This window comes from Lygodium microphyllum, chromosome 19 (genome assembly GCF_053477565.2).
Source record: "Lygodium microphyllum isolate KBCC chromosome 19, Lygodium_microphyllum_v1.1.10, whole genome shotgun sequence".
NCBI lineage: Eukaryota > Viridiplantae > Streptophyta > Polypodiopsida > Schizaeales > Lygodiaceae > Lygodium > Lygodium microphyllum.
In genome coordinates, this window is record NC_141153.1 from 87,122,025 (window position 1) to 87,194,113 (window position 72,089).

A 72,089-nucleotide genomic window follows, 5' to 3' on the forward strand; every position below is an offset into this window, starting at 1 on the left:
TACAAAAAAACAAGGTCCTCTGTGAGCTGCTTAGCTGTACGCCCCTCAAAGAGCAATCTACCAATTTCAGGTGGTAACACTTAAAAGAACCTGTGAAACTCTCAACATTTTGCCACTCTCACAGCAATCTGAAGGGTATGCTTTTGTAAATACGAGACAAGTTGTTACATAGATATCACAAAATTTCTCATTCTCAATGAGTTGCAAATACTTGCTATTTGCAATGTTTCGTTGAAAGGGCACAGTGAGCACAATATGTATTTGTTTTTGCATGAATACATATTGTACAAACGCCTATGTCACAAGGTGAGAATCAATATTCCTTTGTCTGAGAGCTTAAATTTTACCCTTTCAGTGCTTTAATACATCTGTAATTGCAGATGCTTTCACCCTAAAAGCTCCCTTCATACTTGGACACATATGTACCCAAGACAAGCAATGATACATATTAGTGATCCGATTCCTCTCTTCATATTTTCTGTTACATACTTCTATCGAGAGAATGCTTGTTCTTCTCTCAAGCATTATAACCTACGCATTAGATGTAAAGAAGTATGTATCAATTGTCAAGATTGTGGGAGAGAAGGAAGGAGTCTCACTTGTAGCTTTCTTGCTTGCACAATGGGGGAATACACTCACAGGTGGAGGCTGGAAATAGTTTTCCTCTTCTTAGTTGTGTAAGCCAAAAAGAAGTCTAGTACATAGAAATAGAAGAACCCTATATATGGGTCTCAAACCAAACTCAACTAACTAAGGTGGCATACTAACTGAGCCACGAACTAGAGTAGATAAGGATAGCTGTCATCTAGCTATTATTCATGGGCGGTGTACCAACCGCATCTGCAACTAACAAGTCGGTGACATAAATGCACAACGGTCACCCTGGCATATCAGGAGTGGAGCTCGATATCTCAACACTCCCCCTCGAGCTCAATCCCAATTCCTGCACATCAAGCAGGTCTCTGAACTTGCGCAGCTTCTCTGCGCCCAATGCCTTCGTAAATATGTCAGCTACCTGATCCTCTGTGCCGACATAAACTAGATCAATAAGACCTAGTAAAACTCTCTCTTGCACATAGTGATAATGCACCTCAATGTGCTTTGTTTTAGCATGATAGACTGGGTTATTTGCCAAGTGTATACTACTCATGTTGTCACAATAAATGACAACTGGCCCATCTATAGACTGATGCATATCATAAAGTAGCTTATGCAACCAAGTTACCTCACATGTAGCCATTGCTGCACCCCTGTACTCATTCTCTGTGCTCGACAAGGCAATTGTAGGTTGTTTCTTGCTGCTCCAAGTGACTGCAGCACTCCCAAAAGAGAACACATATCCACTGGTAGATCGTCTATCAGAAATACTACCAGCCCAATCAGCATCAGTGTATCCATGCAATTGTATCTGAACCCCAGTCTCATAAAATAGTCCATACTGCAATGTGGACTTCACATACCTGAGTATGTGTCTAGCCGCATCTAAATGCGGTTTCCTTGGAGCCTGCATAAACTGACTTACCAATCCAACATCATAGCTCAAATCTGGCCTGGTAATAGTCATATAAATCAAACTTCCTACTATGCGTCTGTACATAGTAGGGCCTTCCAGAAGCTCACCTGCATCTGCGCTCAGCTTCACATTCTGCTCCAAAGGAACTGAAATAGACTTACAGCCTGTCATCCCATATTTGGACAGCATGTCCAATTCATACTGCCTCTACAAGAGCCATATCCCACTTGGTGATCTAATCACCTCAATGCCCAAGAAATAACGCAGCTCTCCCAAATCCTTCATCTCAAACTTCTGCTTCAATAGCATTTTCACATGAAGGATATATTCATCACTATCACCTGTGATAATCAAATCATCAACATAAATGACGAGCAGCATAATACCTTTCTCTGTTTTTCTCACATAAAGTGAGAAATCTGCTCTGGAAATCTGAAAGCCAATAGTGACAAGATACTATCCTATCTTGTCAGACCATGCTCTAGGTGCTTGCTTCAAGCCATACAAGGCTTTCTTCAACCTGCAAACAAACTCAGGATGAACAACATGCACATAACCTGGTGGCTGCTCCATATAGACCTCTTCTTGCAAATCACCATGCAAGAAGGCATTCTTTACATCCATATGATGTAAAGACCATCCCTTTGATGCAGCCATAGCAATGACTGCTCTTACGGTTGCCATCCTTGCAACCAGACTGAATGTTTCTTCATAATCAATGCCATATGTTTGTGCATACCCCTTGACTACTAATCTTGCCTTGTATCTATTCACGGAACCATCTGCATTGTGCTTCACCTTATAAACCCACTTACAACCAATTGCATTCTTATCTTTAGGCAAAGGTACCAATTCCCATGTAGCATTTGCTTCCAAAGCATCCATTTCTTCATCCATGGCTTTCTCCCATTTTTCTTTTCCCATGGCTTGCTCAAAAGAAGTGGGTTCTGGTTCCTGTATCACTTTGACTATATAGGCATAATGAATGGCTGTAAATCCATCATATTTCAGCCTATCCACATGATACCTAGCTCTAGTAGACCTGCGCAAAGTAGGCTCACTTCCAGGTGCTCTCAAAACATCCCTGGTCTTCCTTACTCCAGGTGTAACAATAGAAGGAATACCCAACTCATCATCAATGCTCTGTTCTGAGCCACTAGATTCACCATCCACATAAGAGTGACCTGCATTCACATCAAACATGGCCTAATCTACCTTCTCTTTTCCTTTTTGTGAAACCTGCATACCACCATCTACATTGTTTTGAGGAGATTCTATTGATCTCAATCTGCCTGTCTATGGCAAAGAATGTGAACCACTGCTAGAGGACACTCCAGGTCCACTAATATTTTGTGACTGCTGCTGTGAAATCTGTGCAGCATTACCATTTTGTATATCTACATCATCAATCACATTTACTGGTTTATACCAGCTACTCATCTCATCAAAAACAACATCTCTGCTCATTGTAAACATCTCATCAATCACATTTACTGGTTTATACCAGCTACTCATCTCATAAAAAAAAACATCTCTGCTCACTGTAAACTTATGAGTAGAAGGGTTATAGCATCTATACCCTTTCTGCTCTGCAGAGAGTAGCCAATAAAGATGCACTTCTGAGCTTTTGGATCCAACTTGGATCTCAACTCATCTGGCACATGAACATAGGCAATGCAACAAAAAATTTTCGAATGAGAAATATCTGGATACATGGGAAATACATGGGATGACTCGAGAGGAGAAAAATTTTCAAATGAGAAATATCTGGAGTCATCCCATGTATTGCTGCAGTGGGAGTCCTGTTCATTATGTAGACTGCTGTAGCAACTGTTTCAGCCCAGTAAAAATCTGGCAAGTCTTTTTCGTTGAGCATGGCACGAGATACCTCTCCAATATGCCTGTTTTTCCTTTCTGCAATTCCATTTTGTTGTGGGGTATGACTGCATGAATATTGCTGCTTTATGCCATGCTCCTGCAGTAACCTTGCAAACTCATTTGAGAGGTACTCTCCCCCTCCATCTGACCTTAGGCATTTTATTTGCAGGCCTGTTTCTTTTTCAACCATAGCTTTAAGAGTTTTGAAATGCCCAAACACTTCACTTTTCTTTTTCATAAAATACACCCAAACTTTTCTGCTATAGTCATCAATAAAAGTGACAAAATAATGACAGCCTCCAATAGATGCAGCTTTAGTAGTCCACACATCAGAGTGGATTAATTCCAATGGCTTCTTACTCTCTTGAACATGTCTAGGAAATGGTTTCCTTGCCTGTTTTCCAAATTGACAGGCTTCACATACCTTATGCATTTCTGCAACCTTGAACTTAGGCAATCCTGCAACAATATTTTGGGCCTGCATTGATTTAAGTCGTTGTACATTAACATGACCAATGCGTTTATGCCAGATATCAATATCTGCAACTACACCGGTTCCATGTGCAAACATTGCTGCACTCAATTCAGGCATGTCTGCATCCAATGTAAACATTCTGCCCTTCTTATTTCCTTTTGCTATCAAGTGACCTTTATTTTTCATATCCTCAACAAAGCATCCATGAGGATTAAATCTGACCTGCAAGCCCTGCTTAACCATTTGACCAACAGAAACCAGGTTCTTGGTGATATTCGGGACATGAAATACATCCGATAGGTATTTCTTTTTCCCATCCTACATAGACAAAGGAATTTTTCCAATCTGCACAATAGGATGTGCAGTATCATCATCAGTCTCTACAAATCCTGGTTTTTCCATTTTTCTTGCATCCTGCATCCATTCTGCATGACCTGTCATGTGGTTTGACGCACCTGAGTCAACATACCACACTTCGTTGCTTTCTTCTGCACTTGTTACAGAATTGTTCATGTGCTGCACCATAAACAAATGCTCATTTTTGTCATCACTCTATCTACGAGAAGATGCATAATTTCCTTATTGCAATTTTCCATTCATGGTGCCATTCTGCTTTTTATAGCAGTCTTTAGCCATATGACCCATTTTACCATAGTAGTAGCATTCAACATTGTTATTTGCATTTTGGCCTCTTTGCCATCCACCACGACCTCTTTGGCTCCCCCTGCCTCTAGAGTTACCACTTCTCCTCCATAGGACTGGTTTTCTTGAGTTTGCTGCATATTCTAATTTCTACCATGGCCTCCAGATCGGCCTCCTCTACCTCTGCCTCTACCTCTTCCAGCATTTGAGTAGAAGACAGTTTCTTTTGAAGTTCCTCCTGAAGAAGATGCACCACCATTTCTCTGCTCCTCAGAAATTAGAAGAGTAATCAACTCCTCAAAATCAGGAAATCTTTCATGGACAGAAATGGATGTTCGAAACTATGCATAATCCTTTCCTAGACCATTCAAGGTCACAGAAACTAAATCATCATCTTCCACTGGCGACCCAATGGAAGCAAGTGCATCTGCAATCTTCTTCACCTTCATGTGGTAGTCATTGATGCTCATACTTTCTCTTTGCACATTGTGCAACTCTTGCTTGAGCTGCATTTTCCTGTCTTGCGTATTTGTGCTATACATTTTTGACAAAGTATCCCATGCCTCCTTTGGCGTACTTGCATCCTGAATATGCACAATCATAGAGTCTGAAATACTGATAGACAGCCAGTACATAACTTTTCTGGCTCTCTCATGCCATCCTTTAAATGCCTGCATTTGCTGTTGATTGGGAACATCAGGAAGAACTGGTTCTTCTTTATTTCCTGCAACGAATTCCCAATATCCTTTTCACATAAGGAAATTCGTCATTCTAAACTTCCATGCTTGGAATTTGTTCTTGTCAAGCTTTTCAGTGACAATCTGTGAAAGAGAATCAAATGCTATTACAGAACACTGCAAAGAATTCTGTCACTGCAAAAAACACAGCTTCAGCCTCACAAGGGAAAATCTGCAAAACTGACGAAAGTGGTATTTGACCACACAGTCACTTCCTGGTGACGATTTTGCATCAATAGGAAACAAGGATGATTCTGTACCTCCCAATGTCTCTGCGCACAGGCATACAATGCAATTTCTACAGTAACTTTTCACCGACCTGTAGAACAGTGGTCGCACAGCAAAAAACAGGGCCTTTTCCTGAGTACGTGTGGAAAACTTCCGCCTCCAAAACAGGCCCCGAAATGGCCTCATACAAAAAAACCAGGGCAACCAAGGGCTAAAGCCCTTACCTGTAGTATATACTGCCCTCTTGCTACACCGCGAAGGGTATCTCAATCTAAGACAATGCACTCTTGCACTTTCCGGCTGTGCTACCTGCAAAGACTTGCTCCCAAAACAGAAAAATGAAAGCAACACTGGTCCTCTTACCAGAACACCGCAAGCTTGGTTTGCTTTCTTGAGCTCCTTACCACGAACAAGGCTCTGATACCATGTCAAGATTATGGGAGAGAAGGAAGGAGTCTCACTTGTAGCTTTCTTGCTTGCACAAGGGGGGAATACACTCACAGGTAGAGGCTGAAAGCAGTTTTCCTCTTCTTAGTTGTGTAAGCCAAAAAGAAGTCTAGTACATAGAAATAGAAGAACCCTATACATGGGTCTCAAACCAAACTCAACTAACTAAGGTGGCATACTAACTGAACCACGAACTAGAGTAGATAAGGATAGCTGTCATCTAGCTATTATTCATGGGCGGTGTACCAACCACATCTGCAACTAACAAGTCGGTGACATAAATGCACAATGGTCACCCTAGCATATCATGAGTGGAGCTCGATATCTCAACATCAATCCCTAAATAATAAGCATTTTAAGTCTGTCTAGTAATCACCAATATGCCATACAAATCAACATGGCATTAAGAGATGTTTACACTTTTGTAAATAGACACAAACATCGATATCGAAATGCATCTGGATATGTACATCGACACAAAGTATAAATTCAATTTCAAGGCATCACTTTAATCATACCATTTACATGAAATATAATGAAAAGAATAGCACAAGAATACTCAGAGAATTTTGCCAAAATAAATTTTATTATAATGAATATGAGTCTGATTTAACTCAATGCATTGTATGAAATGTGGGTATTATAGAGTAGTTGTTACAAGGATAGCAACCACATGGCATGCAAATCTTAATAGGCACATTGGATTGACACCTGAGATATTCTAAGACTCAACACATTGTGTGTTATATGGATGATATGATACAAGAGTTGTATGGATCATTGCCAATTGGCATGGAGATCCGAATGGACACATAGGACCAATAAAGTAGACGATTTTTGAACCATCGACTTCCAACAGATCCATATCATCTAGCACAAAGGAATCACTCACCACATCAAAATAGTCGATCGAGAATTATGTGCTTCACCTAAACCTTGTACAATACCTACATGTACAAAAAAATACCTGCATGAATCCCTTTTAACAAAAATACTTGCATGAATCCCTTTTAACAAAAAATATCTAGATAACTATATGAATAGAAGCAATATAAAACAGGGCCAATTTACCTATAAGCTGATCTACTGAAGATAAGATTGAATTGTTGCTAATCAAAACCCATTGCAAATGATGGACATAAGAAAACATCAATCCCATCAAATATAAAAGTCACTAATTAAATGAATAAATTTTGACACCACAAAATATGGCAGATTTACTCGTAAATTGAGCTACAAAATCTCTGCTCTACCTTATGTTAAGTGCTGCAACAATAATTGATCCTTAAGTTAGAACTAGCATCAAACCCTATTGTAAAGATAGTAGAAAAGGGATAATGCAAAGAGGAAGAAAGAGAGAGTGTGTGAGTACACGGGAGAGAGAAAGAAATGAACACCTATTCAATCTTGCCCAAATTGATCTCTACAAAAGATAATAGCAAGAGTTAGCATTTACATGAAGGTATACTAAAAAAACAGTAGAAAAGAGAAAACACAAAGAGAGAAAGAGAGAGGGAGAGAGAGATGAGCACTTATGCAATGTCACCCAAAATGATCTATGCAATAAAACAACAACAAGGGTTAGAACTAACATTATGTTGTATTGAAAAGATATCAACAAAAAACAAAACCAAACAGAGAGAGAGAGATTAACACCTTTGCCTCTTGCTCCAAATAAACTTTGCAAGAAAACAACAATTAGAACCAACATCAAATTCTATTGAAAACACAACATAAAAGAGAAACAATACATAGAGAGAGGGGGGGGGGAGAGAGAGAGAGAGAGAGAGATGAGCACCTCTGTCCCCTACCCAAAACAACCTCTGCAATAAAACAACAACAATAATAATAAATGACATCAAATCCTATTGAAAAAATAGCAAACAAGAGAAAATTCAAAGAGAGATGGGCACCTATGTTTTGCCCAAAATTTGGAGCTACATGGAGAAGAAAGTGCAGAGGTAAGCATAACGCTCAAAACCCTAATTACTCTTAGTAGGGAGCTTCAATGGAGACAAAAATTCACGAGTATAGAGAAGAGAGGGAAAGTGGTATGTTGCTCAACTTTTGGATCAAATTGATTTCGTGAGAGGGAAAAAAACCAAAATTAAAAATTCTCCAAAAAAGGGAGGAAAATACAAGGTGAGAGAAAATCAAATTTTGTGTACTATTCATTCTCCCTTTTTTTAAATCCCCCACTATCCTCTTTTTTTAATAGACAATCCAAGATTTGGAGAGAGAAGATTCACCCTCCATGGATGTCAACATCTAACTTTCCTATTGGATAATCCAAAAGGCCCACATCTTAAACTATATTATTTTTAAGGGTCCATTTGTGAGTTTATCTTTTTCCTAATGTAAAATCTCCAAAAGAAACAAAAAAAAACTCAAATTAGGATAGCCCCAAGTTAAACATGCAAAAGATTGACATAGCCAAGGATCTTATGCATCCACATTTGTTAGCTTGTGTCAAGAAGTGAACTGGAGAGAGAGAAAGAGGAGAGGGAAGATTGCAGAAGTGAGAAATGAAGAAGTGCAGAAGAGAGATAAAGAGAGTGATGAGAAGAGAGAAATACTAGAATAGGAGAGAGAAAGATAGGAAAGAGAAAGAAGCCATTGAAGTTGAGAGCAAGGTGAAGAGGAGAAGAACAATAATGTATTAATGTGTCAAAGATGAGAAAAATTACATGTCCTCTCCTTTTGTACTAATGTCAATGTGGCATGGCATTAATATTATTAACACACTTAATCCTTATTCTTCCCAGCTTCTTACAATCCATCCCATCCCAATGGTTTTTGCCCTTAAAAACAACTTAGAAAGACTAGAAAAGGATAATATAATAGAGTACTACTCTGTTTTTAGCTTTACAAATGGAAAAATGAATGAAAGATGACAGACATATGGATTGAAATGGAAGAAAAAAAGTAGGTCTTAGCTATATACATGATCAGTAATACTTTAGAAGTGTTTGGAGCCGTAAAGTCTTCAACTAATGAGCTCAAAATGAAGTAGACAGCTTGTTGTGTAAACAGACCCTGCTGCTGGACCAAATTTGCCATAACTTCTAGTAGAAGTGTCCAAATGAGGTGTGCCACATGCCAAAATGTAGCTCATGAAGAGCACTTTGACCCTATGTAAGTGGCATAATTTTAAACACTACGCTGCTTAGGAGTAAGATTAGACTGGGTGAGGAAATACTTAAGGACTTGTAATCACTTTGAACTTTGACTCGACTGCCATACAAATAATGGTGCCATTTCTTTATTGCATGCAAGATAGCCAACATCTCTTGGTCATAAACATTCGTGGCCATTTCTTTATCTATAAGCCTACGACTTTCAAAGGAAATCACTCCCTACTCCTATAACAAAATAGCCCTAATGCCTCGGCCACTGGCATCACACTGTATGGTAAATTCCTTCAAAAAATCTAGACACACTAGAATAGGAGCAGAAGTAAGGAGTTTCTTTAACTGGTTGAAGCTACTAACTGCAAGAGCATCCCAAAAGAAAGCTTCCTTCTTCAACCTTTCAATCAAAGGAGCTACAATAGTTGCATAATGCTTGATGAATCGGTGATAGAATGAAGTCATCAAAGAAGACCAAGATAAACCGAAAGAGGAAAGGCTACAAAATCTTATTCATCAGACTCTGGAAGATAGTTGGATGATTTGTAAGCCCAAATGGCATCACTAGGAAATGATAGAGCCCTCGATTAGTCCTAATGGTAGTCTTGATCTCATCACCCTCTCGCATGTGGATCTGATGATACCCTGACCTCAAATCAATATTCATAATAAAGAATCTAGCCCCCTCAAGCTCATCAAGCAAATCATCAATCGTGGGTATTGGATACATGTTCTTCGTGTTAAGATCCTTGTAGTCAATGCATATCGTGAAAGATTCATCTTTCTTTTTGACTAACAAGACTAGAGATGCATAGGGTGAAAAACTAGGTTCAATGAATCCCATCTCAAGAAGTTCCTTGATTTGCTTGGCTACTTCCTCTCACTCACACTTGGACAATCTGTAGGGTGGTTTATTGATTGGCTTTGAGTTGGGCTCCAAATCAATGGGGTGATTTATTGCTCTCTTGGGAGGCAATGAAGTAGGCACCTCAAACAAATCCCTATTTTTCTCAAGAAGAGCTTTCAAGATTGGGTGACTTGCTGAATTTATGGATTGATCTTTAATCTCTTTATTCAAATGCAAAATAAATATATGTGAATGCCTCTTATACTCCCTTTTGAGTTGTTGAATGGTGATGAGCTAAAAATCTAATCTACTAGGAATTCCCTATAAATAGATGAGTTGTCCATCAAAGATAAACTCCATATACAACTATGATAAATCCATACTGATTTTTCCTAATGTTATCAACCAATCACAACCTAGTATAATATCTATAGGCCCCATTTCCAAGGTAAGTAGGTTTACTTTTTCTTCAAAACTTTTAGTCATCTGTAGAGAGACATGTGGGAAAATTTGTGTGCTGATTTCTTGTTCACCATTGGCCACTTGAACTCTTATGGGTTGTTGTAAGTCAGTGGGAAGAAAATTCAACTTGTCCATAATGGACTTATTCACAAAATTGTGTATACTACCACTATATATCAAAATGAACATAGCTTCCCATGAATGTTACCCTTCATACGGAGTGTATTAGGGCTCTTAGAACATGTCCAAGAATCCATGGAAATGGAACAACTAGTGGTAGCAAGTGGCTCATCATAAGTCCCATCTAGGTCAAAAGGAACACTTCCACTTAGATCAAAAGGAAAAGAGTCGGCCGGATCATAAAAGTACTCTTGCCCAACTTCTTCCTCAAGATCATCATTTTTAGTGTAAGGTGCAACTGCATTAGCCTCATCAATATCATCTTCAAAATCCTCAAAGACTAACATACTATGAACCTTGGCTTTTGCATTTTTGAATACACACTTTGTGGCATGATCAGGTATATACTTTTCCCTACACTTGAAGCATAAGCCTTTTTCCTTTCTTTCTTTGTAGAGGTCCATATGAATAGACTTGGGATTCATATTGGCTGAAATAGATTCAGGCATGTTGTCCCCTTGTTTGAAGTCAACTCTAGGTCTCTTTGTGTAATGTCCCAATTACTTAGTTTATTTTAATGCGCGTATACATTCCAAAGAAAATTGATTTATGTTGCACATTTAAAAAAACTAGCTTCAATTATGAAACTGACTCTCATTATGAAGATAATTATTATTATTAATGAGGTATTATAAGCTAGTTCATGGAAGAAAGACTTGGGAGACTCTCCCAAGACTAGATTATTAAAACTATGTTTGTAGTATAGAACAAAAAAAAGAACTAGCCTAGTGGATAGTCACTTGGCAATTAAGTGCACTTGGGTGATGACACTACCGGGATGGGTGACCTCCCGAGAAGTTTTTCCTACAAGCTAGTGGGAGTTGCTTGCATATAGCCAATGGCGCCAACGAAGCCTTCATAGCCCGTTGCCAAGTATGCCAAGTCCAAGATGCCAAGGTCTATGCCTTGGTTGCCGCCTTGGTTGTAAGCCTTGGAGTGACAGCCACCCGACGACACGCCATGCGGTGCTCATCCATATATTCATAAATTTTTATATTCACACTACAAAAATGGAGCTCCCTCTCTAACATCATCAATGATATCATCAAAAGCACTAAAAGAAAGTGTTCTCTCTTTGTCATCGATGATGTCATCGAAAAACACTAAAAAGAAAGTGTCCTCTCTTTTACCCCCCCTCCCCCCTACAAAACTATAAATTGAGGGCTTGGGGATGATCGGGAAGGGGAACAAGAGCAATCTTAATGAGGACGGGACACCGATCGGGAAGGAGGAGACTCTATTCTGTAAGATGAAGAGACATCATTCCATTTAACCCAAGGAAGGGGATACGTAGAAGGTCTCTCATCCTCTTCTACTCTAATATGAGAAGAGAAGACACTAAATAACTTTATCCTATTCTATCAATCCAGTTAGAATTCATACCTCTACTCTCGTCCCTATTCTGTTTGCTAGAGAGAGAGAAGTATTGCTCTCCACGAGGCAAGAAGAACCATCCATGAGGCCTACATCATTGAATCCCGCAATAACCATCATCATCATTGAGAGTCTTACACCCTTGCTAACCGGTATTACTACTGTGTTCTTCTTCTTCTACGAATCATATTTCCATCATGGCCTCAAAGAAAAAAAATTCAAAAGTGGAAATAGCAAATTATCCTACTAATGTGGAAGCAACAGTTGGAGTTACGAGCACGGGAGACACTAAGGGAGTCACGGGCGAGCGCAGATAACAACCCTTTACCAATTTCGATACCACAGGTTTTTTTTTCTAATTTTTTTTATCCAAATGCAATATAGAAATAAGATAAGTATCCACGATCTTAGAGTATTCACTTGGTAAATTATTAGAACATCTTATAGGCTAGAGACTGTTAGGGAAACTACAAAATTCTAGAACTCAAGAGAAATCATGAGGAATTTTTCAAGATGGATTTATTAAGAACAAACCTTGAAGAAATTAGTCAAGGATTAGCTTAATCTAGAAGCCTTGATAGAAGATTTTAAGACCGGAAATATCTCTAAGTTGAAGAAATGGACTTAAGGCCAAGAAACTTGGTTACAAGAATAAACCTTAAACTGGGAAGTTAGAGACCCCAAAATCTAGATACCCTTAGTTAAATTCCAAGGGGAAGAGTTCATTATGTGAAATTCAAGTATCAATTGCTACTAGATTAATCATCACTTGAAAGTTGCATGATTGATTGAAGTCATAACTGCTTCAAGATGCCAATCTTGTTTTGTCATTTTCTAAATTAGATCCTGATTGAATTAAGTATTGGAACATATAAAATTGAGGAGCTCTATACCTCCCCAAAGGATAGGTGCTAAATTCCCATACCAAGAGGAGATGTTTTTACCACTGCGGAAGCATGTATTGACTCCAATAGCAAGAGGTCTCCCAGTAGGGATCGTATTAAGTAGGAGATGGTTAAGGTGCTAGGGGGGCTCTGGCTAGTAAATCCTTTACGCACCTAGGAACTACTTGATCCCTTGTATGGCGCAAGTTGTTCTTGGGACACCTAAAAACGCTAGCTATAGGTGGATTTGATCTTGGTGACGTGCAAATGCGCCGGATGAGGCAATACACAAAATTGTAATTTTTCTCTTGTATGGGCGAGAGAACACACATTATGGAACATAATCAATGAATTTGTTTTATTTTGATTGTATGTCCGTGGGTAAATTATACAAACAAACAACTGTGCATAAAAGGATTCTTTTTAATTAATGAAGCTGCTTTTATATGTTTCATGTAATGTGGTAGGTAATTAGATAACTAAGAACTTCCATAGAGAGAAGCAGGTGGATGGATTCCCGATGACAAATCCAGTCCTATGGCAGGGTGGTCTCAGTTAGCCGAGAGGTTTTCCCAAAAACAAACGCTAGAAAGAAACTCTAGGAAGGGCCGATTCGCTGACTTACCTAGGGTTTGGTCTCAAAACCGGAACTGTAAATTATCTTAGGGGAAAGGTATGGCGACTGCGGTAGAGCACTACGAGGGGATTTCATAAATCCTTAATCTGATATTGGAAAAAAGCGTTGTACTCCATGAACCAAGGGTAATGGTAGTCTCTCCTTCCAGATAAGAAGCCTCTCGAAGGACACCTTCAGATGTGAGCTAGTTGTTGATAGGTGAGTGTTAGGTCAATTAGGAACCTTCAAGCCGGCCCTCCGTGGGTAACTGTAGGACGCTTCCCCTGCGGGGGTAGACCTAGGGTTAACTAGCTGGGGACAAAATTTGATCATTCTAGTTAGAGTACGGATGGCAACGGCTGGAAGGTAAAGTCTGGGCAACTACTAAAACGTTATGCATCACGTAATCAAGGACAGTATGGCACACTTTGCTGTCCCGAAATTACTTTGATGTCTTGAAGCATTGAACAGTGGATAAGTTGGCACTCTTAAGCCTCCACTTGGCGTATGATTGCTACCATAAACATTACCGACTTGTCCTTGTTCGAAAACAATCCTTGGATATCCATAACCAGGCTGAAATGAAGACTCCCTTCTATATTTCCTTCCATAGTGCTCTGCAAGCTCAATAGCTTTGAAAAGAGTGGTATGGTTTTGTGCCATAACATCATCTGATAAGGATGGCTCTAAGCCATACATGTACTTATGGAGTTTAGCCTCATCACTGATGCTCTCTACATACATGGTAAGATTGAGGAATTGGTTAGTATACTCTCTTACACTTAGGCCTCTTTGCTCTAAACCATACCGTCTTCATGCCAATTTCTCTTTTTCGAGAGGGGATACAAAGACTTCAATCATAAGTGTCTTGAAAGCTTCCCAATTCTCTACATGTAGTTTTTCCTTTTTAATATACCTCCACCAAGTATGCACAAATACCTCCAAATGCAAGGAACCAAAGTGAATCTTCATATCATCAATTCTAGGGAATATGTCAAAGTAAGATTCTAATTTGAGATCCATTCCTCTAGGTCAAATGGTGAATATGATTGACCATTGAACTTGGCTAATATGATCTTATCTTTCAGCTCTCTTTCATGGAAGGGTTGCTGTCCCAAAATAGATTGGTCATGAGTACTAGGCAGTGATCCCCCAAAATGAGATGGAACTCTCCCAATAGGTGGCTGAGATCCAGTATGTAACCTTCCCATTGGTAGAGGACCTCTAGGAAGTTGGGTATTTAGCTCAAAATCTTGGGAGTTGGCACCATTCAAACCACTTCAAATAGTCATTATGTCCTTGTGAAGTCTCACCTACTTCATTATGACTATTTGGGATACCCCTTCATCCAATGATTCCATGGTCTTGACCATTTTGGTTTGGTGGCTGAAGTGGGACTAAGGGTTCACTATTTGAATAAGCTTTCTCCTTTGCTTCATTTGCATTTGCATCCATTGGGAGAATGGAGCCATTATTTGAGCGTTAGATTCTACTAACTTGTCAATGGAAGCCTTGTTTGGGTAGTTGAATCAACTAACTTCTCAATGGAAGACTTCGTTTGACTAGTAGACAACAACACCATCTACTCCACTCTTGGTAATAGCTCCATATGACGTTGGACATACCTATTTTCATGTTCACACATGCCATTATTATTAAATATAAGAGATCTAGAGCATGGCAGATGCAGAAGCTATGGAGGTTGGAAAATGAAGACATTGACATGACTGACTGTGACACAAGTGAATTAGGTTCCAAGATGGAAGCTTGGACTCATAAACACAATCTTGTGTATTGACTGAAAATGGCATAGATACTTTACTGAAGGACAAAAGTACTATGACATTGCATTAGAAAAGAGTGCAAGTACAATGCTTTATAGGAAATTGAATGGTAGCACGTCCTAAGCCCTCACTGCTCCTTACAAAAAGATTGAAGTAGGTGTGCTTGCAAATATCTCAACAATTATTAAGTGCACTGATTTCTCCATGCACTTGAGACTCTTTAGGGCTCTCTTGGGGATATTCTCAAATATAGAATTTCTGATTTGCTGTGCATAATCATCCTGGGCCTTATTTTTGCCTTTATACCCTACCATAATAGTGCAGTCCTGCAATATCCCCTGTAAAAAAAAATAGCTATAACTTGAGCTATAGGAAGCTCTGATTCCAAAACTTTTTGACTCAAATAGAAGCCAACAATTCCCTCTTTAAGATGAGATCAGCATGCTATAACAAGTTTAGGATAGAAAATTATGCAATTCAATCTTTGAGTTTGAACTATCCAAGCATGCACCCTATTTCAACTAGTAAATGCTTTATTTTCACCTCTAAGGTAAAATAGTGGTTCCAAATGGCTACCAAACCCTCTACGAATCTAAGTAGGACCTGTGGGCACCCTATAGTACCTGCACCTGTACTTCAATAATGAAGTTGGTACTTGTAAGGACCTGTAAATACCCTACAATGTCTTGTAAAGTCCCTATCTTACCTTGTTTTTCCCTTGAAGGTACTTGAGTCTTTGAAAACACTTCAATCTTCAATTCTCCACTTGATGTACCTGTGTGAGGGATAAAACGACAGGACATGCTCCCTATACGAGCTCTGAATCACAAGGAGGTAGGCAAAGTTCCCCCCGAGTTAGTTGGTTGTACCCCTTCGAGATCTTTGATAGTGAGGGAGGGTCACCTCTCTTTTGTCCCACTATCTCCCCTGGCATCCACCTTTTTCCTCGGTGGGTATATCAACATGGTAGTAGCATGCTACTCTAATCAATAAGCATGAAATGCACTTATGAAATATTCATTCAACCCTTTTCATGAAATGCAATAGGATGGAAATTTTGAAAGATTGGATGGGGTCTTACCAATGCAATTTAGTGACTCAGTGATTGCTAGTACTTACCCTTTAAAATATTTCAAGCTTGGGTAAAAGAAATTGGTCAATCAAATCAAGGTTATGCATCAAAACTTTGTAAATGATATCTATGATGGAATAAGATTGAAATCATGTTGAAATTCAATGAAATATGTTCTGATTAATAGAAAGAGCACTAATCTCTGATCTATTGATCAATTCAAAGAATTAATTGGCCAATAATCTCTCATTAACAAGTGGAAAGGCATAAGCAAATTGATTTTTGAGAGATTTCAAAGATTAAGCAAGAAAGATACATTGATTAAGCTTGAAGAAGATGATTAATGTTAGCTCCAATCCAAATAATGGGAGAATCATCCATAATCCACCATGAATCCATCATAAATCTTGAAAGATCATATAATCAATCCATATAAGCTCCAATATGATCAAATCTGTGAATAAACAATGCTCTGTGCTTACTTGAACACTTGAATATCAAATATTCAAGCCTCTTGAAGAAAAGCCCCAAAATAAACCTTCAATATAAGCTTCAGTATCCTCAATAAGTTGAAATCCTTGCAATGTCTTCAATCTTGGAGTCCATTTAGCTTCAAAATGATGGTAGAGAAGCCTTGGAGGTCAAAAAGATCTAGAGATTGAAGAAATTTGAGCTTCCTGGTCTGTGGCTATGGCTGCCTTGCTCTGTTTTAGGGTTTCCAGCAAAGGGGATGAAGATCAGGGCTCCAATCTTGCTGATATTTGTTGAAGGTATTCCCTATTGAGTGTATAAATGTTATACAACCAATCTATAGAATATGTGTGGCAAAAGAAGGAGAAGATTAGAGCAAGAAAATCAGCGCAATTTGTGGTGCAATTTTTGGGAAGTTTGCTAATCCATCTTCTATATCAATTGTTTGATAATGGTACTCAATTTGATGAGCAAGAGATGAGGAATTTTCGCCCCATGGTTTGGATGAGAGAAATGGTCAGTAGAGAAGAAGCTTGAAGGATTTCTTGGCAGCCACCATTGAAGCTTCAGCCAAAAGCTTGGAAGAGAGAGAAAGAGAAGCTCCACTTGAAAAGTAACCACAATTTAACTCTCAACTAAGCCCGGTTAACTCCCATTTGACCTAGTTACCTCAAAATTGCATGAAATTTTGATGAGACAACCTGCTATTTTAGCCTTCCACTGCCATATTTAACCTTGAAGATCTCCAAATATAGTCTCCTTCTAACTGTAGATGATCTACAAACCTCTGCTAGTCACTGTCTATGTCTTGTACCTATAGTAATTGTCTGAAAATATTTTTTAATGGAGAAAAATTGAACTGAAATAGAAGGAAAAATGGATCAAAGACCAATGCTCTGATACCACTTGTTGTCAATAAGTGAATTGGAGAGAGAGAAAGAGGAGAGAGAATACTACAAAAGTGAGAAATGAAGAAGTGCAGAATAGAGAGAAAGAGAGTAACGAGGAGAGAGAAATACTAGAATTGGAGAGAGAAAGATAGGAAAGAGAAAGAAGCCATTGAAGGTGAGAGCAAGGTAAAGAGGAGAATAACAATAATGTATTAATGTGTCAAAGAGGAGAAAAATTACATGTCCTCTCCTTTTATACCAATGTCAGTGTGACATGGCATCAATATTATTTACACACTAAATCCTTATTCTTCCCAGCTTCTTTGTAATATTTTCACGCAATTAAAAATTAGTTAATTAGTTTGAAAGTTAGTTAGTCCATTAATAAGTTAGTAAGGTTACTAACTAAAGACTAACTAAAGTAAAAGCTAACTAAAATTAATAACTAACCATTTTTATTTAATTACAAATATAAAAAAAATCGAGAGTCGTAACAAGGACTGTAGTCACCCTTCACGGAAGTTACAACGTGAACGAGAGTTATGAGCCATATTAATCATTAGAGTTAATGTGTATAGTATGGATGGTCCAAAAATATTAGATTTTGGGTGAAACTAGTATATTTTAGATATTTTTGATATTACTTATTGTAAATATCCTAAAAAGCTATGGAGATTTCTAGAACAGGATGTTATGTAAAAAAAATAAATGGCTTTTAAAGATTGTTTTGGAGATTTAATACAAAAAAGAAAGATTGGTGAAATCGCGTGCGTCGCAATCGCAGTTTATAGGCAGTAAATAGCACCTCGATCAGGGAGAAGATGGAGTGATTTGGAAGATTTCTAATCAAATATCTCGGGGTTTTATCCCGCTTTCGGAGCCAATGCAACTATCAGAATTGTGATTTGAGCATCGGATTGTTGATTTTTTCAAGATTCCCTCCATAAAGAGCTCTTCTTCTTAGCCACAACCCTTCTTCTCTTGTTTATCTATAAATATGAGGCATGGGGAGCAATTAAAAAGCACAAGGGGACCCCGAGAGACTGTGAGAAAGAGTAGAGAGAGAGAGGTAGAAGGTTACCCCTCCAAGAGATTGCGAGGAGCTTGAGAGAGAGAGAGAGAGAGAGAGAGAGAGAGAGAGAGAGAGAGAGAGAGAGAGAGAGAGGAGTTAACCCAAGATGCTGCGAGGGAGAGAGTTAGCTCGATTTCCCCTATCTCAATTTTTGACTCAACCATCTTCTCTTATGCTCTCCCATCTCAAATCCATTCCTCATTTATCTCTCGAATCCACTTGCGGACAATGGCCCCCAAGTGAAAGATCTCTCCAAATGCTTAAACTCCCACCACAACCAACGGGATGACAAACCAAGGGACTGCAACTATGGGAGACAAATCTCTTATGAATGAGGTATACCCTGTTGTATTAGGGAAAAGAAATTGGGAGAAAAGAATGTTTACATTTATTATTGCAACTTAATTGAGCATGTTACTAGGAAAATTTTGTTCATCGCATTCATCTTAGGTGATCAATTAAAATTGCACTTAGAAGCTGTTAAAGTACACATAAATTGCATGGAAATTTCATGCTAATATATATATATGAAAAGTTTCAAGAATACACATTAAATTGCAATTAAGCTAGATAGATTTTATGCATCCACATCCGTTTGCTTGGTTGAAATAATAGGAAATCCTATTACATCTCACAAAACATAGATTGAACTTGTGATAGAATACATAGGGTTCCTAGGAAGTCGAAAGAATTTTAAACCCTAAAGTGTTAGAAGTTGGAAGGACTCTTCTCAAGCCCATCTTGCTTGAAGCTAAAAGGAATTCAAAGTCCTTAAGTAACTATATGGATTACATGACAAACCCTAGTTTAAATGAGTACGTAGGGTTTCGTTGTAGGGAAGCCAATGTCTCAAAATTGTAATCAACATTGCAAGGATACTCCTTCATTCAAAATAATGAGGAAATTAAATTAGGTTATCTCTGGAAATCTCAGACGATAACGAGGATAAAGCTGAGACTAGATGCTATCACATCAAATTGGAATTTCCTTCGGCAGAGAGAACAAAGAATTATCTAGTACATATTGTGCACTTCTACTTGTGTTTGTACTTAGGAATACCTGTTTGGAAAAGGAGTCATCTAACAAAGGAATTGATAAGAAGAAAGTCTTTCAATTTGGATTCACGTTGAAACACTTGGGAAAGGCGTGTTGAGCACCCCCAGCTAGCCGCCAACCCTATCCAAGGGGTTTTTTTTTTATAGCCACGTCGGGAATGTGGACCACCAAACTTGTCGTGAGAGGTGTCACTGTAGAAACGTCTGCTCGGGTGCCAAGAGAGGCTCTCGCTATAAATCCCTTACCTCCCGAGTCCTACTCAGATGGTCTATGTGACTCGAGAAGGAATCTTGAGGCCCTATTACTAGTGCAAGGGTGAAAACTTGGAGGAAAATAAGACGCATTCTTACGGATTGCGAGAATCATCCCATGGACGGGATTTGTATCTCAATTGAAATTTTAATATAAAGTTTACTTTCAAGGAATTTGTCTGATCTATTTTCATGTCAGTGCATAAAATTACATAAAGGAACATGTGACTAACAGGTTAATTAAGGAATCTGCTTGTATGTGTTACCACTAATGTGCCCCTATGTAAGTAGGAAACTAAAGCTATCAAGGGAAGCAGGTGGGTGGAGCCCCTGACGGGTCCTAGGGTGGTCCCAAATAACTAGGAGGCTTCTCAACATTCAAATCATGATGACATATTGACTTTAGATAATGTAGGGTAGAAACCTGGCTCATATCGTTTTAGGGGACCGGAATGGGACTTTACCCTACAGGTAGAGAGGTCGAGAGATGCATCCCTCTCATTTCCCATTCTCTTTGAACTAAGTGCAATATGAGTCCACCTCGGTTTAGATGCTCTGCGCAAAGTAGATTGTCTAAGGACTGACGCTAGAAGGTTGTAGAATGACTTGACTATTAGAAACCCTTAGGTCGATCCTAATAGGGTTAGCTGATATGTTTCGTTGCAGAGTAGACGCGGGATTCACTAACCGACAAACCCTATGACATTTCGTGTGAGTGCTAGGCAGTGTTTTAGATCAGACTCCCTATGGACTACTAAAGGGTGTCGTGACCCATGCACATTACATTCTTATAGCTTGATCTATGCCATAGTTGCTACATCTCATGAGGCACTTGAATGACATTGGTGTTTGCTTTAAAGTGCACTTGCATAATTGTCACACTATGTTCTACTAGTGCAAGCCTCCCATGGCAAAAAATGTAGCCAAGAGAAAGCTTTACAGATGGTTAGTCAGTCTACTATGGCTCTTACTATGACTACCATCCAAATTTTTCCAACCCCAAACCAAACTACACACCCTACCTCTCATGTTGAAGTTTTTATCTCAATAGAATTTTACCCCAAAATTGCATAGTGCTACCTCACTTATGTGGTAGCAATAAGTTATTGGCACAATGAGTTTAGTAGCAATCTCTCAATATCTAGAAAAAAATGGAGCAGGTATGGAAGGAGAACATGGCTCTCTAGGCCCAAGTTTAGCAGAAGGTTGAACTCTAGGAGCAATAATAAAGACAGTGCAGAAGAAGCCCGCTCTACAAATCACAAAGATTGACAATAGTGTAAGGAAAAGGCACCTCCCTTTGACATCAGGCTATGCTCCAATAATTTGATGTATGAAACAGAAATTGAAGACCTTTTCATGAGAGAGAGAGAGAGAGAGAGATGCCATGTTCACATTTCATATGTCTAGAAATAATTTCGAAGAAAATTCAGAGAAAATAATTTCAAATAGAATTTGGAGAAAAATCATAAATGAAATTTCAGACAGAATTCAGAGAAAATTTCAAAGAAATCTTGTAAATAATTTCAAAAAGTACATCCCTATAAAGCTAGCCAAGATCTATCAAAGGAAATTATAGGCTCAAGACTATAGTAAATACTGTGCGTTATGGGACATATATGATGAAATCTTACATTGTGTGGTGATGTTGAAATTTTTTTTGAGTTGTAATGAAGTTGCCTCGCAATAGTGAATCGGAGCAGAAAAAGAGCTCAATGGCTCAAAATTTGGCTTTGTGGTTCAAATTTGTTTTTAAAAGAACATTTCCTTAAGGTATAATGAGCAATTTACTTCACACATGTGGTGAGTATATCATTGTCACCTTGAAACTTATGCCATGTATCCTTTACCTTTTTGAACATTGTGGCACTTTTATGGCATTATTTTTTAGTTGAAAGTGAAGATTTCGAGATCTTTTTCTAGTTTAAATATAGCCTTTTTTAACTAGTGCATGGTACCTTTTGAGCAAGTTCCAAGGTGATTGTTTATAAATAAATATATGTTCCCAAGACAGGCTGGTTTTTACACAAATTTTCCTTCTACGCATTCTTTTCTCTCTCCCACAACCATACACTTTGCACATTGAAAGCTGAGAACATGTGTACTCTTGACCAAACCCATTCAAGCTCACAAAGCAATACATTTCTAAGGTAACAAACTTCTATTCATCATTTCTAAGCTATCAAGGGAAGGGGGTGTGCAGAACCCCCGATAGGGTGGTCCATCCTACGACAAGGTGGTTCGAGAGAACTAGGAGGCTTCTCAACATTCAAATCACGATGACGTATTGACCTTAGATAATGTAGGGTAGAACCTTGCTCATATTATTTTAGGGGACTAGAATGGGACTTCACCCTGCGGGTAGAGAGGTCGAGTGATGAATCCCTCTCATTTCCCATCCAAGTGCAATATGAGTCCACCTCGGTTTAGATGCTTTGCACAAAGTAGATTGTCTCGTCTCAAAGGACCGACGCTAGAAGGCTGTAGAACAACTTGATCGTTAGAAACCCAAAAAGATTCAGGTTGATCCTAACAGGGTTGGCCAATATGTTTCGTTGCAGAGTAGACTTGGGATTCACTAACTGACAAACCCTGTGACATTCCATGGGAGTTCCAGGTAGCATCTTTTAGATCAAACTCCCAATGGACTACTAAAACATGTCACGACCTAGGCACGTTACAGTTGGTATCAGAGCTAAAGTATGCCCCCACTATGAGCATATCCCAATAGGTTTCCAAATTTTGGCGATGGGTTAATCCAGTAATGAATACCCGATTAGAATCTATGCATCCTATAGATTTACAAGATGCATTGATAAGAGCAGGTCCCATTGCCCAAGAAGTTTAGTCCAAATCTAGGAATAATAGATCTTGGTCTTACAAAGACCAAAGCCAGGGAATAACAAAAGCCCAATTTAGAAAGAGTACAAGAACAAGGTCAAGGACAGTGGAATGGAAGAAACCAAAGGCAAATGCAATCAGTGACTTTGTTCCTACACAGAGAAATGACCAAAACTTGCGATGCTTCTACTGCAAGGAACCCGAGCACTTCAAAAGAGAGTGTCCCAAACTTGGTCAGGACCACCCCCAAGGACGATTCCATGGGCAAACCAGAGCTACACGTGGTCGGGGTCAAGTAGCAATGGGGAGGGCAAGGACTTCCAATATCACCATCAAGGAAGTAAATGAAGAGGAAGAACCAACTATGGAAGCAGAGATTGAAAAGGTGACAATCTCTCCATAAAAAGGTGACAATCCATGCCGCTCTCCCGACAGATTTCAGCCCTCTATGCATTATGTTTTGGTTACAGATGCAGGCGAGCCTTTCACTTATGATGAGGCTATGCGCAGGGGTGACAGTCACTCCTGGGAGAGGGCTATGCAGTCTAAGATAGACTCCCTGCATAAGAATGAGACTTGGAATTTGGTTGCCTTGCCTAAGGGCAAGAAAGCTTTGCCATGCAAGTGGGTGTACAAGCTGAAAAGTACCCCTAGACACCCCAAGCCGGCATACAAGGCTAGATTGGTAGCAAAGGGTTTTAAGCAGGAACATGGTGTGGACTTTGATGAGGTCTTCTCTCCTATGGTTAAGATGACCACCCTGCGCTTAGTCTTGGCTTTGGTTGCACAGCTTGACTTAGATCTATATCAGATGGATGTCAAGACGGCTTTTCTACATGGGGACTTGCATGATGAGATTTATATGGATCAGCCTAAGGGCTTTGCAGAACCTGGCAGGGAGCACCTAGTGTGCAAGTTGAAGAAGAGCTTGTATGGCTTGAAGCAGGCACCTAGGGAATGGTATCATAAGTTTGATGCCTTTATGCAGTCACAGGGCTACAGCAGGAGTGCTATGGATCCATGTCTTTACACGAAGAAAGCCCGTGATGGCAGTTTGCTTATCTTGGTACTCTATGTTGATGATATGCTGATAGCAGGGAAAGCTCATGATGAGCTAGATGCTCTTAAATCTCAGCTGAAGAAGAGCTTTGAGATGAAGGATTTGGGACAGGCCTCACATATACTTGGGATGCGCATTAAGCGCGATAGGCATCAGGGGCTTTTGTATCTCTCACAGTGGGAGTACATTCATAAAGTCCTTGAGCGCTTTCGCATGCAGGACGTAAAGCCTATTGGATGTCCATTACCTTCTTATGTGAAGGTATCACAGGCCGATTGTCCACAGACAGATGAGCAAAGGGCCGAGATGGCCAAGATCCCTTATGCTTCAGCCGTGGCCAGTTTGATGTATGCCATGATAGCCACTCGTCCAGATATTGCGCATGCAGTTGGTGTTGTAGCACGCTATATGGCTACACCTAGCAACAAACATTGGGATGCCATGAAGGGTATCATGAGGTACCTGAAGGGCACAGCAGATATATGTATTTGCTATGGCAGCCAGGATACAGGGGTCGTGGGGTACACTGACTCCGATTATGCAGGACATGCAGATAGTAGGAAGTCCACTTCTGGCTATGTATTCACCTATGCTGGAGGGGCTGTCTCTTGAATGTCCAGGGTTCAAAAGTGTATGACTTTGTCTACCACTGAGGCCGAGTATGTTGCAGCCACTGAGGCTTGCAAGGAGGCCATATGGTTAGGCCGTCTAGTTGCTGACCTTGGGATTGATACTACACCTACACTGCATTCGGATTCTATGAGTGCCATTCAGTTGGCTAAGAATCCGGTCTTCCATGCGAAGACGAAACACATTGAGGTGAGGTATCACTTCATACGTGGTGTCGTGGAGGACAAGTCTGTTGACCTTGTCAAGATCTCCACTGACAAGAATCCTGCAGATCTGCTCACGAAAAGCCTCACTACTGAGCGCTTTGCCTTCGTCAGGAGCGCGTTGGATGAGATGTCGCCTTTCCTCATCCCTTGTACCTATGTACATTTGTACTGTCCTTTCTTTTTTCTTTTCTCTCTCACTAGGGCAGATTCGCCTTTAAGTGGGAGGTTGTTGGGGGTAAAGGCGCCTCTGCCGTGCCGCCCCGTGTATTACTACACTGACAGTACCCGCCACTGCACACTGCAGGTGGCGGGCGCCCGTCACGTCACTTTATTCTTTATTCTTTTAGTGACAGTTTGAATAAAGGAAGGCCCGGCCACACATTGTGACTGTTGGAGTTCCCATTTCTTGTCTCTCTCTTTCTTGCTCTTGCTCTCCCACCATAGCTCGCGTGCAAGCTTTGATCCTTCTCACCTTTCAGTTTTCTTTGATGACACCTTGGTCTACTCCAAGGAAAAATAAGACTATGAACCTCAACTTTGCATTGTCCTTGAAATCATGAGGATGCACAAGCTTTATGCCAAAAAGAAGAAGTGTGCCTTCCTCAAACAACAGATTGAGTATCTAGCCTTCATTGTGTCAAAAAAGGGAATCTTTGTGGATCATGCAAATGTTAAAGATGTACAAGAATGGCCCCCACCAACCACTATTAAAGAAGTGCATAGCTTTCTTGGTCTAATAGGATGGTATAGAATCTTCATTAAAGATTACGCCTTATTTGTGGCACCCTTCAGAGATCTACTAAAGAATCAGGTTGCCATGGTGTGGACAGCCCCACTAAATAAGGAATCTTTGACCAACTCAAACATAGCTTAGCGACATAGCCAATTCTAAAGCTCCTAGACTTGAGCAAGAAGTTTGAAGTTGTTACAGATGCCAGCTCACTTGCACTAGGCTATGTACTAATGCAAGAAGGTCATCCCATGGCATATTCCTCAAGGAAGTTAAAAACCCATGAGAAAAATTATGCTACCTATGACACCTCAAATGTATCTTCACCTAGGCTGACCTCAAGATGAGGCAACGTCACTGGATCGAGGTGCTACAAGAGTATGACTTTGAAATCAGATATAGACTAAGCAAGGAAAATGTGGTCCCTGATGCCTAAAGTTGTAATGCATTCCTCAACTCTCTCATTATGGAGGAACCTTCGATGACCAGATCACTAGCCACCATGGTGTCAATGCTAGGCAACCCTATCCTTGAATTGGCTAGGGAGGACTCTAAACATGACCCACAATATCAAAAAATGATAAAGGAGATCCTAGAAAATGACCAAAGTCCCAAACTCAAAGTTAAATACCAAGAGTCCTTTGTCTATGAAGGCCTAGTCTACTTTAGGATAAGACTATGTATTCCTTCGAGCCAAAGACTTAAACAATTGATACTCTAAGAAGCACACGATTCCCCTTTCTTTGGTCATCCAGGATATGCCAAGACCCTCAATATGGTCAGGAAGATCTATCATTGGGAAAGACTTAAGGGAGATGTACTCAAATATGTCACGCAATGTTTGTCTTGCCAACGCATCAAGGCAGAGCATGTCAAGATGCCTAGAAAGCTACAACCCCTCAACATCCCTTAGATGAAGTGGAAATTTATTAGCACAGACTTTGTTGTTGGGTTACCTCCAGTTCCAAGTGGGTACAACTCAATTATGGTTGTAGTAGATATGATTACCAAGGTTGCACATCTCATCCCAATAAAGAAAAATTATAAGGCTTCAGATATTGCCAGAGACTGTTCATTAAGGAGATATTCAGACTCCATGGTCTACCCAAAAGGATCATCAGTGATCGAGACTCTCTTTTCACATCTCATTTCTAGAGAGAGATATTTGAAGCTATTGGGACTCACCTCTATTTGTCTTGCCAACGCATCAAAGCAGAGCATGTCAAGATGCCTAGAAAGCTACAACCCCTCAACATCCCTTAGATGAAGTGGAAATTTATTAGCACAGACTTTGTTGTTGGTTTACCTCCAGTTCCAAGTGGGTACAACCCAATTATGGTTGTAGTAGATATGAATTCCAAGGTTGCACATCTCATCCCAATAGAGAAAAATTATAAGGCTTCAGATATTGCCAGAGACTGTTCATTAAGGAGATATTCAGACTCCATGGTCTACCCAAAAGGATCATCAGTGATCGAGACTCTCTTTTCACATCTCATTTCTAGAGAGAGATATTTGAAGCTATTGGGACTCACCTCTATTTTAATATGGCCTATCATCCTCAAACTGATGGCCAAATAGAAAGGGTCAATCAAGTGACTGAAGATATGCTTAGAACATATTGCTATCACGAACCCAAGAAGTGGATCCAATACCTACCCTTGGTGGAGTTCGCCTACAATGCTTCCTTCTAGCAAAGCATTCAAATGACACCTTTCCAAGCATTTTATGTGCATGATTGCCATTCTCCATTAAATTTCTCGGACCCTACTTTAAGAGTAGAGGCTTCCAAGAAGATGCTAGAAGAAATGGATAAACTCTAGTTTTAGATATTACTTATTGTAAATATCCTAAAAAGCTATGGATATTTTTAGAACAGGATGTCATGTAAAAAAAGTAAGTGGTTTTTTAAGCTTGTTTTGGAGATTTAATACAAAAAAAGAAGGATTGACGAGATCCTGTGCATTGCGATCGCAGTTTACAAGCAGTCGATAGCACTTCAAACAGGGAGAAGAAGGAGTGATCTGGAAGATTTGTAAGCAAGTGTCTTGGAGATTTACCCCCCTTTTGGAGCCAATGGAACTATCATAATTGTGATTTGAGCATCAATTTGCTGATTTTTCCAAGATTCCCTCCACACAGTGCTCTTCTTTCTTAGCCACAACCCTTCTTCTCTTGTTTAGCTATAAATCTGAGGCATGGGAAGTGGTTGAAAGCACAAGGAGACCCTGAGAGACTATGAGAGACTATGAGAGAGAGGTAGAAGGATACCCTTCCAAGAGATTACAAGAAGGAGCTTGAGAGAGAGAGAGAGAGAGAGAGAGAGAGAGAGAGAGAGAGAGAGAGAGAGAGAGAGAGAGAGAGAGGAGTTACCCCCCGAGAGGCTGCAAAGGAGAGAGTTAGCTCCATTCCCCCTATCTCAGTCTTTGACAAAGCCATCTTCTCTTATGCTCTCCCATCTCAAATGCATTCCTCCTTTATCTATTGAATTCACTCGCAGACAATGGCCCCCAAGTGAAAGATCTCTCCAAACGCTAAAACTCCCACCACAACCAATGAGACGGCAAACCAAGGGACCGCAACTACGAGAAACACATCTCTTATGAATCGGGTACACCCTGTTGTATTAGGGAAAAGAATTTGGGAGAAAAGAATGTTTACATTAATTATTGCAACTTAATTGAGCATGTTTTAAGATAATGAGCATACTAGAAAAATTTTGTTCATCACATTCATCTTAGGTGATCGATTAAAATTGCACTTAGAAGCCGTTGAAGTGCACATAAATTGCATGGCAATTTCATGCTAATATATATATGAAAAGTTTCAAGAATACTTATTAAACTACAATTAATCTAGATAGATTTCATGCAGCCACATCCGTTTGCTTGGTTGAAATAATAGGAAATCCTATTATTTCTCACAAACATAGATTGAACTTGTGATAGAATACATAGGGTTCCTAAGAAGTCGAAAGAATTTCAAACCCTAAAGTGTTAGAAGTTGGAAGGATTCTTCTCAAGGCCCATCTTTCTTGAAGCTAAAAGGAATTCAAAGTCCTTAACTATATGAATTATGCGACAAACACTAGTTTAAATGAGTACATAGGGTTTCATTGTAGGGAAGCCAATGTCCCAAAATTGTAATCAACATTGCAAGGATACTCCTTCATTCAAAAGAAAGAGGAAATTAAACTAGGTTATCTTTGGAAATATCGGACGATAACAGGGATAAAGCCAAGACTAGATGCAATCTCATCAAAAACAAAAAAAATTCCTTCGATAGAGAAAACAAAGAATTGTCTAGTACATATTGCGCACTTTTGCTTATGTTTGTACTTAGGACCACCTGTTTGGAAAAGAAGTCAACTAACAAAGGAATTGATAAGAAGAAAATCTTTCAAGTTGTATTTAGGTTGAAACACCTAGGAAAGGTGTGTTGTGAGCAACCCCAGCTAGTCGCCAACCCTATCTAGGGGGGTTTTCTTGATAGCCACGTCAGGAATGTGGACCGAACCCGTTGTGAGAAGCCTCTCTATAGAAATGTATATTTGTAGGAGGATGCTCGGGTGCCAAAGGGGGCTCTAGCTATAAATCCCCTGCCTCCAGGTCCTACTCAAATGGCCTACGTGACTCAGGAAGGAATCTCGAGGCCCTGTTACTAGTGCAAAGGTAGAAACTTGGAGGAAAATAAGACGCATCCTTACAGATTGCAGGAGTCGTCCCATGGATGGGATTTGTATCTCAGTTGAAATTTTAATATAAATTTTACTTTCAAGGAATTTGTCTGATCTGTTTTCGTATCAGTGCATAAAATTACGTTAAGGAACATGTGACTGACTGGTTAACTAAGGAACATGCTTGTATGTGTTACCTCTAATGTGCCCTTAGGTAAGTAGGAAACTAAAGCTATCAAGGGAAGCAGGTGGGTGGAACCCCCGACGGGTCCGTCCTATGGCATGGTGGTCCCAAAGAACTAGGAGGCTTCTCAATATTCAAATCGCGATGACGTATTGACCTTAGATAATGTAGGGTAGAACCTTCGCTCATATCATTTTAGGGGACCGGAATGGGACTTTATCCTACCGGTAGAGAGGTCGACGATGCATCCCTCTCGTTTCCTATTCTCTTTGAAACAAGTGCAATATGAGTCCACACCTCAGTTTAGATGCTCTACGCAAAAAGTAGATCGTGTGAGGACTGACGCTAGAAGACTGTAGAACAACTTGACCGTTAGAAACCTAGAAATATTGAGGTCGATCCTAACAGGGTTGGCTGATATGTTTCATTGCAGAGTAGACTCGGGACTCGCTAACCGGCAAACCCTGTGACATTCTATGGGAGTTCTAGGCAATGTCTTTTAGATCAGAATACCTATGGACTACTAAAACGTGTCATGACCCAAGCACGTTACATTCTTACAACTTGATGTATGCCATAGGTTCTACATCTCATAAGGTACTTGAATGGCATTGGTGTTTGCTTCAAAGTGCACTTGCATAATTGTCACACTTTGTTCTACTAGTGAAAGCCTCCCATGGCAAAAAATGTAGCCACGAGAAAGCTTTGCAGATGGTTAGTCTATCTACTATGGCTCTTACTATGATTGCCTTCCAAATTTTTCCAACCCCAAACCAAACTACACACCCTACCTCTCATGTTGAAGTTTTTACCTCGATAGAATTTTACCCCAAAATTGCCTAGTGCTACCTCACTTTTGTGATAGCACGAAGTTATTGGCACAATGAGTTTAGTAGCAAGCTCTCAAGCTCTGAAAAAAAATGGAGCAGGTATGGAAGGAGAACATGGCTCTCTAGGCCCAAGACTACGGTAAATATTGTGCATTATGGGACATATATGATGAAAACTTACATTGTGTGGTGATGCAAATTTTTTTTGAGTTGTAATGAAGTTGCCTCACACTAGTGAATCGGAGCAGAAAAAGAGCTCAGCGGCTCAAAATTTGGCTTTGTGGTTCAAAAATAATAATTTTAAGGACATTTCCTTGAAGTATAATGAGCAATTGACTTCACATATGTGATGAGTATATCATTGTTGCCTCAAAACTTGTGCCACATATCCTTTACCTTTTCAAACATTGTGGCACGGTTAGGGCATTATTTTTTAGGTGAAAGGGAAGATTTCTAGATCTTTTTCTAGTTTAAATATAGCCTTTTTTAATTAGTGCATGGTACCTTTTGAGCAAGTTCCAAGGTGACTATTTATAAATAAATATACATTCCCAAGTCAAGCTAGTTTTTACACAAACTTTCCTTCTATGCGTTTTTCTCTCTCTCCCACAACCATACACTTTGCACATTGCAAGATGAGAATATGTGTGCTCTTGACCAAACCCATTCAAGCTCACAAAGCAATACATTTCTAAGGTAACAAACTTCTATTCATCATTTTTCTTGTGTACATGCGTTGAGAAATGATTGAATCTGTTATTCTTCTTGTGCATAAGCATTGAGAAACGATTGAACCAATTAATTTTTGTTGGATGAAACATGATAAGGATCCACAAAGCTCATTCAACCTCCATAATCATGTTTCATAAGTCATCAAGTCATAAATCACAAATGTTTAATGAAAGCAAAAGATGATGCCACAATTTGTTGCTTGAAGACTCAACTTCTTAGCCCTTGTACTATTCATAGAGCTAAGGCTATCTTGATTTTTTTCTAGGTTTAATATTTTTGGCTTACTAGCTTTAACTTGAGTAGTTATTTGATCTTCATTGAGGTTTGGAAATGAGACCTAGCCTCCTCACAATGGATATAAGCATCATTGGGGATTATTGTTGTGATAATGCAACTTCCTTTCCATAACTTACACCATAACTTACACAAATTTAAATTATTGATTTGGATGTAAGCAAATGTAGATTGGTTCTTTGTAATCCTAAACTTATCTTGTTGTTTCAGAATTTGGTTCTGTGAGTAATCAGGATGACTAAAAGGAATATTTCTCTAGAGGGAATGGAGGAAGAGGATTTGGAGGATACATGTGATGAGAAGCTCTTTAATCTCCTCCATGCAACTACAAATTCATCCAAGTTCAACTACATTAGAGATATGCTCAATGTGCCCTTTGATTTTCAAGAGCTCTTGAAGTATCTTGAAGACAAATTGAAGGATTATAGGGACTGTTATGATAGATATGTGCAGGGCCTAGAGATTGAGAGATTTGTCCATTAAAGTGATGTAGTGGAAGCTACCAATGCTACTAGAACAACTTTGCAAACAAGGTTTAGCCTCATTGATGAGGATTTCAAGAACTGCGAAGGAGATTGCCATTTTCATCAGAATCAGCATTAATGCCTTATTGCCCACAAGGATGTTGGATTTCTTGTATATCTTTAGTATATATGGACAATTCTTCTTTAGATAAAATACAAGAGAAGAAGACAAAGGATATTGCAAGTAAAGATAAAGAGGTTGAAGAGAAGGGGGAAATGTTTCAAGAGGATATTGAGAACCAATTAGTGCAGGGATTTGATATTGCTTTGTTTAAAAGTGAGAATATTACAAAAGTGGAAGAGCAAGAGATAGAGTTGACTGCAAATATTGAAGAAGGTCCTCTTGCAAAAAGAGATATGTATTGTTAAATGATATTCAACACCTTTGATTAGTGCTTAGCAATCCTTGCAGAATAGGGCCAAAATGAAGAGAATTTTATAGATTATGAACAGGATTTGCTAGCAAGTCTTGCATGGATATAGTGGATCTAGGGTAGGATACTTTGGAGTTCTTGGCTCTTATTTGCTCTCTCATGTAGGATATGCTAAGAATTTGAAGCTCTTTCCAAGCTATAAGAAATAAGATTTTTTGAAATGTAGAGGTCTTATTGAGTGAATGAAACAAGAGATTCCTTTATTAAAAAACAAACTTTTTAATTATCCTGCAAAGCACATGAAGTGTACAGATATGGACATTCACTAAAGGAATGTCTAGGACTGGCTTAATCTATAGACCCTTGTTATGCCTAGAGGGAGCTCTATTTCAATGCTTGAGTTCAACTCTATGGCTGGAGACATGCAATATAGGCAAGAGATCTGGATTGGACTCCCTTTGACACATTGTACATATATTTGAGTATCTTTAAGTCACCAACTATGTGCCACTCAATCTTATAGTTCCCAAATCCTTCAACAAATATCTCTTCTCTTGCATATTGTCTCCTAATAACATCATGTATTAGTTTTTGATGAAAAACCATCTACTATATATCAAAATTCTTTGTATCTACTTCAAATGCTCCTAGCAACTAGATGTTATGTTCAGATTAAACACTAAATGACATTGAGTGATTGCAATGACTTGATGAAAGTGCTCTATTCATCAAGATAATAAAGATTCTCTCTAATTTTGTGCATTTCAAAATCTCACTTTCATCAAGTTTAACCACAAATCTAGGCACTCCTTGTGTCTCTTTTAGTGACAAGTCCTAGAATTTGATCATTAAATATTGTAGGGTGGGCAAGTCAAGGAAAATATTGTTAAATTCATTGAATATAACTTTCTTTTTCTTACCCTTGAAGCTATCCTTGATATGGAAAGGCTCACCCAAAATCTCCATCACTTTGTTATTTCACTCTCTATCTAATAATTCTGACCACATATAGCCTTGGAAGTATGTAATTGCATACATGTCCTTGCTTCATATTTGATTATAAAAGCTAAAAAAGTTGCATATAAGCATCTCGACATATACCAATACTATCTAGTGTCTTCCACACTAACTCAGTATCCAAAGAATAATCTTTATAAATGACTCCAAGCATTGTTTCTTTGCATTTTTCCAATAAATAAATCCTTTGTTTGTTGTTAGACCTCTAGCTTCTGCAATAGCTCATTATTATGTTTTGATAAAAGATGGTTCTCCAATATGATGACATACTTTTCTACAACTAAGTTAAGTATATAACCTAGAAATCCATTATAACCATCACCAATGAACCTCATCGATGAAGAGCTATTATAAAAAGGAGAAGTGCTATTTTTGCTATGATCTTTGGGATATAGCCTATCATCTAACCAAAAATCAAGATTCTTCTTTCCTTGAAACTTGAGTATATATTTTGTAGACTCTGTAATAGTAATGGGTTTTGTTCTCTTCCTTATTGCTCCATACTCACTATGCAACTCAATTTGAAGATGATAGAGAGGTCTTTTACTAGAGCTATAGAGATCATTGGATGATTGATCCATAGGTAAGGATGTGATTAGAAGATTGGATTGAAAAACTATGTTAATTAGAAATAAGAAGAAAAACGAAGAAGAAACTAGTAAGGAGAGAAAAGAAATAAGAGAGTGAGAATGGCGGGAAGTAATCAAAGATTTAAAAAAATTCAAATTGAATATTAGTTTTCAATTTAATGAGGATGAGTAAGATCTTCATTATGACAACCTTTGTCACCTTTATGGTGGCCTACATTTCTAGGTTTGATGTGACCATGAGAATATCATGACTTATTAATGATTTTTTATATATTTACTTACCAAAATATAAAAGTTTTTAAAAATCTAAAATGTGATTTTATTTTTTAAATATTTTTCTCTCTCTAGGATCACTTACAAGGCATTTTAAAGACCTCAAAACTCTCCTAATGATGTAATACCATGCCTTAATAACAATAACTAGACTATAACATGAAAATGTCTACATTCATAGAACCTAAGTCATGCTTTCATACCAATGTAAAAGAGGCATGATCTAACTAGAATTATTCTAACTAACTACTCCTAGAAAATAGGAAATTAAACCAAAGATTGATGAATCATGGCCATGCCATGGAGAATACTTTTATTAATTCCACAACACAAGGAGGCCATGGTTACCACAAGAAAGTACAAGAAGATAAACTAATGACAATGCTAAGCTAAGAACTTGATACTTGTCTGAGAGCTAGATTTTAGGACCCGATTTGGACCCGTTCTTGAGGCATTGAAGCTTGTTTTGGAGCCGGAAAGTGCCCGAGTGGCGTTAAAGAGCCAATTTTCATGAAAAATCAAATGGTGGCAGATGGCCGAGCTAGATTTTTCCTAGATGCCAGCTTGATGGAGTTCGATGCCACAAAGTTGCATGTCCAGTCTGATTGCAAATCGGAGTTCGTTTGGGCCTTCAAAATTGAAAAATCCACTTGCAAGACAGTATGAACACAAAAAGATTAAACGGTTATTTTAATGTTTTAAACCTTAGGCTTAATAAAATCCTTGAAACTAATGCAAAAACTATCGAACAGAGGGAAGCGTCAATGCGCCTCCTCATTTTTTGCTCGATGCCTCTCCGATTCAAACCCATTTGGAGAGAGAGGGGGAGATTCTTGATTAGGGCAAGGAGAGGAATAGGATGGCTGCAAGCTTGCCCGTTTTAATGGAGGATTTAAAAATCTCAATGTTTAGTATTTCTCTCTCCTCCCTCTCTCTCCCCTTAAGGGCAGTTCATGCCCATGAAGAAGAAGAGAACCAGTTGAAGAATGTTTGTCCGAATCACTCTCGGATTGGTGGAGGGCTAGAGTTGGCTATTTGGAGGTGGGATGAGCCTTGAATGAGGGCTGATCTGCAGTCCCGCATCAGATTTTAAAACCTGCAAAGAAAGAAAAGAACCGGTAATTCTATTTTACAAAGGGAAATTGCTTGTTTTTTATATTTGATTGAGCCAATGTTGTTCTTATGGAGTGAAAATTGGTAGACATGTTGTTTACTATTTATTCTATGCTTGCATGATGGAAAAATCATAAAACATAAAGTCAAAATGCTAGAAATAATTTTTAGAAACTCGTAAAACACAGTTTTTATGAGGAAAATGGGATTTTTGGTGTTTTCGGGTGGGATAAACCAATACACATGGGATAAAATGCAAATAAAATCTACACTTTTGTTGTTCTAAGAATCAAGAGCCTTAGAAAAATTATTTCAAAAATTACATCAAATTTTTATTAGAAAAATAAGAAAAAATAGAAGAAAATAAGAGGAAAAATAAGAATATGCCTTAGAAAAATACAAAAAAATATAATAAGTGGTTGTGGATGTATGGTAGGGTAATGAGGTTAGTTTGCCCTATTTTTTTGTCACAGTGTGTGATTTATTACTTTTTATACATAAACCATGACAAAACAACCTCTATACACATATGCAATGAAGCAAAACTTAAACGGTGAGGGGGGGTAGGATTTTGTGCAACAGTTTGAGGGATGAAATAATACAAATTCTGATTGTTTTTTCTATGCATAGCATTTAGGAAATGGCCTATTTGGAAATTAGGGATCTAGTAGCATAAGGTTTGCCTTGGTGTTAGATTCTTGCAACGAAGCATATACGTATTAGTTAGAATTCATGGAAAGAGTGTTTGCGTATTAGCACATAGGCTAATTTTGAACCATAACTATTTGTGTACGATGAGACACCCACTATTGCATTGATCATACATGTGGTATCAACTCTTGAAAATGCATAGCAATTGTTTGAATTATAGTTGACCCACGCTTGAGAGGGTGAGATTCCCCTTGCTGTAGGTTAACCGTTCATTTCTTAGGGGAGATTATTAGTGAGGAAACATGGTATCTCCTAGATCTCGCTAACAAAGAGAGGAGTCTTGTGCGAATGTGTTTATATGTAAAAGCAGCATATCGAGGGGTCAATCCCCAAGATGTAGGAGAGCTGTAGTGGGGGGTCACGACAATCAACCCGATGGGGTTCCTCCTATGTTTGTGATACGTGGCACTTATTGCCAATATGTGTGGGATACCCCTTTGAGGGGTTTTAGGAAAGGTGTCGTTGGACTCTTATTCAGCTACGAACGCAATATTAGATGTATCTAGTGTGCATTTAGTTATTACAGACGCTCCTGGCCCATGAGGTTGGGTGGTGGTGGAGGTGTTTGTTATATGCATGAGGTCCGACTAGTGCCATAGCCAGTGCCGCCCCATTTTTGGCCATTTTTGGTCCCATCAGTGGTGCGTCTGCTAAGGAGCCACCTCAAAGTGGTGGTTTCCAAATCTAGGGTCTTTTGGGACCTACTTGTTAGTTGATGTCTTGAAGAGATCCGTCAAGCCGAACTCCAAAAACAGGAGAGAGTCGAGAGGGCTAGATGGAGGGCCGAAATCAATAGGCATTATTCTCCTAAAAGGGCAGGGTCTTAGTACCCTTAGCTTGATCAAAGTCCGCCATGAGGTGGAAGTTCTAGCACTTCCCCCCTTCTAATTAATCTGCCCACTTTGAGTGATGTGACAGCTTTGCCTGTCCCGATCCCATTAGCAAATCCGATCATTGCCATGGCGCAACCTATTGCAATCCCTACGAGAATGGCAAATTTACCAGACTTAGGTTTCCCCTACCCATTTTTAATGGGTTAGTGGAATAGAATGTGGAGCTTCATATAAGGGAGTTCCAAAAGCTGATGTTTAACTACTGCATCCAAGAGGAAGGGCATCTAATGATGTTCTTCAACATGACCCTGAAGGGAAGGGCAGCTATATGGTATCAGGGCCTTGAGGTTGGAACCATAACCACCGTGGACTTATTTTGTGAAGCCTTCCAAAGGGAGTTTGCCCTTGAGAGGGGTGGCCAGTATTGGCTGCGCATGTTGAATTTGACATGCCAAGAACCACATGAAGATATACGAGCATATGTGTTAACCCCAAGTCGAGATGTGATGGAACCTAGAACGGGCCGGCACTGGCTCGTGCACTAGCCGGGCCTCTATCTCACGCACTCAACAACCCCACGGCCTCGCGGCCAGGAGCGTTGATGACACATACATTGCCTTCCTAAATGTCTTGCGTTTGTATTACGTCGTTTGTAGTCCACTCTTCTCTCACCCACTACTCCTCAGAGGGAGTCCCTTACACATTGCCTAACGGCACGAAGCACAAACATAGGGGGTCCTCCAACGGGTGAATGCCACCACCCCTCTGCGACTCTCCTACACCTTGGGGATTGGCCCCTCGATGCGTCGCTCAACATATAAACATTTCGTACAAAATCCACTCAAGGTACCATTTAATCGTATACAGAAATGTACCAATGTCCTTACTTCTCTTTTCCCTAGACCCCACGACTAGCCTATGGCTTAGGGTGTCCTGTCTCTCGCTCAACGTGGGTCAGGGTCCTAATGAAAACAATTGTTGTGCATCCAGGATTTCTGATACCTTTAAATATTTCCATGACTTATGCATATTGTGGATGCCAAGTGCTCAAACAATTATAAAATCAATACTGTGCACATGCGGAAAACATCCTTTCAATGATTTTCAACTACCGTTCTTATGCGGCGTTGCACAAACCTAGCACCGAGGAAACCCTCGTGCTACTAGGCTCTTATTTTATAATTATTCACCAACCTATATGGCATGAAAAAAAGGCAGCAATCTTTTCATCATTTGACTCCACATTTAGACACATTCTAACCACTCTACCCTCCCATCGATCGAATGTTGCATTGTGGTATAGATTTATAAGGCATTTTGCCATCATTTTATGTGTAAAAAGCGGAAAAAACACACTAGAACAAGAAGGTGGGGTTGAACTGAGGCAAATCCTCATGCTTCAGTCCCCACAAACATTCAAAAACATTGTTCTTAATTATCATTAATTTTTCGCACCCAAAATGCATTTTTCCCCTATTTTTAGTGTTTTTTCTCTATTTTTCTTATATTTTTCCTTATTTTCTGCATTATTTTATTATTGAAAATTCAAAATAGGTTATGAGCTGTGGCCCTTAGTTCCTTCTTGCAGCAAAAATGAAAATTTTAGTTGGTGTTCCTATTCATTTTCCCATTTTTATGCCCAAAAACATCATTTTTCCTTGATTTTCCATATCTTACGTGTTTTAGTGTATTATTTTGAGTCACAGGATGCACATTTTTCTGATTTTCTGATTATGATCAACAAGTACTCATGGAAAACAGCAACATAAACAATTTTTAGCCCACATGAACAACATTTCATCAATCAAAAGCCATGAAATCTCAAATTTTCTTTGAAAAAATTGAATTACCGCTTATTTGCGTGTTTCGAGTTTCATGTCCATGGCTGCAAATTTGAAAATCAGCAGCACTTCATGTCCACCACGATCACAAATCACCATTTCCAGCCCGTGGAGCAATCCGATCAATGCCGGACAAGCCTCCATCATTCTTTCTTCTTCCTTCTTCTTCCCACATGAATTCCCCCTTAGAAGAGAGAGAGGGAGGAGAGAGAAAGACTAGATTTCCATCTCAGCATTCAGTCCACCATTCTACGGGCGAAGGGCGGCAATAAGATCGGCCAAGAAGGAGAAGATCAGCCCCAATGTCTGTTCCATGGGGTACTCATAGCCCACAATCATGATGAGAGAGGAGAGAGAGCGAAAAATGCGCCATTTCTTGATCACGCCATGTCTTCCTTCTCTCTCCACGTTTTTTGATCAAGAGGTGCATAAAATTTTGGGTGGGAGGGTCCAAACTCAAAAGGCATGCCCAATTTTGGCCTCCCAAGTGTCCACCCCTTCGTATCTTGACCGGTTTCTTGGCCATTTCCCCGTACGGACTCCAAATTGAGCTCTGAAAAATCCTGGGCGTTCGGCTTGGCATCAGGCATTGGCCAGTAGCTCGTGTCAACCCGCACGACTGTCTCTAAAGCACTTTGGCGCGCTTAAAATTGTCCTAGATCGAGCTGCCGCCTTTGACGGTGAATATTTTTCCCTTGATATTAATAATTTTAAGCTATTTTTAAGCACTTTTCGGCACCAAAATTCCGCTCTCATTGGCGACCACGGGATAGGGCGACTCAGCCCGTCGAATCCACGACCATATCTGCACATAAACAACCAAAGAAGCATCAAGCTGATACAAAACAAATATATAATAAAACTCAGCACAATGCTCCCCCTACCCCTGGACAGAACCAAGGCATAACATCCACAAGGAGTAGGCCTAGCATCATTTAATAGAAGATCCAAAGTGAGTCACTAACCAACTGCTCCAACACAACCAAACTAAAAAGAATTGTCAAAGAGGTTGCCCTAAGTGGTAGTCTGAACTACTTACCAACTAAAGACAACACAACTAGGAGCTCCTACAAGTCGAGGACTCCTATAGCTTGATCAAGGAGTATTTTCTTCCAGTACATTTCTTCTTTTAGGGTTTTTATTTTATTAACATACTTGGGCATGTAAAAAGGAGGGAGCTGAGCGTAGTGACCCAAGGAGAACAGGGCATCGGTCTCAGGACCTGTCTCGGCACCCAAGAACCTACCAAGCCCTCGCAAGGCGACACTTAATCCTTTTCTAACACTCACTTTTATTTTCGCTCCAACCTTCCTTGTTTTGTTATTTTTTTTCCAGCAAGAAGCCACCCCTAGGAAGACAAGGTATCGGCCCCGGGTCTGACTCGTCCCCAGGAACCTACCAGGCCTTCGCAAGGCAATGATCAACTGCTTATACATTTTCATTTCTGTTCTTTTCTTTGATAGGGGTTAGAACCCCTTTTTACACACCTTCGTATTTATATTCATCTTTTAGGATGTCCAAGGTTTCTTGGCATCATTATTATTGTCTTCTGGCAGGCTTATCTAACTGCCTCACTACTAACAAGAACTCCTAGAACAGCTGCCTAGCAGGCTAACAGAACAGGGCCACTAAGACTTCCTTCTAAAACAGGTCTTTTGATGCCTGAAAATGTCTTTACAGGAGGCAATGACTACTCCGACCTCCCTCAAACATACTTAGCCTAAACCTGGGACTTCATGCCTTGGTTGCCGGTCCCCAACAAAAATATATCCCCTCGACAAGTACAAAAACACATATAACAGGAAAGAAAGATACTCGTAAAGGAGAGATATCACCTGGATTGGCCACAAGAAGCTTCCATCGCAGCAAAGGCTCCTCCAGGCTCCACCAAATTCCACGAATCACAAAACCTGTCCAGCACAACACTTAAAACAAAAACCCGATTAAACGCACCCGCACTAGACAGGGGAATGGCCCTCTTGGCCTAATGAAATAAACCACTTCACTACAAAACTGAATCGGCCCTCTTGGCCTAATGAAATAAAACATGACTACGCATAACATCCTCCTGGAAACAACTATGATAGACATCAAAGCATACCATTCCCAGGGGAACAGGGCTCGTAGCCCTAAACTAGGTGCATTAAATTATGACCCATCCCTCCTGCGTATATCGCAAGAGGTGTTCGCATCACATGTCGTCTAATCAGTCTGTGGGTCCAAGATAATAAAGGCAGATGAGTCTCACCTACCCTCTGCATCACCCAGATCAACCATCGTCTGCCAAAGAGGGCATGTTCAGAAAGCATACCCCACAAACGACCAGGTCCTGTCTCACCATCAATAGATATATCGGGACAAGGGCCACGCTCACATCATATATTATCATACAAGTTTGGCTTTAAGAAAGACTAGGTAGTGCATTGAAGTTGGTTATATGCTTCAATGAGTCAAGGAATATTGAGAAGTCATGTATGAGTTCGCTTTCCTCATAGAATCTCATATGCTGGCCACAGTATTTCTCCATTCCCTATGTGGGAAGCGTGTGTACTCATGTAACGATGGCTACTTCAATGAAATATGGATTAGAAAATGATATCATGTGTGCATGGGCATGCATGTGTATGATTGACACTATAAAGTGAAAAAATGTTTCTATTTTTGCTCAAAAGAAAAAATTTAAGTAGGTGTGCTAGTATAAGGTCATTTTAAATGCCCATCCAAATGCACATGGTTGCTAGGACAATAGACATCATGTGGGTGCATGGGAGGCATCCTCCATGTGCCCCTACCATGCAGAGGTCTTCTTCATACGCAAAATTAGCCAATGAATCGGCAAACTGATTCCAATTCCGTGGAATCAGCTGAAAAGACACTCTATCAAAGTCGTCTAGCAGGGCTATGGCAGTATGATGGTACATGCAAAGGATGGGGTTTCATACCATGTACGTCCCATTGAGTTGATTTAAAACCAACTGAGAGTCCCCTTTCACCAATAACTGGCGGATACCACCCTTCTTTGCAATATTTAAACCCATAATCAGGGCTTTGTATTCTGCCATATTATTGATAAAATTCACCCCGAGATAAGCAGCTAACTTCATGACAATGCGTCGTCAGGGGTCTCGGATGACAACTCCTACACTTCCTTTTTTGGATGCACCCCTGGACGCCCCATCAAAGTACAAGGTGTACGTCCATAAAGGGTTTACATGCCCCGCCATCCTGAACTCTACTCGTAATTATGGTAATCGAAATTCAGCATATTCAACGGGTGGACTGTAGGCTCCATCCCTCCATCATCATTAAATTCAATAGGGATGCTCGTCAAAATTTGTAGGCAGTGATGGCAGAAGACCTTGATCTCCCAAATAAATGTCCTGCCTTCTTGCTCAGTCACCTTATATCCTTTGCTCCACCAAATGAGCTTTCCCTGATGATACCGCTGTTCTAAATACGGGTGTTCTAAATAAGGGATCAGACGACCCATCAACCTCTATCACGATTTCCTTGCAGATATTTGATCGATCTCTCCTAGACCTGCAAGACAGTCATAGTATTAGTGCAATCAGAAATAATAAGGTTTAATCTTATTAAGATTAACCTTATTTTTAAATTCTATCCCCTCAAGGTCAGCTAACAAGAATGTGGACTTATTCTTGCCTATTCTAACGATCCTATAGGGCCCGTCCCATTTGGGCTCTAGCTTGCCTGGAAATAATTCACGTCATGCGTCATAATACAGAACAAGCTGTCCTTTCTTGAAGGTGTATTTCTTGGCTTTAAGGTCGTGTAGCTGCTTCATTCGGCGCTTCGCCACTTCTTGATGCAATAAGCTCTGTAGCTTAAGCTCATCTAAATGTGCCAGTGTCGTCAAGCGCTCAAAAAGTGCATCTTCATCACTCAAAGAATGATTGATGGCAAACCGAATAGTCGGCAGCTCAATCTCTAAAGGCAAGACACACTCCTCCCCATATACTAACTTGAACGGGGTATGGCCACTGGCTCGTTTGAAGGTCGTATTATAGGCCCACGCTGCCACGTATAACTTTTTATCCCAATCCCGTTTCTTTTCCGACACAATTTTGGACAGGATGCCCACAAGCTGCTTGTTGGTGCTTTCAACTTGCCCATTGGCTTGCGGATTATATGGGGTTGTCTTGTTATGCTTGATTTGCCAAGTCTCTGTCAAGCCTTTGATTACCTTATTCAGGAAATGGGTTCCGCGGTCCGACACTAATTCTTTCGGCGGACCAAAATGGCATATTATCTGCTCTAAAAGGAAACTAGCAGTTTCTTTAGCATTGTCTTTCCTTGTTGCACGTGCTTCTGACCACTTTGTGAAGTAGTCAGTTGCTACAATGATGTACCTCTTTTGCGCAGTCGACGATGGAGTAATATGACCCACAAAGTCTATTCCCCACTTCTCAAATGGAAGTATCACCATAATAGGAGTAAGTGGTCGTTTCCTATTCTCTCGACTATCATGTCATTGTCAAATATAGCATCTCTTAACATATGCAAACACATCCTGGAAGATGGCAGGCCACCAATAACCTGCTCTTAAAGCCTTTTGTGCTGTAAGACGTCCTGCAAAATGGCCTCCGCAAGCAGAATCATGGCACTCTTCCAAAATGAATGGCACCTCGTCAGGCATTACACATCGGCGATAGATGTCATCAACCCCTTGCCGATATAATGTACCTGCGATCAAAGCAAACTTTAACGCTTGCTGCTTAATTTTCCTTCTCTCAGCTTTAGATAATTCGGATCCCGCCTCTCCCGTCGATAAATAATGCATTATTGCAACATACCAGGAGGGAATAGATGCCGTATCTATTTTAAATGACAACTCCATGTCACTACCTTCAGCCACAGATTCTTTCGACTCCCCAAAGTCCACAAGACATTCCACGATGCCTTGCAACCTTGGTGGCTTACTCCTGACTTCATAATCAAATTCCTGCAAAGTGATCAACCACTTTGCTAGACGATCAGGCGGTTGTAGCTTATTCATCAATAATCGAAGCCCCTCCGCCTTCGTATAAAGCACGACTTTCTCATAGAGAATATAATGCCTGAATTTCTTGGTCCCAAAGACCATCGCTAGACACAACTTCTCCATGTAAGTATAATTGATTTCGGATACCCCCAGCTTCCGGCTAGAAAAAGCAATCGGGTGGTACCACTTCTCTTCCCAAATTTGGGCCAAACAGCAGCTGATACTATACATGGTGGCTGCTGAAAATATATAGAACACCTCACCTCTTTTAGGTGCTTTTAAAACGGGTGCTCTTGCTAGCTCCTGTTTCACATCCTCGAATGCTATCTTACAAGAGTCACCCCATACAAACGAACAGCTAAAGGATAATAAATTCGTAAGCGGCAACGTTCTTTTTGCTAAGGTGTTTATGAATCTACGGTAATAACCAATCGAAGACAGAAAGCTATGAACTTCTTTCGGAGTGCGTGGTGGACCCATGGCAACTATAACTTTGACCTTCTCGGGGTCTGTCACAATTCCAACCGAACTGACCACATGACCCAGCAATAGCCCATAAGGTACTCCAAAAACACACTTCTGTGGGTTTAGGGCGATGCAAAATTGTCTACAACGCTCAAATCATTCTCTTAAAATGATCAACTGCCTTTCTCTCACGGTGGCGGTCCCTAAGTCATCAATAAACACCTTCAACTCTTCAGGGGATATGTCACCGAATGTCTTATCTGCTGTTCGTTGCCACGAACCAGGCGCATTGCATAAACCAAAGGCCATCACATGGTACGCAAAAGTACCAAATACAGTAATAAAAGTTGTTTTCAACTTGTCCTCTTCTGCAATTGCCATCTGGTTATATCCTGCAAAGCAATCCATGAATGAATATATCTCCCTACTCGCTAATTGATCCAAAATCTGGTCAATAAATGGCAACGGGTAGTAGTCCTTAACTGTCTGCTTATTCAGCTCCCTAAAGTCTACACATAATCGGATTTGATTATTCTTCTTCTTTCTGATCACAACTGGCGAACACCATTCTGTGTGTTGCACCGAAAAAATCAAACCCGCTTTCCGAAGCTTCTGTAACTCTTCAAACAGCCCGTCCCTCAGTTCGAAAGGCATACGCCTTACTTTCTGCCATACAGGACGACTGCCCTCTTTCAACGGAATTGTGTGAACAGCAAGACTAGGAGGAATGCCTCTCAACTCATCATAACTCTAGGCAAAGATATCACGGAATTCCTGAATCAGGGCCACATAGTCCTCCCTTTCTGCTGTGCTGAGCATAGAACCTAATTTGATTGGCCGCGAATCATCAGGCATACCAAGGTCTAGCTCGATAACATCTGCATCTCTTTCTCATCACTCGACGATGTCTCACTGGCAGATAAATCTTCTAATGTCTCCAATTCTGTAGAAGATAGAGGAGCTCTCTCACTCTGCGGGGACTCAGGATAAGCATCAACCACCACACGCTGGGCACCTCTACCGAATATTAGTCGACCGGCGGGTATATCTACTTGGCAGTCCGCTTGCAAGATCCAAGGTCGTCCGAGTAGTACTTGGTAACTTGGACGGCCTGCAAAATGAATCACCCTAAAGTCCAACAGGCATTCTACATTTGCAACAGCGACATGGACCTTAGTAATGCAGCCTTCCGGCTGTCTCAAACTATCATCTGCCATTCTGAGAATTGTGGAGGTATCTTTCTGGATTGCAAGACCCAACCTTTCCATCAGTTCAGAACTCATAATGTTAACAGATGATCCCGTGTCGACAATGGCATAATCTACTAATATCCCATCGAGATAGGCTGCAACCCTTGGGCAATGCTTCTCAGCATGCTCGAACCAATCATCACCAACTCGCGCAATATCCAAAGGTTCCACGATATACCCGGTACGTAGGATCTTTCTAAATTCCTTGCATACTCCTGAGGAAAGCTTAATAAGCTGTAAGAGATTCACATCCGGCTTGACTTCGCAAAGAGAGCTCGCCAAATCGAATTCATGATAGTTCGATAGAGCTCGCTTTTCATGCCAAACCATCCGCTCTTTAGGTCGCTGAACCGGCTTTATTGCCTCTTTCTTAACTTTCACCTTCTTCTTTGGTGGTTCCTTATCGGCTTTACTTTCCACGGGCTTCAAAGGTCCCCCTTCCATGGCAGGATCCAAAACTTGCGTTCCTTTGTCGCCTTGTTTAGGGTTTCCGTCGACAGGCTTATCCTTGTCGGCCTCTCTACCCTTTTGACCTCTTGTACGAACAGCTCGCAGATTAGAGGTTTCAGCATCATTAACGCGTACAGCCTCAATCAAACTAACCCCACTACCACTGGGTAGCTCCTCCACTGTAGTCTTTGGTTGTTGGAGTATTTGTTTAGGCCCATCTTCTCGCTGGGAATCATTTCCTTGCGCACGATGATTAACAGGCCCTGGTTGCCGACTTCCTCGCTGGAGGGAACTGATCTTACTCCAGCAAGTAGCTGCTAAATGGCCGGATTTTCCACAGATGTCGCACTTAACATTTGGGCAATTTCTTGAATAGTGCTGCCCACCACACCATTTGCAACTAAACCTCGATGGTGCACCCTCATCTGGGTATCTACTTCCTATCAAATTTTGTTGTTTTTTAAGGAAGTTGACATCAACGGCTATTTGTCGATACTGCTCCGTAATCATGTCGGTATAATGCTTCATCATGTCCTTAACCTCGCCAAGAACATTGGAAGCGCTCGACTCATAGCCTTGGTCATTACCATGTCGTTCCATCGGCCTAACAATTCGATTAGGCACTGGTTGTTGAACCACAGGCATGGTATTAGAATTGACCGCCTGGCCTCCACCATTTGGAGCCATTTGACTGCCCATAGGCATCGACATGCTAGGGGGAGCTGGTAATAAAGGGACATTCTGCATCATGTTCCCTCTCCCATTAGGGTTAGCCATCGCTATCCCTTGGCCACTACTGCCATTGGCCATCGCCATATTGTTTCCCAATACTAAACCCATATTCGAATTGCCTCGAGAAGCGTAGGCTACTTGTAGTCGGGATTCCACCTCTTGTGCTCGTGTAATGGCAGTATCTATATCCCCCAAGGGGACACTACTCAACTGCAATTGGATGTTAAAGTCCAAACCATGTAGGAAATATTGCAATTGGGCAGCTGCGGGGATAGGAATAGAGGTGTCCAACTTATGGAAAACCTCTTTTATTTTCTTCGCATAAGCACGAATATCCTCGTGTGGTTCTTGGCGGGTCACGTTAAGTACACGCAACCAATATTGCCCACCCCTTTTAGGGGCAAACTCCCTTCGAAAAGCTCCATAAAATGAATCAATATTCAATATGGTTCCGGCTTCTAAACCATGATACCATATAGCAGCTCTTCCTTTGAGAGTCATGTTGAAGAACATCATTAAATGTCCTTCTTCTTGGATGCGACAGTTAAACATCAGCTTTTGAAACTCCCTAATGTGGAGTTGGAATTGCAATAGGCTGCGCCATAACAAAAATTGGATTTGCACTACGAATAGGGGACGGTGGGGTTGCACCTCCCGCACTTGATGTAGACTGGCTTATGGCAGAAAGGGGAGCACTAGAGCTTCCACCTTCTCCTAACTTACTGCTTGTGGCCCCAAGACCACTAGATCCACTCCCTCGTAAGGGTTCAGCACCGCTACGCTTAGGGGAATATCTCCTAAAAATTTCAGCACGCCGCCTCGCTCTTTCATCTCTTTCTTGCTTTTGGATTTCTGCTAGACGATGCTTATCGCTAAATAATGGATCAATCTCAGTATCCTTTGGCATAAACTGCTAGTTGGTCCCTAGACGACCAGGATTCGAGGACCGCCACTTTTAAGCGGCTCCCAGCAGACGCACCACTGATGGAACCTAGAACGGGCCGGCACTAGCTCGTGCACTAGCCGGGCCTCTATCTCATGCGCTCAACAACCCCACGGCCTCGCGGCCAGGAGCATTGATGACACATACATTGCCTTCCTAAATATCTTGCGTTTGTATTACGTCGTTTGTAGTCCACTCTTCTCTCACCCACTACTCCTCAGAGAGAGTCCCTTACACATTGCCTAACGGCACGAAGCACAGACATAGGGGGTCCTCCAACGGCTGAATGCCGCCACCCCTCTACGACTCTCCTACACCTTGGGGATTGGCCCCTCGATGCGTCGCTCAACATATAAACATTTCGTACAAAATCCACTCAAGATACCATTTAATCGTATACAGAAATGTACCAATGTCCTTACTTCTCTTTTCCCTAGACCCCACGACTAGCCTATGGCTTAGGGTGTCCTGTCTCTCGCTCAACGTGGGTCAGGGTCCTAATGAAAACAATTGCTGTGCATCCAGGATTTCTGATACCTTTAAATATTTCCATGACTTATGCATATTGTGGATGCCAAGTGCTCAAACAATTATAAAATCAATACTGTGCACATGCGGAAAACATCCTTTCAATGATTTTCAACTACCGTTCTTATGCGGCGTTGCACAAACCTAGCACCGAGGAAACCCTCGTGCTACTAGGCTCTTATTTTATAATTATTCACCAACCTATATGGCATGAAAAAAAGGCAGCAATCTTTTCATCATTTGACTCCACATTTAGACACATTCTAACCACTCTACCCTCCCATCGATCGAATGTTGCATTGTGGTATAGATTTATAAGGCATTTTGCCATCATTTTATGTGTAAAAAGCGGAAAAAACACACTAGAACAAGAAGGTGGGGTTGAACTGAGGCAAATCCTCATGCTTCAGTCTCCACAAACATTCACAAACATTGTTCTTAATTATCATTAATTTTCCGCACCCAAAATGCATTTTTTCCCTATTTTTAGTGTTTTTTCTCTATTTTTCTTGTATTTTCCCTTATTTTTTGCATTATTTTATTACTGAAAATTCAAAATAGGTTATGGGCTGTGGCCCTTAGTTCCTTCTTGTAGCAAAAATGAAAATTTAGTTGGTGTTCCTATTCATTTTCCCATTTTTATGCCCAAAAACATCATTGTCCCTTGATTTTCCATATCTTACGTGTTTTAGTGTATTATTTTGAGTCATAGGATGCATATTTTTCTGATTTTCTGATTATGATCAACAAGTACTCATGGAAAACAGCAACATAAACAATTTTTAGCCCACATGAACAACATTTCATCAATCAAAAGCCATGAAATCTCAAATTTCCTTTGAAAAAATTGAATTACTGCTTATTTGCGTGTTTCGGGTTTCATGTCCATGGCTGCAAATCTGAAAATCAGCAGCACTTCATGTCTAGCACGATCACAAATCACCATTTCCAGCCCGTGAAGCAATCCGATCAATGCCGGACAAGCCTCCATCATTCTTTCTTCTTCCTTCTTCTTCCCACATGAATTCCCCCTTAGAAGAGAGAGAGGGAGGAGAGAGAAAGACTAGATTTCCATCTCAGCATTCAGTCCACCATTCTACGGGCGAAGGGCGGCGATAAGATCGGCCAAGCAGGAGAAGATCAGCCCCCAATGTCTGTTCCATGGGGTACTCACAGCCCACAATCATGATGAGAGAGGAGAGAGAGCGAAAAATGCGCCATTTCTTGATCACGCCATGTCTTCCTTCTCTCTCCACGTTTTTTGATCAAGAGGTGCATAAAATTTTGGGTGGGAGGGTCCAAACTCAAAAGGCATGCCCAATTTTGGCCTCCGAAGTGTCCACCTCTTCGTATCTTGACCGGTTTCTTGGCCATTTCCCCGTCCGGACTCCAAATTGAGCTCTGAAAAATCCTGGGCGTCCGGCTTGGCATCAGGCATTGGCCAATAGCTCGTGTCAACCTGTACAACTGTTTCTAAAGCACTTTGGCGCTTAAAATCGTCCTAGATCGAGCCGCCGCCTTTGACGGTGAATATTTTTCCCTTGATATTAATAATTTTTAGCTATTTTTAAGCACTTTTCGGTACCAAAATTCCGCTCTCAAGATGGCGGAAAAAGAAAGGAAAAAGTAGAAAAAACATGGAAAAAGAGCAAAGACGTGCATGCGACCTCCAAAGCTAAGCCGGGGCAAAAAGTGTAATTTTAAATGAAGGGCGCCTCAAAAAACTTGGAAAACTCTTGTAAAAGAGCGCTAGGCTCCCTCATGTGCCAATTGTAAAATACTAGACAGGTATAGGCTAGAGGCATAAGGCTAGAAGAGGGAAATTGAAAAAAGACCTTGCCACAAGGGCTGGTCATGTAAAAAAGGGATGGGTGCCCATGGGATTTTAGGGTTTGTATATATAAAGTTCAAAAAGTGAATGAGAGCTCATTCTTTGGTGTGTGGCTAACAAGAGCTCTCTTCTTCTTCTCTTCTCCTCATCTTCTTGCTTGTGTGTGCTCTTGAGAGAGGGAGTGTGAGAGTGTGAGGGAGTGAGTGTGTGAGAGTGAGGGATCAAGAGGGTGAAGCTCTTCACCATCTCCTCTTCTCTTCTTCTCTTCTCTTCTCTTTTCTCGCGTGTGCGGCTATGGAGGATGGAGCTTGGAGATGGAGGAGGCTTGAGGATGCTTGAGCTCGCATCTAGGATCGTGGAGCTACCGGGGTGTGTGAGAGAAGAGGAAACTCGTATCGGCATCAAGGTAAGCTCACTACACTCATAGGATCGATGGCGTGTCGGCTAGGTGAGAGATAGCCATTAGCTCGCTTGAAATGCTTGAAGCAATAAGCGGTCCATGGGTCTTGGCGGTTGAGCAAAAGCTCCCACATTTTGGTTCCGTTGTCGGGACCAATGGATTCAAGCTTGAGCACTTGCGCGCCTCATATCAAGCTTGAGATAGGTAGGAAGTTTGGGTGTTTTTGATCTTCAAAACAAGTAAGTATTTTGAGATATTTTGTTTGTTTGATGATTGGAAAACATGGAGAAATTATTTCAGTTTTTTACTTTCGATTCTTGTTGCATTTAGAGTAGGTTAGGATTAGGAAATCGCACCGGAGAAGGGTAGGGTTTACTGTTGCAAAGCAGGGCAAAATCTGTGCAAAAAATGGTAAAAAGCTCGCTTGTGATGCCTAAGATCGGCAAGTGAGTGATTGGGGGCATCAACACCATACCCGGAAAGGGGCATAAGAGCCAAGAGGCCAAGGTAGAGCTCATTTGTGACCATTTCAGTGAGAGAGAGAGAGAGAGAGAGAGAGAGAGAGAGAGAGAGAGAGAGAGAGAGAGAGAGAGAGAGAGAGAGAGCCATCGCACGATTCGATCCGATCGCACCATCGATGAGCCTACCGCTCTATTCAGGTATACGAATCCCTTCCCCTATCCGCCTAGATAGGATCTGGAGGTTTATGCTTGCTACAATTGATTAAATCACAAGAATTGAGCGAAATCGAACTCTCGCTATCGACGTCGCGCCGCTTCGGCCCGTCCAAGTGGTCGCTTCGGGGTCGAGTCCCAGAATCGGCCCTCGGCCCTTTTTCATTTGGCCCACTCGGCCCAAACCTACTCGGCTTGTCCGAGTCGACCATTCGGTCATTCGGCCCTCGGAGTCTGAGCCAAACTGTTCGAGCCATAGGATTTGGCCCTCGACCACGTGTCATATTCGGCCCTCAGCCCGCGGCCCTTGGCCCGTCCGAGTGACCTCGTCTGAATTGACCACTCGGCCTGTCCGAGCCAACCTATCCGAGCAACTTCATTCGAGTCTGCGCCTTGCCCCGTTCGAGTCTACCTTGTCCGAATCCCAAATTTGGTCCTCGGCCCATGTACCTCGGCCTGTCCGAGTGACCCACTCGGACCCTGCAATTCGGATGAGCTTGGCTGAGTGAAATTTTTTATCAAATTCTCAGAAATTTGACCTAACCCGGCTGGAGCTCAGCAGCGCAAACTGTCGAAAGTCCTGATGCTCAGATCTTGATTCTGGCACATGGAATAGACGGAATCGTAGGGAGCAGCAGCTTGGCAGCTTGAAGTAGGAAGCAACGAGACCCAAAGACCTAGACGCAAAGCGTTGAGCAGTTAAAACCTAATTGGCCAAGAACAAACGAGGCAACATACTAGAAAGACCCTGAACCCTATCAAGGCGGCTAGAAAATTGACCAATAAGCCTATCAGGCCCGAAACAAAGCGAGAGTGCATAAGACACTTCGAGATTGTTTGCTACACTCACCTTAAATTTCCGCACTTGAATGCACTTAAAGAAATTGAAAGCCTGATTGAGCACAAGTGCATGAGGAGCGACACGCACACTGAGTGACCATAAATTGGGGATTGTATTCAATAACTGAAGGAACTCACTCAGATAAACCACTCAAGGAACCCACCAGTAGGAGAGGACCAAGCAGGTGGCGTTAACGACGTGGATTTGACAAATCTACTCAACCTGATCGACAGCTTGGTGGAGCACGACAACACGACTATGGCAGAAGATCCAATCACCTGTTGGACTTGTGGTCACCCAGGTCATGTCTCATCACGCTGCCCTGAAAGGGAGCAGCAAAACAGAGACAAGGCTGACCAAAGGTGTGCTGAGTGCGGAATCACTCATCTCTTCGTTGATTGCCCAAAGCAAAAGCCGTCTTCTAGCTCAGCCAATGTACCATCTGTCCCATTGGGGCTATTTGGAGTCAAGAACCTTGATGGGGAGGCAACACCTATTCCATTACGGGTCATGACCCGTGCCCAGACAAAGCAGGCCGGCATATCAGTGCTAGGACCTAGCAACCTTGACACAGCTTCGATAGGGAAGAAAAGTTGCATGCGGAAGAAGAAGAGGTCGGAAGCTAAAATCGCACTAAAAACGGAGAGTGCTACAACTCTGCCTGCTGGAAAGAAGGTCTCGGACGTAGAGGCAGAGACTTCAGCCCCTAAGACAGTCGAAAAGGAAAGTGCTAAGGTAGGGGAATACCCGCATCCGAAGCGACAATTAAAGGCCATAGAAAAAGTGAAGGAATGGGTGAAGAAGGCTCAAGAGCATCTAAAAGACGCTGAGCCCATCATAGAGGACGAAATCGATGACCTCTCCAGCATAAGCACGCCAACCTCACCTCCTCAACCACAGTAAGGGGAAGCAACTGCACCACAAGCAGTGCCGCTAGGGCCAAGCCTTGATGCTACAAGGCCGCAAATCAGTCACGGCCATTGGTCAGGACAATCTAGGTTAGGAGAAAGAGCACCCAACGATCTCCTGACCACGTTGGTGACTACCCCTGTAACACTTAGCCTGGGAGATCTGCTTAGGCAGCATCCCACCCTATGGCAAGATCTTAAGTAGTGGGTTGAAGGGTCAAGAGAGCAGGTCACGACAGACCCTCATGACCATGATGTAGAGACACAAATACCGAGTTTGACGCTGCACTCTATGCCCAAATCCTTACACATCAATGCCTTCTGAGAAGGTTCCGAGATGCATGCGGTCTTACCGGTTCTAGCCCTAGGCGATACAACGAGAAAGGGAATCGTGGACACGGGAGCTAGGGTTAGTGTGCTTAGCCACGTGGTGCTTCAGACTTGGGGAAACCCGCCTATCAAAATTGCTAGGTTTAATATCACATTAGCAAATGGTATGAGAGTCAGGCCATTTGGGGTGTTTAAGAATCGGCCAGTGAAGATCGCAGGTGTCCAATTCTCTGTGGACTTTATAGTCATGAAGGGAGTGGACTATGATATCCTATTAGGCCGACCCTGGATGCGCAATGCTAGAGTCATCGAAGATTGGGGTAACGGCTTGATCTTCCTTGGCAATAGAATGGATGCCGTGAGAATAGAGATGGACACTTGGAAGACCTCACCAGTTGACTTAGATGCCATCTCTGCTATGTTCAAGGGTAACGCCTAGGTCAAGAAGTCCTATGGGCCCTTGACCAAGTATATTCCATGCCCAGAGGATGAGTGGGATTGGATGCACATTCTCGCTACAATCAAACTGCCATTCTCTGATCACGAGGCATATGAGCAAGCCATCAAAACAATCTGCAAGTCTAATGACACCCTCCGCACCAGTCTGCATGATGGCAGGAATCCTTTGTGGGAAACCTAAACTTGTCAACTTCCAAGTCCCAACCAACAAAAGGAAACTCCAGGAGATACTGGAATACTTAATGGACAAGCTAGCTGGCGATCCAGCTGCAAACTTCAAACCACTCCAGGATCTCCTAGATGAATCCAAGTGGCAATGGACCAGAGTGCATGACTTAAACCTCATGTATAACTGGGCCCTAGTTCCTGACCAACGACAAGAGATATACCAAGCCCTAGGAGACGACGAGCAGTCTGACAAAAAGGACTCTAATGACAAATACGAAGATTGACAATCCTTCAGTGAAGAAAGTGAGGGTGAGGTAGACACCGTGGAGTACGACACTGAAGGGCAAGAAATAGAGCAAATACGAGTAGACTCCAAGCCACAGAAAAATAGTATCTTTAGGATAGAGCGAGGAGTCATGCGCATGGAATGTGATCGTGCCTGGTTGGAACACGTAGGGGCCATAGATCTTGAGCAAGCAGGCCTAGCCCAGCCAGGAATGACATCAGTGCTTAGGACAAAGTCGCCATTTGAACTACGCCCACCAAGGGAGACCAGCTCTTCTAGCGACGATGGGGAGTTCAACTCTGAGTTAGAGATTAGTTCGAATAGTGATCCAGAAATCTCGAGGCCGCCCACGGCCAGACACACCAAGGGGGACCTACCCGTCCACCTGAGGCGCGGACGATTAAGGTAGAAAAAGGCAAAACAACCCAGGGATACACAAACGGAAGAACAGCGAAAACTGCAAGACCTCCCTAAACGATTTACACAATTCAAAAAAGGGGATAGGGTAGTAGTTCTATTAGGTGCCAAGCGTCAAGGGAAAACGAGCGAACCAATCGAGGGACTGGAGCCCCAAGAGGAACACTAAGGAAAAGGGAATTCTCTTGCAAGAAAATCTATCTTGTAACATCAACAAGCTTTTTTATTAGGTTTTATATTATCACAATGAAGAAAAGAACACCAGGCACAACAAATCTTCATGCAGCATCATGTCGATCTCCCACGGATTTGATAGAATCAACCATATTCTTCAATATCTTCACAAAATCCATCAATAGAACAAAGAAAGCAAATGAATACACCATCTTTGAATGGAAATACATCACATAGTATTCATCTTCAATATCTTCATAGTCTTCTCTCTCAATCTCTCATATACAATCACTCTGTTTTAGTAGAATTGGCTATCTCTGACTCTCTCTCCATCAATTATACATCATATCCTCACTACAATCTCTCATAATCACTCACAATAATCCTTCTTAGGTCGTGGATACCTCTCCCAAGAGGTATGTCTGATATGAAGAGTCACCAGAGCCACTACAGTGTCCTTTCATAGCTCACCACTGTCACTTCACTTCAGTCTTTACTTGAGTCTTCAGCAGCTACTTCTTTCACTTCTTTTAGCTCTTTTGCACTTGTATTCACCTCTTTCCAAGGCTAGAAAACTTTCCCAAGCTACACATACATCCATCAGAACACATACAGAAGCATACAGAACAGTCACAGTACAGTACCAAAACAATTACAGTACAATTACAGTACAGAGACAGAAGCTCTACAGAAGGTCTACAGAAGGTTACAGAAGGTCATCAAAACCTTATAACTCATACTCAAACCATTCCAAACCATCAAAAATCGTTCAATAAGCTTTCACAAGATCTCAATCTTCATCAATCATCAATCCATGCTTCATACAGAAGACAATCAGAACAAAACAGAAGCTATACAGAAGGTATACAAAACCAATCAGAACCTATCAGAACATCACAGAACCTCATATCTCCACTGAAAATCATCATGAACTTCCAAAACATAATCAATATTATCCAAAACACTCTCAAAACACTTCCAAACCAATCAATCATCTCATAAAGTCAACCATTTAGCTCTCAAAAATAACAAAAATCAGCCAAAAAATAGGTCATTTCAACACTCAACATATATCCCCACGCTTAATAAGGAAGCGTCCTCGCGACCCAGGAAAAAGGGAATACAAGTTCATTCAAAAGCTCAACTTTGATCTTCAATAAATCTTCAAAAACAGTCCATCCAACCACGACCCCAACTTATCACCTGTATCTGATATAAAAATACAACGAAAGGAAAACCCTTTATACATTAACACTTCTTATCAAACTGGAAATCACAACAAACTTATAAAGGATATAAGAGGTTTCTTCTTCTTCTGCATCAGCATCTTCAACTATCCAACCAGCAACACCATCATCACAATTCTCCAAAATGTAGCTCGCACGAAAGCAAATCGAATAGGCAACCACCACAATCTTATTACATGAATTAACCCACAACACAAACACTACACACAACACAACCATCTGAATGACTCCTCCAAAAAGAGAGTTTTTATCATTAAAAATCATCCACCATACATGGCAAAAAGGTATCAATGAAGATGATCCCTCTTGAAAGATTGCTGATTTCGGAAACGATCCATGGATAAAGATTCATCTACAAATGTCTTGGGAGGATTCTAAAAAAACTGAAGGCAGCACATCCTTTCCAACATGACAAGGTATCTGCTAGGCAAACATAGGGCATGAAAGTACAATATATCCAGTTTGCTGAGAATCAATACTCACATTGGCATTCATGCACAACTTTGGAATAGGCTTTGAATCATTATGAGAATGCCTATGCATATACGCCATGTACCAAGCAAAATGAGCAGTTAAGTGCACCGAAGGATCCAGAGACTGTGAATATTGGTGAGCAAAATGAATATAGTTCTGGTATGCTTGACTGGCAGTTATCCAATCTCCTAGAATTATTGGCCAGTTAATCTGAGGTCCTGTAAGAGAATCATTCAAGCTCCATCCCAGTCTTCTGGAAATCTGATGATCAAACCCGTCATAGTCACTAACCAACTGAGGTGGTTGAGATATAGAAGTGGCAGGAGATGGAAGTGAAATAAGTAAAAGTGGATGAAGAGATGGGTAGGCAAAATCATAAAAGGAAGAATAATTTAAAGGAGTGGCTGAAAATTTTAGGGAATCACTTAAGAAGGGTGTTAATTGATAAATAGGAAAGGTAGAAGGTACATGAATGGATGGAGAAGGACATGGTGGAGAAAGAGAAAATACTCTATCCTCGATAAAAGAACAGTATGTAAATATGGGAATTTGAGGAAAAGATTGAGGTTGGAAAAGAAGGGGTAAGATGGTTGTGGAATTGGTTTGATAGAGGGAAAGATATATATCATAACGGTGAGCCATTTGTTGGTAATACAGTATTGAAGGAACAGGACCTAAGATAGATCTTCTCTGATAGGCATAAAAAAAAGTAGAATCAAATGGATTATGTTTGGAAAGATAAGCTAAAAGATCCACCCTCAGTTGATTATTGCTCTGGACATAGGTAGGGGCTATATTCTGTCTTTGATTCAGGACCACAGAATCAATCATGGTATGCCAGGAATTATCAGGGCAAGTAGCTACTTTGGAGGAGTAACTCTAAAACATGTCATCTATTCGCAACTCCAAATGGTTGACATACAAAACAGCTTGTAAAACCATGTCTCCCACATACCAAGCCATATCCATTTCATCTAGAATCAACAAGTCTCCTCGTAGATACATATATGACATCAACATGGTATTGTCAAGATTGTGGGAGAGAAGGAAGGAGTCTCACTTGTAGCTTTCTTGCTTGCACAATGGGGGAAGACACACAAGGATGGAGGCTGAAAACAATTTTCCTCTTCTTAGTTGTGTAAGCCAAAAGAACTCTCTTACAAAGAAAGATAGCTATCATGTAGCTATTATTCATCGGCGGTGTACCAACCGCGTCTGCAACTGACAAGTCGGTGACATAAGTACTCAACGGTCACCCTGGCGTATCACGAGTGGAGCTCGATATCTCAACACTCCCCCTCGAGCTCAATCCCAATTCCTGCACACCAAGCAGGTCTCTGAACTTGCGCAGCTTCTCTGCGCCCAATGCCTTCGTGAATATGTCATCTACCTGATCCTCTGTGCTGACATAAACTAGATCAATAAGACCTAGTAAAACCCTCTCCCGCACGTAGTGATAATGCACCTCAATGTGCTTTGTTCTAGCATGATAGACTGGGTTATTTGCCAAATGTATACTGCTCATGTTGTCACAATAAATGACAACCGGCCCATCTGTAGGCTGATGCATATCATAAAGTAGCTTATGCAACCAAGCTACCTCACATGCAGCCATTGCTGCACCCCTGTACTCGGCCTCTGTGCTCGACAAGGCAACTGTAGGCTGTTTCTTGCTGCTCCAAGTGACTGCAGCACTCCCAAAAGAGAACACATCCACTGGTAGATCGTCTATCAGAAATGCTACCAGCCCAATCAGCATCAGTGTATCCATGCAACTGTATCTGAACCCCAGTCTCATAAAATAGTCCATACTGCAATGTGGACTTCACATACCTGAGTATGCGTCTAGCCGCATCCAAATGCGGTTTCCTTGGAGCCTGCATAAACTGACTTACCAATCCAACAGCGTAGCTCAAATCTGGCCTGGTAATAGTCATATAAATCAAACTTCCTACTATGCGTCTGTACATAGTAGGGTCTTCCAGAAGCTCACCTGCATCTGCGCTCATCTTCACATTCTGCTCCAAAGGAACTGAAATAGGCTTACAGCCTGTCATCCCATATTTGGACAGCATGTCCAATCCATACTGCCTCTGCAAGAGCTGTATCCCACTTGGTGATCTAATCACCTCAATGCCCAAGAAATAACGCAGCTCTCCCAAATCCTTCATCTCAAACTTCTGCTTCAATAGCATTTTCACATGAAGGATATCTTCATCACTGTCACCTGTCATAATCAAATCATCAACATAAATGACAAGTAGCATAATACCTTTCTCTGTTTTTCTCACATAAAGTGAGAAATCTGCCTTGGAAATCTGAAAGCCAATAGTGACAAGATACTGTCCTATCTTGTCAGACCATGCTCTAGGTGCTTGCTTCAAGCCATACAAGGCTTTCTTCAACCTGCAAACAAACTCAGGATGAACATCATGCACATAACCTGGTGGCTGCTCCATATAGACCTCTTCATACAAGTCACCATGCAAGAAGGCATTCTTTACATCCATTTGATGTAAAGACCATTCCTTTGATGCAGCCATAGCAATGACTGCTCTTACGGTTGCCATCCTTGCAACCGGACTGAATGTTTCTTCATAGTCAATGCCATATGTTTGTGCATACCCCTTGACTACTAATCTTGCCTTGTATCTGTTCACAGAACCATCTGCATTGTGCTTCACTTTATAAACCCACTTACAGCCAATTGCATTCTTACCTTTAGGCAAAGGTACCAATTCCCATGTAGCATTTGCTTCCAAGGCATCCATTTCTTCATCCATGGCTTTCTCCCATTTTTCTTTTCCCATGGCTTGCTCAAAAGAAGTGGGTTCTGGTTCACTTTGACCATATATGCATAGTGAATGGCTGTAAATCCATCATATTTCAGCCTATCCACAGGATACCTAGCTCTCGTAGACCTGCGCAAAGTAGGTTCACTCCCAGGTGCTCTCAAAACATCCCTGGTTTTCCTTACTCCAGGTGTAACAATAGAAGGAATGCCCAACTCATCATCAATGCTCTGTTCTGAGCCACTCGATTCACCATCCACATAAGAGTGACCTGCATTCACATCAAACATGGGCTGATCAACCTTCTCTTTTCCTTTTCGTGATACCTGCATACCACTATCTGCATTGCTTTGAGAAGATTCTCCTGATCTCAATCTACCTGTCCATGGTGAAGAATGTGAACCACTGCTAGAGGATGCTCCAGGTCCACTAATATTTTGTGACTGCTGCTGTGAATTCTGTGCAGCATTACCATTTTGTGCATCTACATCATCAATCACATTTACTGGTTTATACTAGCTACTCATCTCATCAAAAACAACATCTCTGCTCACTGTAAACTTACGAGTAGAAGGGTTATAGCATCTATACCCTTTTTGCTGCAGGGAGTAACCAATAAAGATGCACTTCTCAGCTTTTGGATCCAACTTGGATCTCAACTCATCTGGCACATGTACATAGGCAATGCAACCAAAAATTTTCAAATGAGAAATATCTGGTTTCCTACCAATATACCTCTCCTCTGGAGTCACCCCATGTATTGCTGCAGTGGGAGTCCTGTTCATTATATAGACTGCTGTAGCAACTGCTTCAGCCCAATAAAAATCTGGCAGGTCTTTTTCATTGAGCATGGCACGAGATACCTCTCCAATATGCCTGTTTTTCCTTTCTGCAATTCCATTTTGTTGTGGGGTATGACTGCATGAATATTGCTGCTTTATGCCATGCTCCTGCAGGAACCTTGCAAACTCATTTGAGAGGTACTCTCCCCCTCCATCTGACCCTAGGCATTATATTTGCAGGCGTGTTTCTTTTTCAACCATAGCTTTAAGAGTTTTGAAATGCCCAAAAACTTCACTTTTCTTTTTCATAAAATACACCCAAACTTTTCTGCTATAGTCATCAATAAAACTGACAAAATAATGACAGCCTCCAAGAGATGCAGCTTTAGTAGTCCACACATCAGAGTGGATTAATTCCAATGGCTTCTTACTCTCTTGAACATGTCTAGGAAATGGTTTCCTTGCCTGTTTTCCAAACTGACAGGCTTCACATACCTTATGCATTTCTGCAACCTTGAATTTAGGCAATCTTGCAACAATGTTTTGGGCCTGCATTGATTTAAGTCGCTGTACATTAACATGACCAATGCGTTTATGCCAGATATCAATATCTGCAACTACACCGGTCCCCATGTGCAAACATTGCTGCAATCAATTCAGGCATGTCTGCATCCAATGTAAACATTCTGCCCTTCTTATTTCCTTTTGCTATCAAGCGACCTTTATTTTTCATATCCTCAACAAAGCATCCATGAGGATTAAATCTGACCTGCAAGCCCTGCTCAACCATTTGACCAACAGAAACCAGATTCTTGGTGATATTCGGGACATGAAATACATCGGACAGGTATTTCTTTTTCCCATCCTGCATAGACAAGGGAATTTTTCCAATCTGCACAATAGGATGTGCAGTATCATCACCAGTCTCCACAAATCCTGGTTTTTCCATTTTCCTTGCATCCTCCATCCATTCTGCATGACCTGTCATGTGGTTTGATGCACTTGAGTCAACATACCATACATCATTGCTTTCTTCTGCACTTGTCACAGAATTGTTCATGTGCTGCACCATGAACAAATGCTCATTTCTGTCATCACCCTGTCTACTAGAAGATGCATAATTTCCTTGTTGCAGTTTTCCATTCATGATGTCATTCTGCTTTTTATAGCAGTCTTTAGCCATATGACCCATTTTACCACAGTAGTAGCATTCAACATTACTGTTTGCATTTTGACCTCTTTGCCATCCACCATGACCTCTTTGGCTCCCCCTGCCTCTAGAGTTACCACGTCCTCCTCCATAGGACTGGTTTTCTTGAGTTTGCTGCATATTCTGATTTCTACCACGGCCTCCAAATCGGCCTCCTCTACCTCTGCCTCTACCTCTTCCAGCATTTGAGTAGAAGACAGCTTCTTTTGAAGTTCCTCCTGAAGAAGATGCACCACCATTTCTCTGCTCCTCAGAAATTAGAAGAGCAATCAACTCCTCAAAATCAGGAAATCTTTCACGGATAGAAATGGATGTTCGAAACTGTGCATAATCCTTTCCTAGACCATTCAAGGTCACAGAAACTAAATCATCATCTTCCACTGGCGACCCAATGGAAGCAAGTGCATCTGCAATCTTCTTCACCTTCATGTGGTAGTCATTGATGCTCATATTTTCTCTTTGCACATTATGCAACTCTTGCTTGAGCTGCATTTTCCTGGCTTGAGTATTTGTACTATACATTTTTGACAAAGTATCCCATGCCTCCTTTGGCGTACTTGCATCCTGAATATGCACAATCATAGAGTCTGAAATACTGATAGACAGCCAGTACATAACTTTCCTGGCTCTCTCATGCCATGCTTTAAATGCATGCATTTGCTGTTGATTGGAAACATCAGGAAGAACTGGTTCTTCTTCATTTCCTGCAACAAATTCCCAATATCCTTTTCCCATAAGGAAATTCGTCATTCTAAACTTCCATGCTTGGAAGTTGTTCTTGTCAAGCTTTTCAGTGACAATCTGTGAGAGAGAATCAAATGCCATTATAGAATACTGCAAAAAATTCTGTCACTGCAAAAAACACAGCTTCACCCTCACAAGGGCAAATCTGCAAAACTGGCGAAAGTGGTATTTGACCACACAGTCACTTCCTAGTGACGATTTTGCATCAACAGGCAACAGGGATGATTCTGTAACTCCCAATGTCTCTGCACACAAGCATACGATGCAATCTCTGTGGTAACTTTTCACCGACCTGTAGAACAGTGGTCGCACAGCATAAAACAGGGCCTTTTCACGAGTGCATGCAGAAAACTTCCGCCTTCAAAACAGGCCCCGAAATGGCCTCAAATCAAAAAAACAGGGTCGCCAAGAGCTAAAGCTCTTTCCCGCAGCATATACTGCCCTCTTGCTTCACCGCGAAGGGCGTCTCAACCTGAGACAATGCACTCTTGCAATTTTCGGCTGTGCTACCTGCAGAGATCTGCTCCCAAAATAGAAAATGAAAGCAACACTGCTCCTCTTACCAGAACACCGCGAGCTTGGCTTGCTTTCTTGAGCTCCTTACCACGAACAAGGCTCTGATACCATGTCAAGATTGTGGGAGAGAAGGAAGGAGTCTCACTTGTAGCTTTCTTGCTTGCACAATGGGGGAAGACACACAAGGGTGGAGGCTGAAAACAATTTTTCTCTTCTTAGTTGTGTAAGCCAAAAGAACTCTCTTACAAAGAAATAGAAGAACCCTATATGGGTCTCAAAACCAAACTCAACTAACTAAGGTGGCATACTAACTGAGCCACGAACTAGAGTAGATAAGGATAGCTATCATGTAACTATTATTCATTGGCGGTGTACCAACCGCGTCTGCAACTGACAAGTCGGTGACATAAGTACTCAATGGTCACCCTGGCGTATCACGAGTGGAGCTCGATATCTCAACAGGTATCGGTCGTGTGACAGAATCTTCAAACACCATACGGACCACCTCTGTCAGCAACTCAGGAGAGCAAGCCCCACTCCAACCATCCTCTGGAATAGGTAAATCCATCGTGGAAAGCTTCATGTAGAAGGCCAACTTCTGTAATTGATAGTGGACAAAGAAAGAATGGTCCGGAGGAACATATTCCTGATATTGCTCAAATGAAGACCATAGCAAATCCATTCGAGATTGCAATCTTTCCACTTTATCTTGGAAGAGAGGACACAAGGTAGCCTGTCTCTGAAGAGCTGCCAAGTCCTGCTGTGAGAGAGAAGGGATCAAGGGAACATGAGGGCTTGGAGGAACAGACCGTGACTTTGCCAGTTGATCTTGCAACTGCTTGATTTGGGAAGCTTGTGATTCCACTGTGTCATTAGCAGTCTGTAACGCTGAAAGTTTGACATCTAAAAGAGTTTGGAACTCTTGCGCTTCTTTGGACATCCTCTCCTTCTCCTCTGAGAGGCTAGTAACCTCAGATTGATCCCCTATTAACTGAATCTTCAAAGAAGATATCTCATCTCTTTGGGTTTGAATCAGTTGGGTTTGTTGCTCCATCTGCTTAAACAAATCTGCTAGGGTATCCTTAGCAGAGGCTAACTCGGATGTTGCCTTATGCAACTGGTCCTTAGACGGCATCAGTTCTTCATAAAAGGAAGCGTACAACTGTTTAACATAGGCTGTCACTGACAGTTCAATGGAACTCTGAATGTCTTTACATAGGAAAGGAATGGCATCTCCGGAGACTAGTCTGTTCAGTGAGGGGACTGATATGTCCAACGAACCTTCTCGATGTACTCTGAATAGGTTATTATATGTGAGATAACCAGGGAGATCACTACCAGAGGTAGCAGGAATGGGCACTGAAGGAAGAACTGAAGGAGCTTTATCTGCTACCCGCTTCAAGCGTTTGTGCTGTATGACCAGGGGAGGCGGAGAATCCAAATCCTCTATATCAATTGGTTTTGACTCATTTGAAGGTGGAGGAGGAGGTACTGGATCAGATGGAGGAGGTGGAGGCACACTCTTTTGTAAACCTGAGTAGGTCAAGAAGGCAGACAAGTACGATCCATAGGTGACATTGGTAACATTGCCCCTGGTGACTTTGACGAAATGTTGATCCATCTTAGTGAGTAAGTAAGTGCTCCAATCAATAGCTACTCCTTTTAACACCATCCTGGAAGCTGTAAAGAGCTCTTTGGACAAGTAATGGGATGGCGTTTTTACAGGCATAAACCTGTCTTGGAGAAACTGACAGACCAACTTTCACACAGGATCAATGATCATGGAAAAGGAAACTCCTGAAGAGTTGATCACCTTCTTAACATCCAGAATTTCCCTGGTCTGCTTTTGTAACAGCTTCAAAATCTCTTTGTTAGAGAAAATCTGGCGAGTTGTAACAAAGGGTTCACCTTTGGAGGGAAGAGACAGAGCCTTCCCGAGGCCTCGAGGTGTCAAAGTCATGGAAGTACCTTGGACCAGTCCCGACTTCTTGTTGTAGGAGGCCAGAAACTCGTCACACATCGATGGATCCTCTGGAAGCAATGGAAAAGAGGCAGCCACGAAAATGGCGAGTCCCGCCTTCGTGAGAGGCTCAAAAGTGAGTAGGGAAGAGTAATCCCTACTAACTAGTGGGACATACTGGATAGGGGGAGGAGCGTGAGGCGCCATTTAGATGGTTACACACACACCACAAACACAGACAAACAAGGAGAATGCTTGCAAAGCAACAGACAAAAACCAAGGATAAGATAGCAACCAAAGCGATAAAATGTGACTCGACCAACTATCCCCAAGCAAACCACAGCCTAGAAAAATTTCGACATGACCTCTAGACATGCGACCGAAAGCTTCATGCTATGCAACATGCAAACACCCAAATCCCCGTATCAGGCAATAAAGAAAAAACTACACACCGTACCCTTAACCGTATCAAAGAAACTGAACCAAAACATCACAACAACCCACACATATCAAGACCACAACTTTGATAATCAGGTTTGACCATGGAGACAACTCCGAAGACTTCGCATACCCATCCCACGAAACGAGTTCATTAAAAAGGGGAAATAAGTGCAGTGAGGGGGAAATAATTTAATGAAAGGTTCATTTTAATAAATTATTAAGAAATGGGTGAATTTTTATTAAGTGATAAACCTTATCAAGAAAACGACGGTTCCTTCTTAAAATTTTAATTACCAATTATTAGGTTAAAGCGGTGCTTTAATCCGAATCCCGGACTTCGATATCCAGACTGGGTCTCTAAATGCAAATTCATTTATTAAAAATTAAGGTGATGTGGAGCACTTTTTTGCCAGCGCGTGCTCTTGTGAGGGCTGGTTCATTTTAATTAAAAATATTAAAGTGCCTCTTAAGCGCACTTAGCACGTGCTAAGTGAACGGCGGGTTTATTTTTATTAAAAAATGATGTGTTAGCGCGAACGCGCGTGCCATGGTGGTGTTTAGGGTTCATTTTAATAATTAACTGTGGATTTTGGGGTAGCAAGAAAAAATAATTAAAAAAGGGAAAAATTACCTGGCAGTGGGTATATGTGAATGCAATGAATGCGCTCTTTTCAATCCAAAAAAAGGTATCTGGATTTTTTTCGAGATTTTTCAGTGTGTGGTTTGAATGAAAGAGGTGTTTTTTTTAATAAAATGAATTTAGGATTTAATGAAGTATTTTGACAGCTTAGAAAATATGCAAAAAATAAGTAAAAATGTGAATGGAATTTTTAGGAGTTTTTTGCAATTAATTTGGAATTTTTAAACCATTTTTAATGAATTTTTTCAATTTTTGGGTATTTTTAAAAGAATTTTGAATTTTAAAATGGTCTGAATTTGTTTTTTTTCTGAAATTGCAATTTAGAAAAATATGGCAATTTGCTGCAGAAATATTGAGAATTTTTCAAGATTTTTTTATAATTTTTGGTGAATTTTAAGTGTTTTTTAATGAGTTTTTTTAATTGTCAATGTTTTGTTTAAAAAAAAAAAGGTTTGCGGGTATTTGAAATTAACAATCCGGGAAAATACCCAAAAATAGACTGCGTGGCAGAGTTGCGTGTGAACAGCCGGCTACACACCACCTCACGGACCAGCTAACGTGCGTCCCCGCGCATGAACATCTGCGAACGGTCTCCTGCACAACGAACAATCACAATCACAATCAACCACACGCGCGTGTGTCTGCGTCTCGAGGGAGAATAGGGGGTTAGGAGGAAAATTCTGCGGGTGGGACGGGTGTGGTAGGTTTATACGGGGTTCTGCGGGTGTGGACAGTGCTTATGGAGGGTTTTCAACGGTGGGGTTTCTGCGGGGGGGGGGGGGGGGGGGGGAACATGGGTTATGGAGGGGGTGAGGTTGTGCTGGTGTACCTGTGGGGGGGAAGGGGTCGGGGAGAGAGAATGGTGAAAGGGTGGGGGTAGGGAAGGGTGTGGGGGGGTGGGAGGGTTTGTGTGTGTAGGGCACGTGGAGGAGGGGAGGTCAACGGGGCGGCATGGAGGAGGCCACCGTGGCAGGAGTGTGCACGAAGGAGGGGAGCCACCGGGCGATGGCGGGCGAGGGCGTGCAGAGGCCACGTGGCGAAGGAGGTGGCACAGGGCGGCGACCATGAATGGCACAGACGGCGTAGTCGGCGGCGACAGCGGCGGCCACAGGCGGGTAGTCGGCAACCAGGCGGCGTAGTCGACGACAGCAGGCGTAGAGGGTGGGGTCCAAGGCCACGAGCGTCACGGCGGGGAGGAAGGAGGAAGACCACGGGGCGCAGGCGGACCATGAGGCGACATGGAGCAGGGCGGCAGGGGGAAGACAGGGAAAATGTGCAACGGGGGTTCCGGGGGGAGTAAAGGGCGTTCACGTGCAAAAAACGCAAAAACGGGTCCAAAAACGCAATTAAAAATTAATATCAAAAGATCCGTGCATCGGAACGAGGTTCAGGAAAAATGAAAAATGTGCAGAAAGACGTGCCCGACAATCCTATCACGTCAAAACATGGTTCCGACTAAGATAAGACGTGTTGACGTGGAAAAAACCCAAAAAATAGACCCGAAAATGGGATCGGAAATTAATATTGGACAAACCATGCATCAGAAGGACACAGAGTAAAAAGGAAAAATGTGAGGGAGAAAGTTGTTGTCAGGGCTATGACGTCAGATCACAGTTCCGAAGCAAGCACAGTGCGTTCACATGGAAAACCGGCTAATGTGCGCAAAAGGCTTCAAAAATGAATAACGCGAGAACCGTGCATCGGAATAGGGGTGGGTAAAAAGGAAAAATGGTCAGTTCAAAGGGAAGAACAGGGCTGTAAAGCCAGACTGGAAGTCCGCTGAACATAGAGTGCGTTCACATAAAAACACAGCAAAATAAGGGAAAAAGAGAAATGGAGGAGGAACAGCCCCAAGGGAGGGGTGAAAAATGGACGGGTGGGCAGGAAGGTACCCCAGCAGGGTAAAAGCAAGGCATGGGATACATGCATTAGCAGGTTGAGGCATATGCAAAAGGGTATGCAATGTAGACGCGAAGGGACGCGTCCCCACACTTAAAACCTTAACGGATAGGGTGAACCGAGCAACAGGGACCTAGGACCACACAACAGACCATCCACTAACGTCCCCACACTTAAAACATGAACGTCACTGAGAACCAGAAGTTTTAGGGTTAGAAAAACTTGGCCCATTTGGTAGAAAATCAAGGTTGACTGTCGATGGCACTTCCACTGTCGCTGTTGGCTGCAGGAGGTACCAAGGTTCACTCCAGCACACGTCCTTCATGGCAGGGACCACGCGGCAGCACCCAGGGAGGTAGCTGGTTGAAGGAATTGCAGGAAATTCATCGATGGCGAGGAATATTACACTCAACTCACAGTCACACAAATGGAATGAAAGAACTGTCACTCGCCCCATGACTAATATCACTCGAGGAAAAATGATTGAAACCCATATCTCGTACCCGGTTTAGGAATCGACAGGGGAATGGTGCAGAGGGAGTATGCCAGGGTGCACAGTTGATGGTGCATTAGTGCGTCCAACCCGTCTGGCATAAGTGCAAGGAGGAAGGAAAGGGAGCCTTTCAGTGCAGTGTACAGAACAAGGTGACATGCCTTGTGATGACGGTAGAGAGGCATCCCGTGGGTGCATAGGGAAACGGGAACATACCTGACTCCAAGTGTCGTAACATCCCTCAATCTCACCTCTCGGTAATTGATTGAAGAAACTCCAGTCACACTCAGCCCACTCTCTGTCTCACGCTCTGCTGATAGATACAGGAGGGCAGCCCTTTCCTGAAACCCATTGATGTAATCCTCACAGTCACTTGTGCAAATGTTGTATGCCTTGTGCGCATTTGATGGTGCAAGTGTGCATCCCGCCCTATGCTGGCATACGGTGCGAGAAGGAAGGCCAGGAGCCTTATGGTGCAGTGCACAGAAACAAATTGTGCTTTGTGCATTGAGAGGCCCATCCCCTGCATGCAACACTTCATTCACACTTCTCACCTCTCATGTGATTTAAAGGGAAAGACTGGTCTCTCAGCCCACCCTCTGTCTCACACTCTGTTGATAGATACAGAGGGCAACCATACTCACTTCCCCATCCGGTTAGGATGAAAGCTCGCGTCACTCGATTGTTTGTCGATGAAGAGCGCGTCGTCAGTTTGTGGAAGAGGCATACCCAGGGAGGTAGCCATCAAATCGAACGTTGTGTTGGATAGGACATGTCGTCTGCTAGAGGACAGTTAGACGCTCTGCAGAGAGATACAGGACACAGCGTACCAAGGGACGCAGCTGCGGAACTGGATCCTGGGGATATCAATTGAGGAATCCACTTTCTGGACTGCTGGGTGTTGCCACCTTTTCCACAGCCAGCTTTTCGCCCAAGGGTGTTAAACACCTTTCTTGGAGCAAGGCTGCTATGACAGGGAATTGCTTCCTTTTCTCTCATAACAGATTTTTTTGTTTTCTTGTTTTTTTTTATTGTTTTCTTTTTTTTCTCATTTTTTTTGTTCTTATTATTATTTTTTCCTACTCCCGAGGGTGTTTCCACCTTTTCTTGAAGAATAGGTTGGCATGACAAGGACCGAAGTCCTTTTCTCCCATGACCAATATGTATATTTTTTCTTCTTGTTTTTTCGAATTAAGCAAGGAAATGGTAGAAATACCACTTGTCAGAACCCACCTCGCCACCGTCGCTGGTGGAAAATTGAGGATAAGAGATCAGGGCTGGAAAATGGGGTTGAGGGGACAGAAGGTCGCGTCCACCTCATCAGGAGTGGCTGAAGAACAGCTATCAAAAGTAGCATCATAAGAGTTATAGTGCCACGCCAACGAGGGAAAGGATCAAGTGACCATGCTTGTCAAGATCCCCAAGGAGGGAAGTACTTCTTCAGACGATATCCATTGGTCAGGAAGGGATCATCAGAGGCATCAACGGTCTGCACTTGGACATAGCCATTAGGGTTGACGGCAAGTACCTTATATGGGCCCATCCACCGCTATTGGAGCTTGCCAGGAAACTTGCCAAATCGTGAATCATAAGCTAGGACCAAATCACATTCCTTGAACTCCTTATGCTTGATGAAGCTGTCATGGTAAGCCTTGCGTTGAGCTTGCGTGGCTTCCATGCACTGTAGAGCCATCCTACGAGTTTCATCCAAACATTCCAGGTGTAGGAGACGGTGTTGCAGTGAATCATCGTCCCCCAAATTCTCTTTGATAGCCACTCGCAAAGAGGGCAATTCAAGTTCAACAGGGAAAACAGCTTCTGTGCCATACACCAGCTGGAAGGGTATCTATCCTGTTGCTGCTTTATGGGAGGTTCTGTACACCCAGAGGGCCTCTGTAAGTCGATCATCCCAATCATGACGATGTGCGGCAATTGTTCTTGTCAAAATTGAGTAGAGGATGCAATTGGTGACTTCGACTTGTCCGTTGGCTCTGGGGTAATAAGGAGTGGACTTGCGATGGCGGATCTTATACAGCTCTATCAGTTCTTCCATGACTTTATTAATGAAATGAGTGCCTTTGTCACTTACCAGCTCTAAGGGACTGCCAAAACGGGTGATGATATTCTCGTACATGAACAAGGCCACACTATTACCATCGTCCCGCTTTAGAGCTTTAGCTTCACACCACTTTGTGACATAATCCGTACATACGAGGATGAATCGGTTCTACTTCCTTCTGGTGGGAGGATCGATCGGGCCTACGAAGTCGATGCCCCACTTCTCAAAAGGCTTCAAGGAAAGGATAGGTTGCAGTGGCATGGCACTGGTCTTCGTGGGTTTCCCCATTCTCTAACAAGCATCACACCTTTTACAGTAATCATAGGCATCCTTGTGGATGGTAGGCCACCAGTATCCTGCTAGGAAGCCTTCCTGGCTGTGGCTTCTCTTGCAAAGTGGCCTCCACACGGCTCGTCATGGAAAGCCTTCAGAACAATCCCAATCTCATCTCCTGCAACACATCTTCTGAGCACTTCATCTTTGCCTTTCTTGTACAGTGCACCGCCTAGCAGGGTGTAGGGGGCTGATTCTAACAGAAGCTTCTTCCTTTCCCGACTAGAAATACCAGGAGGGTACTGTTGGGTTGCCAGCAGATTGGCAATGTCTGCATACCAGGGGGTTACAATTTCTACTAGGAATAGGGAAGCATCAGGGAGGTCTGGATCATCCTGCTTCTCGTCTACAGTTTGTGGGATACGCGACAGATGATCAGCCAGAACATGGGAATGACCAGGTTTGGTAATTACCTCAAAGTCAAACTCCTGGAATAGAAGGAGCCATCTCATCATTTGTCCTTTCACATCCGCTTTGTTCATCAAGAAGGATAGGGCCTCATGATCCACATAAAATTTAAAGTTGGTAGATAGTAGGTAGTGGCGAAACTTCTCCAGGGCAAACACCATTGCCAAGCACTCAAACTCTGTCACTGTGTAGTTTCGTTCCCTATCAGTGACTTTTCGGCTTGCGTAATAGATCGGTTGATCCAGCTTCGAGGAGCCCTTCTGGCAGAGAACTACGCCTAAGCCTTCAATAGATGCATCAGTGTGTACATGGAACTCCTTCCTCCAATCAGGAGGTTGTAGAATGGGTGCCTCAATCAGACACTCTTCAAAGTGGTGAAGGCTTTGTCACATTCTTCTGTCCAAGTAAACTCTGCATCTTTCCTCAGAAGCTTGTGCAAGGAGGTTGCCTTTGTTGCAAAATGAGCTATGAACCTTCTGTAGTAACCCACATGGCCTAGGAATCCCCTCAACTGTTTGAGGTTGGTGGGTGCTGTCAGAGCTGCGATCTTTTCGATCTTTGCAGGGTCTGTTGATATCCCTTGTGCAGAGACAATGTGGCTCAACAGAACTCCAGAAGAGACCCCAAAGATGCATTTGTCGGGGTTGATGGAAATCCCATACTCCCGGCATTGGTCAAAGCATTGTTCCAAATGTCCCCAGTGTTCACGGATCAAACTATAGACACAGAAGTCATCCAAATATACCTCAATAAAGTTGTGCAGGTGATTTTGGAATGCGGCCATCATGACTCGGTGGAAAGTAGCAGGGGCATTGCAGAGCCCAAACGGTATCACTCGATAAGCGTAGGTCCCCCATTCTGTGGTGAAGGTTGTTTTGGATTGGTCTTCTTCTGCTATCTGCACTTGGTTGTATCCGCTGAACCCATCCAGAAGGAAATAAAGCTCATGTCCTGCCACTGTGTCCAACAGTTGGTCTGTGAAAGGGATAGGAAAGTGATCCTTCTTCGTCTTGGAATTCAACTTGCGGAAGTCAACACATATTCGAAGCTTGCAATTCTTCTTGGGTACAACCACGATGGGTGAAACCCATTCACTATTTGCCACTGGATAGATGAACTCGGCTTCCAGAAGCTTTAGTAGCTCTGCTTTCACCAATGTGGAATAATTCGGGTTCATTTGCCTCTGTCATTGCCGTACTGGCTTGGCATCAGGCTCCAAGTCAATATGATGCTGACATATTATGGGATCAATCCCCTTTAGGTCTTTGTAGGACCATGCAAACACGTCCAAATTCTCTTTCAACAAGTTGTACAAGGTTGACAACTCCTCTTCTGGTAGGCTGCTACCCACCTTCAAATGGCGTTCAGTGCCATCTACATCCACAAAGGTTAACTGCCTTTCACCTTCTACTTCACGGATGAAGGTCCCACGGACTACTTCTGGATACAGATCCGACTCCTTCAAGGGAGTGGTGTCCTCTTCTGATGTCCCACTAGACCCAACTTCTTCTTTTGGTGGAGACTTAGGTTGCTCCTTGAGATGTTGAAATGGGATTAGAGCCGTTTCGGGTTTGGTTTCACGATTAGTTACCTCTTGGCTTGAAGACTCATCTTCTGATGACGCATCCAGGAACGTCACATAACAGGGGCCCTCGGATTTCTGTTGGGTTTGTGGGACTGGTGCTTGTTGGCACGGTGCATCATCATCATCTTTTCTTGGCAAAGGTGGGTGAGGGCGGCATGAGCCACTGCTGAAAGATGGCTTGG